We start from the raw sequence: 72,089 nt of genomic DNA, 5'->3' as shown, positions 1-72,089 counted from the left end.
TTACACGTTTGTAAATCTTGGTGGTTTGTATGTTATCAACCATATGTAAAACATGATACTTGTTTCAGTAATATATTAAAGTCATAGGAGCACATTTTAGGGACAGTGTGAAAGAGGATAAAAGTAACAAGAACTTAATTCATTAAAAGGCATTCCATTAAAGCAAAGTTTATTTGTCTGAAAATGACACAACCACCTCAATGGTATCGGGAAGGAAATGACCCTTGATGGTACGATATTTCTTAGTCAGAAAATTATGCATATTCCCGTCTAAAACCCAAACTATGTAAACACATTCGCCAACCATTTATAGCCAATCTTTTTCACAGCAGTTAATTACTGTACAGTCGAAAGATTCACAAGGTTGATAGCGAACACTATGAAAGAATGCCCATATATATGAGTCAGCATTTATAGAGTCAGATGGAGTTTGGTAAAATCGACAACGCAATTCGATTTTTTTAAAAAAACTAATAAAAAAGGACTTAGTTCATTAAACAGTCGAAACATTGACAAGTTTGCTTACAAAATTACTTTACAAACAATTATGATAAAATATTTAGAGCATTATGTTGTTGTTGTTGTTATTATTATTACATAAAGTCCTACCATAGTTTCTGGTTTTTGGAGATTATCTAATAATCTATTTTACTATCAAGACGCATTCGCCTACAAACATCTTGTGTTTCCGTGTTGTACTACTCACAGGTCCCATAAAGAACGAAACGCGTGAAATGGTTCCGAATAGAAATCTGAATGACAGAAGGTCTAAATATAGCGTTACGATAAAAGTTCTGCTGTCACCGCTTTAATACTGAGGAATTGATGATACTGACTTTAATCTAACATTGTTATGTACTATATGGAATATGTTTTAATTCGTACACAGCTTGGAAATCATATTGACTGGCCTAGAGTTTTATACAATATGATTTTTCAAGCTGTTTACTCTTTAAAATTTAAATAACTTATAAGTATTTAACTCATTAGTTAAGTCCGTGATCCAAACTAGTCAATCTGTTTTGCAACATCGTTCTTAGATCAAATTATCACCAAAGTTGAATACTACCCCAAAGCTACCAATATCACATATAACAGTTGTCTAAACTATTGTTAAAATTGCAATAATATAACAGTAAGAGTATTATATCGAATTTAATTTTGTTGAAACATATACAGCAGGCGCCGGTGTATTAATAAGCATTGAACAAGCTGACAGTAGACACCATGGGTCATAACACCTTGTTGAAAAATATTAAACTTTGATCGACACTATCATGGACACCATATCTAAATTGACATTTGATCAGTCGTGGGGTAGGTTTACTGTTAATACAATTCAAATTCGTCAGAGGTCGACAAACTGATAATTGTCAATCCTTTGAAAAATGCGTGTTCTGACTTCTATATGTACATGTAAATGATTTGTAAACTGACATTTGTCATCAAATTTTCAAATATGTACAGACACCTCTACAACAAGTAAAGTAAACAAAAACAATCAGAGATAAAATTGATAAATACCGCAGTTTGTGATTTTATCATACATACATGAGTGGCGAGTAAACATTGAATGACGAGATATCGTTATTTGAAGGTGAAAAAAGTATCTCATCATTATAAGAGAGTTTTAAAGTTTAGTGTTTTCACACGTTCGTTAACTCAAAGATGGCATCAATCAATGAAACTTCTGTAGTCACTGGCGTTATAACGGAGGCAATTGATGCAAGTGCCAACGAAGAGAAGACTCTTACAGAGAGGCCTTGGCAAGAAGACAAAGGAGTTCCTGAGAGCTTGCTGTACACTTATGAGAACAGTTTGTGGACAGATGTGACACTGGAATGTACAACAGAGGTCAGTAGTATAATTACTATATCATGATTTAAACGTAAGGTTCACAAATAAACAACGCGAAACGTTTTTTATTTAAAGGTAATTTCACATCGATAACGATGTTATTTAGAAGTACTTAAGGGCATTCAGATTCGGTTTTTCAAACAAGTTTGAATTATTTTATTTCGTTTAATTATGCCAGTGTAGTCAACTGAATTCGGCTGTGTTTGTTTTTGAATATAAAATTCAAGGGTTTGGAAAACTCCAGGATGATAAGAAAATAAATATTTCGAAATTACGTACACATTTATGATGTATCGAGTATTGAAAGTATGTGTTTTCATATGTATTATAATTTACAAAATTACTTTTAAAGACTATCGTTTATATTTCTTTAAGCAAGCTTCATATTCCATCAGAGCATCGCAGTAGTCATATTATTTATAACTGAACCATACACTCGTCACCATGTCCGTTATTTCATTCGTCTATCGAATAATCGTCAGTTACAATATATTTTTATTAGCATTTACTCATTCGAATTTTAGATCAAGCTCAACATTAAAGTACATCAGCATGGGGGAGTGTCCTATCATTTTGCTCTTACCCCAAAGGTCAATGTCACACGTATATGTCGATTGGCTATTACTTCGACAAGGCCGTCGCCATGACTTTTCTCACGTTCCTGTAACAGCTGTTCTAGTTATGCGAAATTGAATGTTGTGTACATTTAAACTATATCTATTCCGTTTGTATAACTTATGTTTGGTATATCCATACCACCATATGACCATTAAATATCGCTTTTCTATACAACATAGTATAACAGTAGAATTGTGTGTGTCTTCACAGTGAGATAGAGGGTGATTGTACACCAAATTTTAAAACGTGATAAAAAAATACAACTTTATAACAGTAGAATGTTGTGTGTTTAAGCCATAGCATAACAGTGAAACAGTGTGTGTTTAAGCCATAGCATAACAGTAAAACAATGTTTTTAAACCATAGTATAACAGTAGTGCGCTGTGTGTTTAAACCGTAGTATAACAGTAGAACGACGTGTGTTTAAACCATAGTATAACAGCAATACGTTGTGTGTTTAAACAATAGTATAACAGTAGTACTTAGTGTGTTTAAACCATAATATAACAGTAGTACTTAGTGTGTTTAAACCATAATATAACAGTAGTATTGTGGGTTTAAACCATAGTATAACAGTAGTACTTTGTTTATTTTAACCGTAATACAACAGTAGTACGTTGTTTGTTTAAGCCATAGTATAAGAGTAGTACGTTGTTTGTTTAAGCCATTGTATTAATGTAAAACGCTGTGTGTTTAAACCATATTATAACAGTAGAACGTTGTGTGTTTAAACCATTGTATAACAGTAGTACATTGTGTGTTTAAACAATAGTTTAATAGTTGTGCGTTGTGTGTTAAATCCATTGTATTAATGTAAAACGCTGTGTGTTTAAACCATATTATAACAGCAGTGCGTTGTGTGTTAAAGCAATAGTATTAATGTAAAACGGTGTGTGTTAAAACCATATTATAATAGCAGAACGTTGCGTGTTTAAACCATGGTAAAGCAGTAGTACGTTGTGTGTTTAAACCATGGTATATCTTTAGAACGATTTGCGTTTATCTTCAGTCAGGTGGTCATGTGACCGCGAAAACGCCTTCTTTTCTATTTTGAAAAATTATCAATAGTTAAGCGAACAACTGACCTCAATAACAACTCACTCGGAAGGATAAATACACTGGCAAAGAAAATCGGCCAGAAAATCGGCATCATGTACAACAATTATTTCCACTTAACCCATCCGCAAATGCTGAAAATGTGCAACATTCAACGATAGTGAAATCTCTTTCTGTGGTGAATGAAAAACTCACTTACAACATGAATTCTCTCTTTGCCGGTGCAATTCTGAACATCCAATACGTTATTGTTCAATATTAAAATAAATTAAATCCATTGAACATATGGCGATTGTTTGCAAACACTCGTGATCTGTGTAGTCTGTGACTTGCGGAATAATTGTTTCATGAGTATATACTGTTTATTGCCTGATCCACGTATATGTACTTTTATACGCTTTTTATGATTTGAATTGATACTGACGAATAGAAATGCAAATGTTTTGGCTACAAACGTATTGATTAAAAAGTGAGCTGTTTTGAGCACTATCTGAGAGGCGCATTTAACATGGATACAAAGTGTCCCGACGTCTACAGGGAAACAACAGTTGTCCCCCTTTTTAAAGTATCTGAATATTTATAATAATATATATAAGGTGAATTATTATATTTATATCAGTAAAGTTACAGGATAAATATAACTAATGAAAATTACCGGGACAAGTCCATTTGCCAACTATTCAAGCAAATATCCTGTTCAGAGGCTCAAAGTTCGTGCCCGAAAGACAATGGGCGAGAGAAACAATACGTACAAGCATCTCAAACAAACAACACATGCATCGACCTAGCTTTATCAATGAATGTTTCGGCCAACAGCTCACCCGATAAATTCACCCGCCTTGCCAGATAAACTTCCTTCATTCATGACACTTACCTAGTTTTTTTTTATTCTGTTTACATCATACTGTAACATATCGGTGCTGTGTCTATATGCTATAGTACAGCAATGACATGTTGTGTGAGCTTACATCAATGTTTTCTGTCATTACAGAATGGAGACACGCATTTCATAAAAGCCCATAAACATGTATTGGCTTCCCGAAGCACTGTTTTTGAGGCTATGTTGTTTGGTCCAGCGGCTGACAAAGGGGATATAGTAAAGATTACAACGTTCAGATACGAACTCATGGACTTACTTATAAGGTAAGTTATCATACATGTTCATTGAGTTTGTTTTTATTGTTGCGTTTCGCAGTTCTTGTTTTTTTCTGAGACGTAACCATTAGTTTAAATGGTCTATGTAACAGGTATAAATACATGTATTGGATAATGGACGTAGTGGAGGTGGGGTCCTTTTTAATGCGGCATGCATGGACATCTTGTTAATATGCGTTCGTAAATCACTTATCCCCTATCCATTCGATTTTCAATGCATGTTATTACTTTTTAAAAATACTGGTGTTAATAAAATGTGTGGGACCATCCCGACAGTGCCCAATACTTCTGTCTTATCCTGCAAACCTCAAGGGATAAATAGATCCCCTAGTCGCATAACACCCAAGATATTAATCGTTTTCTATATGTGTCATATACGACAAAATAACACATCAAAATATAATTTTATTACCTGGTCTTTTGTGTGTCAAAATTGATGATTTCTTAAAGTCAAATTTCAAAAACCATGTTTAAGGGCAAAACGGAAGCTGTAAACATTTCGGAAATGGTCTGTTGTTGTTTTTTTTGTTTGAACTATCGGTGTTTTCCTTGATTTCACAGGTACTTGTATTCAGAGAAGACACATTTTACCGAAAGCACATCACGCCTCATGTTTGAGATGGCTTATTTTTACCAAGTTCCCGCACTAGTCAACTTATGCAGTCAATATCTTCAAAGCATCGCCAGAGAGGACAACGTTTGTGAGATACTAGACCTTGCTTTGCAATATGACAACGTCGGTCTTAGACAGGCAGCTTGCGATTATATCGATCAAAATGCAACCATAATTATCGAAACAGATAGTTTTGTACATGTGTCCAAACTGTGTCTCGAGTACATTCTTAAAGCTGATACGTTTCACGTTGATGAAAAGACAATACTACGCCGGGCAATAGAATGGGCAAAACTTCATCAGGGCAATGATAGTCTAAACATGGATGAAGATATCAGATTCAACATAACCGTGAAACATTTTCGAAACACCATTGGGAATGCGTTTCAATACATCCGTCTAGGAGCTATGTCTTTTGCTGAATTTTCAGAATGTGCAGGAAGCACTTTGGATGCAGAGGAAATAAAGGATATTCTACTTTTTACAAATATTTGCTCCACAGATGAGTTCCATCAAAAGAGATTGCCGAAAAAGAAAATATTTGAACTCAAGAACGGTATATCTTCGTGGACCGCGCATCCATTCAGCAGATCACCTGAATCAATGTATAAGATAACTGTCAAGAAAAATCTTATCTGCGAAGGAATCAAATTTTCCAAACTATCTTTGTCAGCAACAAGGGGTAATCCAGGTTATGGCGAGCCCAATCTTGATTTCTCTGTTAATATAACCATCGAAATCACTCGTACAGGACTAAATTTTAGCTTTAAAACAGCTATGCAAGCTTTATCCTTGCACACTATCAAATTCGAATCACCAGTTAACCTTAAAGCATCTAAAGATCCTTACACACTAGTTGTTAAAATAGAATTTCAACCGAATCCTCTCAACATTACAATCAATGCCAACCAGGCTGGCGTAGGATCAGCTACGGTAGAACACGCAGAGGTGGGGTGGAATAATCAGTTCTCCATTTTACACCAAATTCAATTTTCATACATGTCTAACAGAGAATTGAAAGACAAGGAAAGAAAATGTGGTGATGAAAGATTGATATAGTTTGTTGATGAGGGAATAGTTTACACAGTCACTGGGTTAGATTAAGCATTTTAAATGAATTAGTGTTTTATTGCAATATAATCGACGCAAGCTTCGTACATTTTCTAAATAAATCATTCTGAGTATTTTTACTATCAATTTCAAAAGCAGTACATGTTATGGTCAGTTCCGAGTAGTGTATTTGGTTTGGCAAGTACAACATAACGCGGAACACTCATAATATTTAATTGAAGTTCTTAATTTTAATGCAAACATTATTTGGGGACTGCCACACTTCTGGTAAACAGTCAGTTAACAGTGATAACTAGAGTGTATTACAACCAGTCTAAATAAATGGTTTGAATATCGCTTGAAGTATTTCAAAACTAGTAATTCTTTTTGACATATTCGGTTAGCCTCAGTGTTGTGAGAAACTATTAGGATATTTTTATAGTTTGTAAGGTTTTAAGAATAACTGAGACAAGTGTGAAGTTGCATGAATATTGTTATTTAGTTTAAGCTCCCAGTGAACTAGACTGCTAGTTCCAAGGCGGCGGAAATCCCAGCATCTATTGATAAAGTTATGTCGATGCAAATGTAGTCTGTTTGATTTGTTACTACGTATTGTATCTCCCGCACATTGTCTTTCGGGCACGAGGTTATAGCCTATAAACAGGATTTTTGCTTGAATGTTTGGCAAATGGACTTTTCCCGTAATTTCCATTATATTATTGTACTACTTTGTATTACTTCCGTTGAATGAATGACTAATAAACAAGTTGTGTAAACACATGTGAATGTGTTTGCCGTTTACCTTGTCATTTAGTTTGCTATTTGATATGTTTAAATATAATCATGTCTCTTTGTTAACAGAACATGGGCGTTTAATAATCGATTGGGCCACAAGCTGAGAACCCTTTTCTTGAGTAAATAGGATATTTGCTTGAATGTTTGGCAAATGGACTTTATTCCGAAATTCTCATTGTATAATCACGATAGTGTGCCCTACGTCCGTTGATATAATGATCAATATCGGTTGTGTATACACATATATGTGCATGCAGTTTTTGTGTTTGATTTACTATATGTGTATTTTGATATAAATGTGTCTCCTTGTTACTAGACAAATGGTGTTTTATATTGTTTATAATTGTTCTATACACATATACAATAAAGAAGTGGAATATTTATGCAAAAAGCTACAGAAACATGCTCAGTAGCAAAAAGTTTAAACATATTATAAATTATATTCATAGAACAAACAACCTCTTTCCCGATATATCAGGGGTTCTAACACGTGATAATGGTCAATTCTGGAAAATAATTATTGGGTCGGTTTGAATATAAGGTATACATGCCTGACGCAGAGCAAAGTTTATTCGAACCCTTTCTGACGTTGTTTACGAAGTCATGTTAAGTCATCTAAACATACAAGGAGGAGACAAATGTCCGAGAAATAAATCTATCTTTCTTAAAAACTCAATAAAAAGCCAAAAGCTCTCAATCCTACATTCAGGACCAATATTGGACTTTAGAACCCCTGATATACAGTATGAAGTAAGTGTACAATTTGAAAGTTTAGTAAATATGATTTAAGCATATGTTTTTTATCAAAGGTGTTCAAACTTAGTATGCGAATTTGGCAGACGCAACCTCCATTATTCCATAACGTAGAACAAAAAAACAACTAAAGAGCTTAACGTGGCGCCGTTAATAGTATCGGCGCCACTAAAAGTATCATCGCAATTTTGGCTGTGACTCACCGTGAGACTTTTAAAAGAAAGTTTCTTCAACGATAACCACGATAGACAAATTAGTATTTTGTTAAATCGCAATCTTGGTTGTGACTCATCGTGAGACTATTTAAGGGAAGAATCTTTAACAATTAACACGATAGACAAATGTGTATGTTGTTGAAGAAAACACTTTGAGGTAAGTAAAGTGACATAATAAATCTTGTAAAGATTAGGATGTTAGATTGTCCTGTAATGGCGAGATGCAAGCATTCCTCAATATCTTAGGAAATAAAAGATTAACAGACATATTAGGCAAACAATTTGTTTAAGCAGGCGTAAATATGTGCGAGTTGAGGACTGCAAACCGCGGCAAAACAATAATCAGTTTACACCAGTGATAATCATTGAGAGTATATTAAACCCAGTTTAATATTGTACTAAACTAAGATGACCTATACAAGCTATAAAGCTGAATACAAATTAACACTTTGACTAGTCTTACAAATAAAAGTGAACAAGATGTGTCTATAGACAGCCCGCTTGACGATGTTTGTCTATCTGATGTATAACCAAATATAACCCATGGTTGAACAGTGTATTCACACGATACTGTAGGTAACAAGAGCTGTCACAAAAACCACTTTCTTTCAGATTACTGAGTAGACAAATTAAGGTCCATACTGTAAAATGCACGCTTAATAATTATCTGGCTGAATTGTTGGAGAATGTTAAATGAAAGGTAGTCCTTGTATGAAGTTTTACTGCAAACCATTAAGTGGTTGCTATGAGATTGACCTATGCACGTTACAGGCAAAACTATTAACATATTAACATAATCTCTAGATCAAATATAAAAAGGCCATAATTTGAATCCTATGCAAACAGCACTACTCAAGATGCAGACATGGAATATACATTTGCTTATTTGTATAAGTAACAGGAATAGCGCAAATACTTCAAGTAAGATGCCAATATAGTGGTTGAGGATAGACCTTTGGAAACTAATCAATGTATTAACCATAGAAAAATCATATTACGCGAGTTACTGGATTTAATAAATGGCTAACTTCATATAACAGCGTTTTATAAACGATTACGATAATCAGTGAACAAAATTCACGACCGGAGCAAGGGTGGTAACTCCTTGTCGAACATTGAGGCGGTATACAGGAGTTGCAACACATGTCATCGTTACTTAGCCCCAGTCACCCGAAGGTGGTTGTCAACAATGAATAACTAAATATTAAAAGAGATGCTCGATCAATCCCATCTATCCAATATGGTAAATGGTCGCAAGCCCCATTGCCGCAGCATTTCTTCGATGAGATAGACGACAGACGCTTTAGGCTGACCATCGAAACCATAATAAAGGATCTCCTTTAAGTCTGCCACGGTGACAATACTAGAGTCAATGAGTATCGTCAGAACTGGCGACTACAGCAAGGCCATTCTCGTGATACCCTTAAGGTTAAGTCGTAAACCGCAGTAATTCAAGCCATCACTAAAAAGAAACAAAATGCGCAAATGACTGTTTCTCTATCCAGGCATCCATAAACGGCGAAAGAACGCGGACACTGTTGAAGTGTTTTAAATTGCGTGTACTCCAAACGAAACTGTTGTCATAGACGATGTTTAGATCAATGACAAGTAGCTCCAGCCAGATATATAAGTGAGTCAGAACCACAGTCGGACATTAAGGAGATTGGTAAACATCAAGCGGAACGGAATGCCCCTCCTACTTAATCCTATCTTCTCTCTTATTGTCTTCAATCGATGTTCTGCCGTTCTTAAATCGTTTGTGCCATTTGTAGACAAATGCCGGGCCAAACTCCTCTAAAGAATCGCTTTTTTATTATTGAATTCATTTCAGCTGGTTTCTTTCCAATTCCGGTACAAATTAAATGACGTTCCGTAATTCAACATCTTTAGTTGACATCATAACGCATGTTTGGTTTCCTGGACTGTTCATATAAAGAAACTGCTATTTTCAAACTTTGTAAACAACAATGAATGATAAACGTATCCACATTTCGGCCTGCGCCGACTAAGGCCTTTTGCGTTGCCAAGGATACCGTTTATTGTTGTTATAGTTAACCGATTATTATTTCGCCTCATATGTTATTTCTATCTAGATTGATCTTGTGGAAAATACAGTTTTAGATGTATTTGAATAAAAATAAAAATGAGATAAACAATTTACACGAACGTCGCGATCACCTCTCATAAAAGCAATAAAAAGTCAAATTAAAAAGTAAACAAGAAACACTGCATTGCGACAAAACCTAGTTTGCAATGATTGACAGCAGAACTTCAGCCTTTGTAGTGAGATTCAGTTTCAACTTTTTTTCATTTGTCAGTAACAGTGACATTGACTTTGATCCATGTTGGCCCAAACACAATCCAGTGAAAGGAGTCTTTTTTAAACACTAAGGTCACAATATGTCAACCCTTACTTAGTTATTCAGTACAAACCATTTGTCTATTTTTAGAAAGTGACATTGATCATGACTCTTGGGACCCCAAACACAATCCCATGAAAGGTCTCAATAAACTCATCATACATACCAAGATTGGTCACTATAATTATGACAAACCTTACTAAAATTATTTGATACCATTGGTGAGTTTGACGCTGCCCCGCCCCCCGCCCGAGCAACGACACAAGTCATTCTAACCAAACAAAACAATGTGTCTGTCAAAAGCAATACAAGGTAAAGAAAGTATAATTAAAAGGCCATACATTGTATTAAGGGCTAATATGGAGTTATGTGACCTAATTGCAAGATGGTCGTGAATAAGTGTGTGAAGTATTCAGTATAATGTGCCATTAAAATGAAGGCTAAATCTTTAACCTGACCCAGTGTGTCATAAAACTTTAACCCAAGTTCCTTAGTCAATCACGGGACAAAATCAATTTGAATTTGATAAACATTTTACCTAATTGCTAACGCATTTTAATCGGGAGATTTAAGTCTCTGCTTTTAGCAAAACATGTACAAGATTATAAAAATAAGCAGTATTCCAACGCTGTACGATAGCGGTAATCAGAAGCCGGAAATTTGAGTACGGTTTACACTGCTGTGGTAGTTCGCCGGTGAATGATAGAGGTAATGGGGACACCCGAATTTAGGGTCTGCATTAGGCGGCTATGGTAGCAGAAAGGATATATGGCAAAAACAACTTTATGAAAATGTGAGTAAGAAAATGGTAAAGGCTCTTTAAGCTATGTATAGCGTTGTCAAAACATCATTACGGTATAATTCAAACACATCACGGTTTTTAGAATCGAATACCGGTGTTAAACAAGGGGATCAAAAGTCTAGTCTGATGTTTTTATTTTTCGTAAACGACATTATAAATACTATTAACGCTGATATGGATGATATTTTTACGGCAGATGAAATTAAGGTATTTCTATTACTCTTTGCAGATGTTGCGGTGTTATTCGCTCAACCACCAGAAGCATTACAGTCTATGTTAAATGACCTGGAACGATATTGCGATGACTGGGGACTAAAAATAAATAACACCAAAACATATGTTATGATATTTGAAAACGGACGTCACACAATCTTTTTATTCTTACTCATTAATACTATGCAAGACGTTGTAAAATCTTTCAAATATTTGGGGGTCCACTTCTTTAAAAATTGCAATTGGTTTCGAACACTTAAGCGACTAGCGCGGCACGCACTCCATAACTTGTTTATCATATTCAAACAAATCGAGTTACATTCAATTGATAAATGCAAACTCTTTTTAACGTAAAAATTCGACCAATTTCGATGGATTATACTGTGAACTCGGGCGCTTCCCGATGATAATAGCTAGGCGATTAATAAAGATAGAATATTGGATTAAAATACTAAAATCAAATAATACATTATTGGTAAATGCATAAACATTTCCTAAACTGACGCTGATAACAATAACATACATGGAGGCAAAAATTGAGCTAATCAAATTAAATGAATTTTAAACCAAATAGAGAAGACAAACATCTGGCAAAATCAATACACTGCTGATATCGAATTAATTAAACAACACATCGTCGATATATATAAGCAAACCTGGTATGCAAACATTAACAATTCAAGTAGACTTAAGTAGACGATCATCATACGCAAGGTTTAAGCATGACTTTCAGTTCGACTTTCAGTTCGAAAATATTTAAATTTCGTTAATGAAAATAAATTTAAAATAGCTATTACAAAATTTAGACTTTCGTCACACGACCTAGCCCTTCAAACTGGAAGGTATATAAACATAAGATGGGAACGTAAATGTTAACACTGTAACATGAATGTCGTAGAAAGTGAATATCATTTCTTACTCGTATGTCCTAAATACAAATACCTCCGATAGCAATATCACAAACTTTATTACAACTCGTTGCCGAATCTTTATACATTTGACATCTAATGTCATCAATATCTGTTCACTTAGCAAAGTTTATCTATTTCGCATTTTGCCTTAGAACAAATGCATATTAGCAAAAACACTTCAATAAATTGTTCTGAATATAAATCTTTACGTATTGGAATATGTAAATTGTTACCATATCATTTTGTAACATGACACCTACTTTTTTAAATGTTTGACCTCTCTGTAAATATTCTGTGTCTTCACTGTTCTATATTGTACTTTTATATGGCTATTAATGTGCATATGCCGTTTAATGCTGTAAAGAGATATGCTGTGTACATGTACCTAATAAGTTAATAAATGTACATTTACCTCGTCAGTCAATTACTTTACATGTACCTCATTAGTCAATCAATGTACTTATGGATCGTTAGTCATTTACTTTACATGTACCTCATTAGTCAATCAATGTACATGTGGCTCGTTTGTCATTTACTTTACATGTACATCATTAGTCTATCAATGTACATGTGGCTTGTCTACTGAGTAGACAAATTAAGGTCCATACTGTAAAATGCACGCTTAATAATTGTCTGGCTGAATTGTTGAAGAATGTTAAATGAAAGGTAGTCCTTGTATGAAGTTTTACTGCAAACCATTAAGTGGTTGCTATGAGATTGACCTATGCACGTTACAGGCAAAACTATTAACATATTAACATAATCTCTAGGTCAAATATAAAAAGGCCATAATTTGAATCCTATGCAAACAGCACTACTCAAGATGCAGACATGGAATATACATTTGCTTATTTGTATAAGTAACAGGAATAGCGCAAATACTTCAAGTAAGATGCCAATATAGTGGTTGAGGATAGACCTTTGGAAACTAATCAATGTATTAACCATAGAAAAATCATATTACGCGAGTTACTGGATTTAATAAATGGCTAACTGCATATAACAGTGTTTTATAAACGATTACGATAATCAGTGACCAAAATTCACGACCGGAGCAAGGGTGGTAACTCCTTGTCGAACATTGAGGCGGTATACAGGAGTTGCAACACATGTCATCGTTACTTAGCCCCAGCCACCCGAAGGTGGTTGTCAACAATGAATAACTAAATATTAAAAGAGATGCTCGATCAATCCCATCTATCCAATATGGTAAATGGTCGCAAGCCCCATTGCCGCAGCATTTCTTCGATGAGATAGACGACAGACGCTTTAGGCTGACCATCGAAACCATAATAAAGGATCTCCTTTAAGTCTGCCACGGTGACAATACTAGAGTCAATGAGTATCGTCAGAACTGGCGACTACAGCAAGGCCATTCTCGTGATGCCCTTAAGGTTAAGTCGTAAACCGCAGTAATTCAAGCCATCATTAAAAAGAAACAAAATGCGCAAATGACTGTTTCTCTATCCAGGCATCCATAAACGGCGAAAGAACGCGGGACCTTGTTGAAGTGTTTTAAATTGCGTGTACTCCAAACGAAACTGTTGTCATAGACGATGATTAGTCCAATGACAAGTAGCTCCAGCCAGATATTTAAGTGAGTCAGAACCACAGTCGGACATTAAGGATATTGGTAAACAGCAAGCGGAACGGAATGCCCCTCCTACTTAATCCTATCTTCTCTCTTATTGTCTTCAATCGATGTTCTGCCGTTCTTAAATCGTTTGTTCCATTTGTAGACGAATGCCGGGCCAAACTCCTCTAAAGAATCGCTTTTTTATTATTGAATTCATTTCAGCTGGTTTCATTCCAATTCCAGCACAAATTAATTGACGTTCCGTTATTCAACGTCTTTAGTTGACATCATAACGCATGTTTGGTTTCCTGGACTGTTCATATAAAGAAACTGCTATTTTCAAACCGGTGGTTGTAAACAACAATGAATGATAAACGTATCCACATTTCGGCGTGCGCCGACTAAGGCCTATTGCGTTGCCAAGGATACCGTTTATTGTTGTTATAGTTGGCCGATTATTATTTCGCCTCATATGTTATTTCTATCTAGATTAATCTTGTGGATAATAGTTTTAGATGTATTTGAATAAAAATAAAAATGTGATAAACAATTTACACGAACGTCGCGAAAAGTAAACAAGAAACACTGCATTGCGACAAAACTAGTTTGCAATGATTGACAGCAGAACTTCAGCCTTTGTAGTGAGATTCAGTTTCAACTGTTTTTCATTTGTCAGTAACAGTGACGTTGACTTTGATACATGTTGCCCCAAACACAATCCAGTGAAAGGAGTCTTTTTCAAACACTAAGGTTGGTCACAATATGTCAACTAAGTTATTCAGTACTTACCATTTGTCTATTTTTAGAGTGACATTGGGCATGATTCTTGAGACCCCAAACACAATCCCGTGAAAGGTCTCAATAAACTCATCATATATACCAAGATTGGTCACTATATGACAAAACTTACTAAAATTATTTGATACCATTGGTGAGTTTGACGCTGCCCTCCCGCCCGAGCAACGACACGAGTCATTCTAACCAAACAAAACAATGTGTCTGTCAAAAGCAATACAAGGTAAAGAAAGTATAATTAAAAGGCCATACATTGTATTAAGGGCTAATATGGAGTTATGTGACCTAATTGCAAGATGGTCGTGAATAAGTGTGTGAAGTATTCAGTCTAATGTGCCATTAAAATGAAGGCTAAAACTTTAACCTGACACAGTGCGTCATAAAACTTTAACCAAAGTTCCTTCGTCAATCACGGGACACAATTAATTTGTATTTATGATAATATGGAGTTATGAAACATCATCGTGTGATGGTCCTGACTAATTATGTGTGATCAATTCTGTGATGTATTAAGTGTATTAAAAGGGTTTTGGAGTTAGAAGTGAAAATGCCAACCTGCCCTTAATCCTTAACCGGACGCCGACGCCAGCACCGGGGCGAGTAGTATGAGCCTCATTATGCGAATAGTCAAATTAAAAATAAGTTTTACTGCGGAGTCAAGCATAAAATAACACCATGTTTTATTGCGCCGTCAAGAATTAAAAACAACATTATATTGTACTGAAAAGTCAAGCATACACTAAGGTAATACTTACTGCGCACTTAAAGCATAATAAAAGACGATGTTTTGAACATGCACGATGCATGTTACGCTTTATTATTCCATAGTAAGCAATCACAATTCAAAATAAATATACATTGTACAAGTGGGATGAATGCAAAACTCAATTAACATATTGAAACAACTCTGATATTTGACACGGTTTAGTAAACACTAAATGCCACATAGTAAATTATTTAAAACTACAATGATAACCACAATTTTAAAGGGGCGTTCTAACGTTTTATAGTATCAGACTGAAGTAATGTATAACTAAATCTCAGGGTCGCTTGTCGGATGAATATATCAACAAAAGATGTAAAAATAGAGTTCCGCGAAGCGGATTCACTGCCGCCTGTCGGATGTGATCATCAATATTTTCTTAAACAGGTCATCACGACCTTGACCTTTTACCTACTGACGACAAAAGATATAGGAGTCTTCTTCTGACCAAAAGCAATGTGCATACCAAGTTTAAAGACTGCTTGTATTCGGCTTAAACAAAGACTTTTAGATAGGAAAAATCAACTCAATTGTATCACATTTTTGAAAAAACAACGATCATCCCCATACAACCTGTGAGAGTCCCTTCTTAACGGCTCAGGTATTTGCAGTCTAGAAATCTACTAAAAAAGGCGTTCCAGGAAGCAGACAATTAAACACAACAACAATAATATAGTTTAAGTATCATCTTTAACATACAATTATAAAATAACTTGGTTTAGATGTAGCAGCTTATCAAGGTATACGAATTACAACATTCTTTAAACTATTGCAGTTTGCCATCGTTATGCTTTTGCAGAAATTGTGTGTATATTTTTTTTTTAATTTTTGGTACCCGATGTTCAACCATGTGATATTTAAATGCCCAATGATCCTATAGTATTCTGCTATTATTTGACAGGGTGTGATGTGAATAGAAAGAATATGTTAAAATTGATACTGTAAGCTATTCCAAACATCTTCTCTCGCCTTGAAAACATACCAAACTGGTCAGTTCATGGTCGACATCAGTAGATAAACAAATTGCAATAACTACATACAATGAGTTGTTGTTTTTTTTTGTATAAAATTACATATCATTATTCATTACTCTAGTCGTCTTTGAAATTATATCAAAATTATATTGGATCAGAAGATATCAAACCTATGATACTATTGCTAACGGCTTGATGATAAGACAAGCTAAAAATTACATTGCATACCTTAATATCAAATATATTGAAAGACGAAATCTATGGAATGCATTTTAACCATCTAAATACTTCCGGGTAGCTCATATGAACAACATATAATGTTTATGATCTTATATTCATATTTGTACATGATTTGTTTTTGTTTGTGTTACAAAATATTAATATAGTTCATTTGTTTTTGTTTGTGTTACAAAATATTAATATAGTTCAATCTTATATAAAATAAATGTACATTGAAGTAGTCTGTTTTACAAATTTGATTTTATCTACTAAATCTTTAGCATTAGATATCCAGGAAAAAAACACAATATTTTTTTAAAGTCTCAGAATTCTTCAAATAGAAAATATTCACAAATTGTACTAAAACAAATACTGTGAACTTACACTGATCATGTTGACTTAAGAGATTTCAAGAAATATGGGTCAGAACATGCAAATGCACTACAGACTTTGACAAGCCAAAATATTATTTATCAATTTCAGATTTTGACAATATATCTTGACATCGTATAATTCACAAAAAAATCGTTTTAGCATACACCATTTGTTTATTTTGAACGTATAATTACCACATTGAATACTTTGATTGTGCTCATATTTTGTATATCTGGAATATAAAAATGTTTTTATTATTGTTTCAACGGAATATACTTCAACAACAACAGTAAATCACCATCCACAAGATGCCCATGACCATCAGAATATGTCGACACTGCATGCTAAGTTGCTAACATCTTTGTGCCATTATATAAATACATTAGTTATTTTGTTGTCATTTTCCTCCGAAATACCAATTTTCATCAAAATGACCATAATATTTTCTTTCAGCATGGTACATTATAGATTTCTTCCTGTGTTGCTGTTGTTGATTTTTACAGTAAAAGCAGACTAGAGCACATTTCTAATGTACATATACAACAAATAAGCAACAAACACGCATTAGATAAATATCCAATCAAGTATGACTATCACTCAATGGGCTGATTGTTGAGAACAGTATTAAAATTAACAACAAGATACAAGCATCTTTATTTGAAGTCGGTACATATACATATTAAGTTGAATTAACAACGTTGATACCGTGGTCATCGTCAACTTTCAAAGTGATACTGTTCTGGAAGATTAATGGATACACTTGTGATCAGCTGTATTTAATCTCACTAAAATTGAAAAACTGTTTTAGCTGAACTAGATTATAGTTTAATATGTGCGCACATCATCAAATGTTTCACCTTTAAAACTTCAAATCAATGACGCTTATCACGTTGTTAACTTTAACAAAGTTCTTAACAAACGGCCCGTTGTTTATTTATTATACATTTAATACAATATTTAATGACATTTGTGTAAACTCATAACAGTAACAAAAGCCATTTTCCTATAATTATATTGCATATATGTATCTGGGGAAAAAACTTTGTAGAAAATGTCTATGTATCAAACTTAACAGATGTAAATTTATTTACAAAATCTAACAAGTAAACAAAATATCTGTATAATGTGTATATTAACCATAAAATAATGCATACTTGAAAACATACTTGAATGTGCTAGTATACTGTAGTTTGTTTTAATTTCGCAAATGTTTAAGTTTTGCAAAGTTTCCACAATCAATCAGGTTGCAATTTGAAATCTAACACAATATTTTTTTCACCATTGCATTTAGGTGCAATTAAGGGCCTCGCATAATTTAGACCTCGCCAAATAGGCCAAAGACATTAACTTTGGTAAAAATAGTGAAACTAGTGTCTATGGAAATTAAAGCATTCTACAGTTCACTGAACATTTCCAAAAAAATGTCATGCAGAGGGAACCAATTTATTAAGTTATAGAAATATTTAATAAAAATATTACAGTGTTTTCGTTATGTTAAAAAAACGGTAAAAAATATGCGAATTGTAAATAAAAAAAAATATGTTTTAATATGTAGCTCTTTAAAGAATATTCAATACAAACTCTTGTCTACAAAAGTACAAAATAGAAGCACAATTTTCTAAACAAATTACAAAAATGTTTGACATATTACGTTTGCGCTTTGTGTATTTTTATTCGGATAATTACATGAAGGAACATACATATGATTTATTAACATTATATGTGCTATTCGACTGACAAAATTGACCTTAGATTTAAAATTTCAAAATCATATACAAGAATTGAACTCAGTTCCATTCTGGAGTAGGTTATTTTAAGTGACATGCCCCTGGAATATAAAAATTAAGGTCAAAACTAAATTGACAAACAAATGTTAATACTTATGCCTTAAGTCGATATATTTATATCCTGAAATGTATGCTGTATATTTCTATTCCAATCTGCAAACAATGTTAAAAGATTGTCTCTGTAAAAACTGAGACAGACAAATCCTTTGTATGATGTCAGTTTTTGTGTAAGTATATTAATGACACTCTGTTCGTATTCACGATTACATAAACTTCACAAACAAATGATAATGCTATTAAAATGATTTGATACAATCAATAAGACATTGAATAGAGATGCAGTTGGAAGCTTTTTAGCACTCACCTATCAAAATGTATGCCATTTAACTCTTAAAACAGTGGACATGTAGTAGTAACTATGTCATTTTATATTTTAACAACAAGAAAATGATATGCTTAAATAGTTAACAACCATATTTTATACACACTAAATGCAAGTTCAACTATAACTTACTGTTTACAAATGAACATAGCATTTCAAGTCTTTGATGCATTGAATGTTCATGGCTTTAAGTACACCCCAAGTTATCCATCAATGAATCATACCTTTAAAATAGTGTTGATTTTTTTAACAGTACAAATTATTTTTCGCTCCAAAACATATTAAATGTTCGAAAAGTATGCTCTGCTACATTCATTTGCAAACAGAAGTATTTAACAGAAACAAATATCCCTATATTGTAAACACTGAAAAACAAAACAATATTCATACATGATATTTATCACTTTCATGATATTCTTAAAATAAAACAATGCTTAACATAAGATAATATTAATTTATGTATAACAACATAGCAATAATTTTCTTTCATTCTAAGTTATACAATTAAAAGACATAATCAAAATTATTATATTTTACTTTTAAAGAAACCTAAAATAGTTTATGTACAATTATGGAATGTGCCATAAGAATTTCATTGTTAGCCAACACTCTCGAAACACACACACATGGATATGACAAAATAAAAAAAAAAAACTATTGGGCTCTATGGGAGTGAAATTTGGGGTTGGAATAGAATTGCACTACTTAAAAGCATGCAAAATCATACTTTTCTTTCATAATAAGCCATTTTGAAAAAAAAGGATTTGTGTACACAACGTGTGATATATATATATGACATCTTCACTTATAGCTACTGATCAGGATGCAATAAATAACCACTCATAATAACACATCACAATATGAATATAACCATGACTTTTAACAGTGGCATACAAAATCACATGGCTGTGATAATAAGACATTTACTACACTATCCGATGGGATCACTGGGAGAGAGATTTGGGGTTGCAATGAAACAGCATCACTTAACAACATGCACAAGATAAACAATGAACTCATTGCCTCTTCATTTATTTAAATAAAGTTATTGACTAAAGTTCTTTTTGCTACCAACTTAAAAATGATATAATGTACAACAATGATAGCATCAATTTTGCTATATAAAAAACATCTTTATCCAATCCTAGGCTGACTTCATTGAATAAAACAACTGTTCACATACACTTATGGCAGTGTGCACAGCAATATGTATTTCTAAGGTGATTTAGGATTTACAGAAAAAGTGGAACAGCTTTCATCCAATAGATAAAATCATCCTTGGATCTATAGTGCACATGAGCATAGGTAAAAAAGTTGACCAAATGGCAAGCTAGCATCTGAAGTTGTTTCAGCATATTGCTAAACCTTTTTTTGCTATTGGTCCAATTTTATCATTACCATAGCTACACACTTAATGAATAACGAGAACTTGAAAGCTACAAGCTAACATCTTGAAACAAGCTTGTTTATATGCAGTTGTTCAGGGACTTCTATGGTTTCTACGATGATTTTGGAAGGGGTAAATGGGAATGTAACAGAATACGAGAACTTCAGGTCCATAAGAAGGGAATTGTCAGTGTTTACACGTTCTTTCAACTTCTGCTGAATTTTGCGTATGAACGATATTGGAACCCGCTCTTCAAACTCGTCCACCGGCGTGTAGAGGTTCAGGATTTTGACAATCTGTAAGTGGAATAAAATAAAGTTTATATTACTAGAGATATAGATCACAGGCAGACACTATCTGGACAGTGGAGCGGTGATATGTCTTGTTTCATGTTAAAAAAGTTGTCTAACTGCGGGAATAATACGATAACAGCTTATACAATATAGCAATATAACTTATGGGAATAATACGATAACAGCTTATACAATATAGCAATATAACTTATGTCAATATAACACAACTAGGGCCAATATAATATCACTCGAGTCCATACAACTCAGGTCCATAATACAGAGTTTCATACAAGGAGTTTCATTGAACTGAAGGTGACTGGACAATTACTGATTGGTGGGGATAATAAGGGCAACTGCAACCACAGGTTTTCCAAGGCAGACTAAAAAAAGGCCGCTTGGGTTGTTACTTATTGCTATTTCTTAATCCAACCACTTGGTAATATTGAAACCCCTGCAGTAACTTTAACACTACTCGGGTCGAAGCAGTAAAAACCAGCCCTTTACCTGGGGAACAGTGAGTTTGGAGCACATGTCACACACACTGTCCAAGTCAGCGTCGGTTTTTCGCGCCTGAAGAAGCTGGGAGGCTTGGACGATGGGTTCCAGGCTGGAACCCGCACCTGATTCCTGGAGTTTGTTATCACATAACCATTGTTCCATGTGGGATAGGTTGTACCTGGAAGATAGCAATGTGAATGGATAGTTCAACATCAAGCAATGCGATGGGTGGCTTAAAGATTTTAAAGTTGCACTCTCACAGAGAGACCATTTGACAACTTTTGATTTTTTTGTCCTGGAATGAGCCAATTTTGCATCTGATATAAGACTGTTGACAAAAGATCATATCGCGGTTTTTATATTTACTTGAGGAAGTTAACATTTATTGGCCAAAAGTGCTACTAATGCTTTAAGAAAACATAAGTTTTTCAGCATAATAAACAATATTTATGAAAACCTGTGATCTAATCCTATAATCTGGCCCCAATTTCTCGAAACTTCTTAAAAATTAGTCTCTTACAGCAGGATCAAGCTAAACTCACTATTTTTGTTTTTCAAGAATTTGCATAATATTTACTTCTTTAAGAGTTTTTATATTTTAGACAGGAATTATCTGTATGTTAATTACATTTAACCATTTTTCATTAAATTAAATCAAAAATGAATTTAAGTATGCATTTGGGCTAATTGAAATAAGTTACTTAAGTCTGTTAAGCTTAAGAAGTTTTTAGAAATTTGGGTCTGAGCATCAGTAAAAAGTAAAAACAAAAACAAAGGGTGTGTAACCACTGACTCACCGAATCTGCATGCCTTTGGACCAGTTACACATCTCCTTCCTGAGTAGGAGATTGTTGAGTGCACTCGCACCGAGGAAGTAGTACACTTGACGGAATATCTGTTTTACCAGCTCCGGGTCAACTGCATGTTGTGTAAGAACTCGAACAAATTGGTTCATCTGTAATTTAGAGTTAAAACGTATGATTATTTTATGTTCATGGGATTTCTCATTCAGAAATGTGCAATTTGACAAACACAATGGTGATAAACTCACACATGCGGCCTTGACATAAAATTTATACTTAAGAATCCATTGCATAAGCAAATGCTTTGTTATGCAGATGATAACAAGAGATGTTTGTCAAATAAAATACCACTTGAGGGCTGCTTGGTTAGAGGTGTATGAAGGGTTTTAAGAACAAAACATGTTATGCAGATTATAACAAGAGATGATTGTCAAATATTTTACCACTTGAAGGCTGCTTGGTCAGAATTGCATAAAGGTGTTTTAAGAATAAAATCATTGATATTTAATGGTTGTCTAAATGTAAGGAAAATGAAAAGAAACATTTTAAACTTTGAACTGTGAACTCAGTTTTCATACAAATATTGACTTTGACCTTTGACCAACCAACTGATATCCAACAGGTCTTATATATGTATTTTAAATTATAACACAAAATATAAATGTGGTTTTAACATGGATGCATTTATTTATTTTGTATTTTTATCATCTATTTAAATGCCATGTTATATACATTTCATTTCTGAAATAAATCTATCTATCTATAAAGCATATAAAATATAAAAAAAAATCATACAGCCTTCATGAGACTATCAAGGGAATGTTCGGGCGTGTCATCTGCACGACTGGAACTGCGACCTCGGAGCCCGCTTGGTTTGCTACCCGTCAGACCCGCAATAGCTTCATGGTCTATTACTGCTGCCACTGTAAAGGGAAGAAAATCCTGACCATTTTGTTCTCAGGTATTCATATACATGTACCTATACAACACGATTATAAAGGAGAGAACATCAGCATTGGTATGGTGTGTAGCAGCTGATGAAGGGGAGTAATTCAATAGTTATCTAAGCATTCAATGAATTATTGGCCATGCTCTACATATGTGTACTATAACATGTTTGTTATCAGTTTCATGTTAATATCTGCAGAATTCGTTGTGGGATTCAGTTTCAACTAATGTTTTTATGATCTTAAGAAAAAGTGACCTTCACATTTACCCTATGGGCTCCAAATGAAAACCCATGGAATTTCTCTATCACACCAAGTTTGATCACAATATGTCAACCATTACTAAAGTTATTCAAAGCAAACACATTTTTAAGTCATGACATAAATAACAGTCTTTCCACGTTGCCCACAACAAGATAAAAGCTATCACTGTACTCTTATATTCTTTCTACAGAAACTTACCAAACCATGGCCAATATTAAAAACGAGATTATTTTCAAACCAAAAACTTACCAATAGAAGGCTGTATTGTGGCCTCCATCAGCTTTATTAAAGTCTGGTAAATCCGCACGGCAAGGTCACTGAACACTTTCTGAAAATCGCCAAGATCAAATTTTCGTAAATAATGTTCATTTTGCCGAGGAGAGTTTTCTTGTTGGAATTGTTTTTCTCCGCTGTACTGTTTTAATGTGTGCAGGAAACGACAGGTGTTGGCAAGCCACAAGGTGACACGGTCAAGGTCATCATGATGTTTCTAAAATTAGATATTACACATTGATTCTGAAAATAGATCTGGTTTCACAAGATTTGTAATTTCAATGAGTGAAAGATTTGGCAAGAATTGGCGAGCTAAAAGACTTAATGTCACAATATGAAGGTCATCATGATGTTTCTAAATATAGATATTACAGTTTTAATGTTTAATTTCATTGGCACATCAGTCACAGAGAGTGTGCTGTTTTTCAGTGTGAAAAAATGATAGACAACATAACTACATTTTTTTTGGAGACTAAGTCAAGGAAGAGAAGCGCTTCTTGGACTATACCAATCAATATATCATTATCATCATATTCTTTTCATGTAACTAACATTCATATAGCCCATGCTAGTATAAAGAGACCAATTTGTGTGTGTACTTTCTAATTAAAATAATAATTAAATTTGCAAAACAAACAACATTAATAGTACATTACCATAACAACTTTCTTTATTCCATTGATGGTGCTGGTTAGGAATGATCTAACTTTCTCAGCATCGTTCACGTAGTCGGTTTGACGCACGCACATGAACAGGACATAGGCTGGGAGCCCAGGTAACAAGCCAGCAGCCACCTTTGGTTTTAGCTCTGAAAAACAACAACATTTTTTTCATCAACATCATCATCATCATCATCATCATCATCATCATCATCATCAACATCAACATCATCATCATCATCATCAGCATCATCATCATCATCATCATCATCATCATCATCATCATCATCATCATCATATTTACTCAGAGTATATTTGTGAAGACCACATGGACAGTGTGCAGGCTTGAAGCGCTGTTCGCAGCCCCTAGGAAGCATTTGATAATAGCTCTACAATCAATCCTCTTCTTTCATGAAATTTGAAAATACATTATTAAAACTTAAAATCTACGTGAAAAGCATCTAAGGCAATTCAACTGTGAAAGAGACTTAACTTGCCAAGACAAGCATACAGTACCTTGTATTAGAGCTGTCAAAAGCGCGGTTTCATCTTCTTTCTTGTATTCCAGCATGCCCATGTAATTTCTTTCCCGATGTTTCACCTGCGCCACATTTTCAACACTCTTCGCCTCATCTCTCTCTAATTCTGCTTGAATATCAGCAGCTGAAAAAGGAGGAGATAATCTATTCAAAGGCAAGAAATGTAAAAATAAAATAACTATCCCCAAAGCAACTTTTGTTGGCCAGATTCTTCTATTGTGCTACATGTCCTGTTCTCCCTATATCTGCAGGAACTTGTGCCACTAAAATGGGGGAGATAATTTCATCCAAGGGAGGTTATGACTGAATAAGGGGAGTAACTGATGCTCTAACATCTTTTAATGTCCCAATGTTTTAATTGTGCCATATTTTACATTTTTTAATTTCTCTTAAAGCTACACTCTCACAGATTTACCGTTTTTACAACTGTTTATTTTTTGTCATGGAAAGAGCAAATTTTTGCGTTAATATCTGCAAACCAACAATAACAGATTGCTGACAAAAGATCAGATCACAGATTTATATATTTCCGTTTGAAAATTATTGTTTTAAGGCTTAAACCGTTACTAACGGTTTAAGCAAAATGCATAAAACATCAATATTTGAACATAGATATAAAAATCTGCTATCTAATTATTTGTCAGTAGTCTTATGTGTTTGGTTTGCATGCATTTTCGCAAACATTGGCTCGTTAAAAGACAAAAAATAAAAAGGTTGTCAAAACGTTTTCAATCTGTGAGAGTGCAGCTTTAAATTATTACTGTTGATAAATGGGAGATAATAAAAATCCAAGGGAAATAACTTTTTTCTTAGAATGCAACATTTTTCAGTCTGGCTTTTTCTTTTTCCAAATCTGTAGTCCAGTTCTACAGTTAAAAATAATAAAGGGAAATAATGATGACGATAACGATAATTAATGATGAAGGGAAGTAACTCAGGGTTTTAGTCTCCTTATATTTGGCCTGATTTTCTGCCACAAACAAGGGAGATTATAAACCATGATTGTCCTAAGCATTATTTTCAAAGCATTCTGTATTATATTGCTCTTTTGTTGTAGTAGAAAAAGGGAGATAGATATGCATGAAAGGAAAGTGGTTTTTATTTAAGAAATTTGACTTTTTTACAATTACTGCTGTAATCTTTTGCATTCATTAATGTAAATGCTATAAAATATTGTAATGATTTTGTTTATAAATATTTCCTGGACAATATTTTTTTACAACACAGATTCATTCACAAATTGAACAAATTACGGGTCAAAAAGAACAAAAAAAGAACAACATATTTCAATTAAAAGAAACCAAAATAACTGATAAACATGAATAAAAAATCATTGAAGCTCGCCTCGAAGCATGCAATATTCACTTACAACTTCAATTTGATCAATCGCAAGTATGATTGGACATCAACAACGTCCTATCATCTAATACTGATAACAACCACTTTCCAAACTTCTTATTTGAATGCTGTAGCTTTTTCTTTATATATACAGATAGCTACTACCATTCAACATGCAACGCTATGCGACCTTTGTAGATAAGCAGAAAGTATGAAGATTTCGTACAAAACGACTGTAATTAATAACCTTCCATTTATTTATCTATTGTCTCTTATGAAATTGCAAAATTCTACAGAAAAAAAAACACAACATACATGTATGTTTACAATGTTTTCTCTTTCTAGTTTGATACTTAAATACTTCAGGTAACCAATAAACAATCATATGAAATGTTGATGCCTGCAAATAACTTATCAAGTTTTATACTTAGTAACTGATTATTAAAATAAGACAAAGGGCATAACTCAATGGTTATTTATGTCTAAATTATGGCCCTTGCTTTTAATAAGTTTAATGTATATTGAAAAAAGAGAACTAAGTTTTATTTAAATTACAATTTGCCGCAAAGGTATCACAAAATCGAATGGAAAACACAGAAAAAAATAAAAATCGGTCTTGTGCTATGCCATTGTTTTGAACAAAACATTGACATATGTTTCATCTTACCAGTTGTAGGGCATTGAGGATGTAAAAAGGCGGCGGTAGGGTTTTTCTAGGGCTCCTTTAGTTTGCATTGTTCAAGAAACAGAATTACTATAACACACAGTGTAAGCTAGAGGACAAGCCCACCTGAGGCTGACAAACATTTAACTATGTTTAATGGCCGAGTGGCATAGCTGATGGACATTAAACATTCAAATAAAGAATCATATGGCATCCGTAGAGATCTGTTTGAAGGAATTATCACAGTCATTTTAAGTCAAACCAAACTGTTTTCCCATTGCAAGGTTAGCTTATAGTAATAAGAATAGAACCTACATTTTAAGCCAATGGAATTGCAGATAGGCAATCATTAAGTACTGAACTTAATCATTAAGAATTTCAACTTCCGCGCGTCTTTAAATGTCCACCTACTGCCATTTATCCCATACAATGTATCAGTCAGGTTATATTATCAGTCAGTTAGATGACCTTAAGTTGTATATTAATGATTACCAAGGACATGCTCACTCAACCTATTCTAATTCATTAAGAATTTACTTCATGTCAACTTATACATAGACTCAACTGAAGTTTATTTCTTTGGTACATACACACTATACATATAAAATACCTTTGGTAATAATCTCAATAAAAGGCAATAACTGTATCTGAAACAAGCCCTACCTTCTCCCTCTTTCGACCTCTTGGCAGTAACCTTCAACATTTTATTCAGTTTTCTGATCTGCTCAGCTTGCTGGTCCACCAGTTCGCTCAGGTCCTGAAATGTATGCAGACACTTGAATACAGATCAAACTAAGACTAAAATTTCGCAAACCTGTTGAAATCACCCATACGTACCGTAATTATAGTTAACGTCACCATGACCTTGACCTTCTGACCCAAAAAATTAATAAAGGAAATCCACTGATCGTGCTTTATGCACATACCAAGTTTTAAGACTCCATAACATGTTAGTCAATAGTTATCGACAACACATTAAAGCCTGAGGACAACATGAACGTTAATGTCAAACAAATTTATCTAAATTTGTCTGCCTTGCTCTGCATGCGTCTTGGCATTTAGTTCTGGGTTTTTATGTATATTTAAGCAAGATTGACTTAATCCAATTTTAGACATTAATAAGAAACATATGGAACAAACGAGCTAATTCAAAACTCAGCTTATTTGTTATACGGGCTTGAAGACAAACGCCAAGTACAAGCCCTCTTACGTTTTGTACGTGTATGCAAGGGACTACTTCTTTTTTGCCGGAGTGATAGGTATTAAAAAATTTGTGCAGCACTGAACCGTGAAAATGAGAACCAGAAAAGCTCGTCATACATTGTTCATATAAAGCGCGTGCATGCCGGCAAGCAAATTGTACATGTTTAGGGCGGGGTTTGACCTCCGTTAACCAATAAAAATCAATACGGAAATACCCGAGGTGCATGTACAATCCCCCTTCGGCACTTCCATAAAAGGAGTGGAGAACACATATTATGAATACACGTATAAAGAGTACTTCTTTTGACCGGAAATTGTATTTCATAACTCTACAATAAAAATACAAAACGAACAGGCTTTGTCATAACAATTGTTTTTTTACCCCACATCTTAAAAAATACCGTCTAAACAGGATATCTAAATAATTAAGATGAATGTATTTATGCGCATGTTACGACAGTTGATGTAAACAATGATTTGCATATATCAATATCATGATGCAACGGATTTAACGTTGTTTCCACGGTGAGTTGAACTAAGAATTATACTTGTTATTGTAAATTCAATCGTTCATACGTTGCTGTTTGGACACCATAATGACATAACGTTGGTTTTTACGTAATGAACAAGCTAAGTTGATGCAATCGATATCCACATCATCAATAGATATGACCTTCAAGTCATAATTTATGACTCATCACTATAGATGCCAAACTAACTGTTAACTGTGCGATTGTGTACTTCGTTTATTGTATTGTAAAATTAAAGTATTGAATAAAAATGTTAAAACTTAAGTAGTGAAAACTAAATCTAAAAACAACATGAGTTTAACGGGCAGCTGGTTCCAACTCACACAGACTAGACTCGCCCGTCCATTAAAGGGGCTGTCTCACAGATAATAAAATAGCGAACAAAAAAAAGGAAATTGTCGAAAAATATCATAAATTTGGCATCGATCTGTGACACAGTCCCTTTAACCATTTAGGCCGACATGTAGGCAGTCCTGCTCCTTTACTGCTGCCACGATTGTGGGTAACCTGAGTGTAATTATGCCCAGTTTAAAAATAAAACTCATTTGTCATGGCGGAGTTGTGCAGATAACTCGCGAAAACTTTAAGCGATAATGATGTATGAATGAAATTACAGAAAATACACTTCAGCACAAACAATGAAATCAACTGTTCAGTAATTCATAATTTGTTTTACAGGGGAGGGTTCGGGAGGGGTTTTCCCTCCCGACAACCATCAAATTTGGCATGTTTGACCTGGTTAACAAGACATTTACAATGCCAGCTGTAATATAGTAAAGCATAGGCATAGCAAAATTCAAAACATTTTTATTATATATCTTTTGTGGTAGTTTATAGAAATTAATAAACAATAAAAGCAATAGTTCACTGTTTTAAACATATTGAGATATTTTTTACTGTTTGAAATTTCAGCCAGCTCTCAAATAAATATTGGATCCCATCAATTTAAACTGGTAGGCCAGAAATGTGTTAATTGAGTATGTTGTATATACTATAAGGGTGTCAATGATTGTATGTTTGGGTAGGTGTTGTGTTATTTTACTTTCTTATTTTAAACAGACCCGGGAGGAAATGATTATGAACCAGACAGACAGCCCGCCTGCCACCCCGCCGAGCTGTACTTGGTGTATGCCAACATGCCGACATGCTAAAATTTGTTAGCACTTAAAGATCATATATTGGAATATTGTATCCAAACTGAAGTATAAAGTGAGTATGTTTGGTCATATAAGCCCATTGATACTGTTTGTTCGATTCCTAAATGAATTTCTTTCATGTTGTTCGTCAATCATTTCTGGTGCGGCTTTGATAATAATATTATTTTCTAATGAATCTGCTGACTTGTATTAGTCTTTGGTCTGTATTGTGCATCCATTCGCACATTTTGTTTGCTCTTTTAAGCAAATATTACATTAATTGCAAATTCTATAAGCAATTAATCCAAAAACTTACTACACATTTGATGCAGAATGATGTTTTATTTTTGCACCAGTCAATCGTAACCATGCCCCCAAGGTCCGGGGAATAGCCGGGACTTTGACTGTCAGTCCAGCCAACCCGTGGTAAAATCCCCGCCCTGCGGGGACGAACTGATGGTTAAACCCTGGCCAAATGCAACCGCACCTCCGCTAAATTTGGCGCTATGACAAAACCACCGCGGTCACCCGACCCTGCGGGGCCACTTGGAAAGTTAAAACACGGCCCTTTTCCCCGGTAAACCCCCGGACATGTGGGGTGGGGTTGTGGGTACAATTGACTGAAGCATTAGTGTGCATATGATTTTCAGCTTATGGACAAGAAAACATCTACTTCAACAATCATAGCAACACAATGAGATCGCCATTTAAAGAAATAATGCCAACTTTCATTAATTCATTAATCAATTCTATCAATCATTCATATATATTCATTAATTCATTCAGATTATACATTGAAAAACTTGACATTACTCAAGGCAAAATAAATAAAAAAGTGAGCCGCTTTCATAAAGATAAGAGCCTTTTCCCTTCATGCATTAAAAAACAACCTTGATACATTATAAATGTCTGAAAAAACCCTAATTTATTGCTTATTTCAATAGCCAGTCTGGTTGCTGTAGCCACAGAGGAATTTTCAAGGACAAGAACCAGTGCTGGTCAAAATGTGGTCTCGTGTGGTTTTCCATACCGGCTGTCGGCAAGGATTTCCGAGAAAGGAATACCGTCTCCAAGTAAGAAGAAATTCTAAGCATGTCTGGTTTAAATGCTTTCAAAATGCATCTGGGTACTCAATAAGATGAGATTAACTTTTGATTTGTTAAAAACAGATTGCAAAATGTCCAAAAGACAATATAATTCATAAAATGTGTCCTGAAAATCCTTGAATTCATGATTTTTTCTGCATATTTATCACATTCATGACTTCATAAAAGGTTGTGTATACCTCAAATGAGTGTTTACAGGCCTTTTTCAAACTTCAAACTTAACAGTAGTGGCAGATAGTTTTATTAGTGTAAAACATTGCTTTTTTGTCTTGCTTGCAGATCTTGTTGTGCCAATAAGCTCCAGTTTGCTGCGGCTTTTTCCCCCGGCGGAAGTCCTGCAATCTGAATCCAAGAGATGCAGCTCTGAATCCAATATTTCAGAAAAATGAAGATGTTAGTCAACTCTGTAGTACTTGTTTGTGTGTAAATGATTCCAAAGAGTGAGATTTATAGCAAATAAGCAACTTATATATAATGGTGAAGTGCTGTACTCTGAATTTAATGCCAAATCTAGCCTTCAAAACAGAGACTCAAAGTAAAAAGTTTTTAAAAATGGGCATAATAATGCTGCATTTTTCTACATCATGTAGCCACCTCATACATGAAAACACTAGCAGTTGTCATGAATCTTTCAGTTTTGGTGGGGTTTTTCCATTTCCTTTGTTACGCCATTTGTCCCAGAAGCAAACAATTTGGCATATAGTGGTGTTTAGACTGTCTATAAACACATGATCACTAAATTTCTTTTGTTAAACTGAACAGTTCTGTTACCTTTGTATATAAGTGGACCAGAAAAGCGAAATTTTGACAAGTTGAAGCATTTCAGTTTGGCTCTATGTCATTATATATATAAAACACTAAGCCGATGAAGTGGAAAAACCTAATTTTGCATAGAAAAAATCTTAAAAGAGGAGGCAGGCCATTTATTGTGGTCTGTTCTAAAGACACTATTTAAAGCTACAAGGAAAACTTTACTTTGTCAAATTATTCCAATGCATAAGGAAAAAATGGCTCTTCAAAGGTTGGCGCCTTACCATTTGAGGGAAATGGCTGTTTCTGCTTTTTTTATGAAAATACCACAGGTGCTAGTACTTGCCGCATTCATTTAGTGTTTAATATATCATTGCCAAACTTTCAGTATGTGTTGCATAAAGCCTTAAGTTGAACTATAGGAGTTTTGAAGTCTGTTTCTGAAAAAAAAAATATTGTTTAAATAGGTTCAAGACCACAGTTATCTGCTCCCCGTTGACAGGATGTGAATGAAGAAAAAAGAGTGCTTGTGTTCAAGTATCAATATCTTATTAAAGTTGAATGAAAGAGAAGAAAGTTGCCTTTTTTGCATAGAGCTTAACATAATTTGACACTGAATTGCAAAAACTGATAGTTTTCAGTGTAAAAATTGGAAAAATCATTGCCTGTGGAACTTTGTTAATTGGTTGTTTGTAGACTTATTCCCTCTTGACCTCAGGTTCATGTCTTACTACTCAATTTTGTGAGAAAACGCAATAGTCCACCCTATGTTGTATTGTTATTAAATTGTGTGTCTTGGATGGTTCTACAGCAGCCAGTTACTTGTTTTTCAATTAGGACTGTTTTAAAGTAAAAAGCCAGGTTAGTGTCTAAATGAAACATATATTAAAAATAACTGTGGTCCCACGCCACATAGCATGCGCTTCTAAAAATAGACATTTTTTGGTTTCCCCAAGTCTAAGGTGGTAAGCGCTTATTAAAATGTATTGTGAATCTGGTTACAACCGGTGTTTGCCTTATTTCTTAAACGACATTTGAAACAAAATGACAGGTATTAAATGCGAACAAACAATAATTACAGAATAAATTGATTAAACTTGAAAGTTGTGTTATGGTAAAAATCTTATATATGTATATAAATGTAACTGTGTTCGGTATAATAAAATAAATATTGCATGGCTTCCAGTGTGACAGTACGTATTTTCAACATTCGGGTAAATATTTATATAATGACATGTTCTGGGATATTACTCAGGACAAAAACATTGTACATACATGCTTAAGAAGACTTTATATCAAAGTAATAGCACTGTTTTTGTCATAGTTTAGGGGTAGAGATTCTATCCTATTTTTATCAGAAATTAAACAGCTTTTTATGTAATTTATTTTCTGACATGTGTGATACCTGTTTTTTTCATTTATTGTGATTTCTGATGTTAAAGATGCACTCTCACAGATTGAACGTTTTGACAACTTTTTTATTTTTTGTCTTCGAACGAACACGTTTTTGCGTAAATATCTGCAAACCAATGATAAAAGACTTCTAACAAAAGATCAGATCACAGTTTTTCATATTTCCGTCCCAAAAACGATGTTTTATGCATTTTTATGAAACCGTTAGTAACGGTTTAAGCCATAAAATATTTAATTTGGAATGGAAATATGAAAATCTGCGATCTGATCTTTTCTCGGCAGTCTTTCATCACTGGTAAGCAGATATTTACACACAAAAAAATCTAATTCCAACAAAAATAAAAAAAAAAGTTGTCGAAACAGTAAATCTGTGAGAGTGCAGCTTTAAGTAACAGCAAAACTTTTATTGCATTTTGATATTTTCCTCCATAATCAAATGTGTGCAGAAATGTCAACCTCAAATAAGTGGAATTTTCTTTATTATATATCAATGCTTTAAAGGAAAACAATCAAAAGCAAAACGTACTTGCTTTAGTACAAGCGGAAAAGTTATTAACAACTTCTAAACTTGACAATCATGTACATTACACTGCTTAATTAAGACCATGTAGTAGTAACTTTCAATCCATTATTTTTCAATGAATTATAAGTTATTCTTAGTATAAGCCTTAAATATATTTTAGCATTAACTTATTCATTCACTTATGTTGCCCACCACATTTAAATGATAAAACATTTGAAACTTGTAAGGCTTACTTTTGCTTTCATTTTCAATTAAAAAAAATCATGAATTTTTTCTGTTTCTTTTTTATACATTTATTTTCTAATTACAGACTTATTCCACAGTTATACTATAAACGAAACACTTATGTGATGGAAATATATTGCAGATTTTGAAATGTGCTTTAAAAAATATACTAGTAACTAGTTTTTGAAAATGGAAGTAAACCCCTTAAATACTTTGGTTTGAAAAAAATGAAGATCTAATAAAAGTTGAATAATTTTATTATGTTTGACCCTTCCATCAATGGGCAATTTATTGCTTTCATATTTTTTATAAAAAAAAAATCCTTAACTTTTATTTTATTTGTATTTTTTTCTGTGTAAACAATACTCATGTTTTTTTTTCAAATGTGATAATGCTTTTGACATGTGATATTAAAAATAATTGTTTTATATACTGCTAATCAGGAATTATACTCTTGCATTTGGTCAAAGGAATGTTTTACTGATGTTGCAGTTAAATCAACATATTTTATGAAATGGATAGTGTTGAAGTTAAATCTTCAAATATGAGTATTGAATGTTATTGTTACAAGAATATATACTCATCTTTAACTGTTTTTAAAATGTCTTCAGTATCAGCTGAATGCTCATGTTTTATCCTCATTATAATTATAAGCTACCTAGTTCTTGTTTATAATAATTGATAATTTGTCTACTGCAACATAACTGTATGCGTTTCACATTACACATTTACAATGGCCATGTGCATATTAATCTTATATTTTATAGCTTTAGTTTATAAATGTATGTAGATAGTGTATCTATGTAAATTCAGGACTCATAAATAAACTGTGAAATACTTACTGCTTGCTTTATGGAAGGTGTGAAAGACCAATACTTATATGGATTTACATCTGGTAATAGGAACCATTTCCTTTACACTACTTAGCCTATTTCTTTCACTATGGTCTTAATTATGCACCAGTCAATTGTAAAAGGTCCGGGGGTATACCGGGGATAGCCGTGGAAATGGGCCGTGTTTTTACCTTTCGGGTGTATATGTTCAAAAGAATGTTTTACTAATGTTGCAGTTAAATCGACATATTTTATGAAATGGATACCACAGTCTTAATTATGCACCAGTCAATTGTAACCACGCCCCCCCCCCCCAGGTCCGGGTGTACACCGGGGATAGCCCGGGAAATGGGCCGTGTTTTTACCTTTCGGGTGGCCCCGGAGTTCCGGGTGAATGCGGTGGTTTTGTCTTCGCTTTAAATATAGCGGGGAATGGGCCTTACCTAGGGTCTGTGGGGTATGGGGGCATTTAGCGGGGATTTTACCATCTGTTCGTACCCGCAGGGCGGGGATTTTAGCCGGGGTTGGCTGGACCGAAATTCAACCTCCCCGCTATTCACCGGACCTGGGGGAGTCGTGGTTACAATTGACTGGTGAATTACTAATCAAAATACTAAGAGACCATGCAAAATACTGTGTGTATAAACAACGTTATAAATTACGTTATAAATGCTTCGTCGGAAGGCAAAATTGCTTAAAATGAAGACTTAAAACAAAGATAACTTTTCATTTTCAACACCATTTGAAATGAAACAAAGGGCATGCCGCTTAAAGAGCCACGCAAATGTTTTATTTTCGAAATTTGATGAGGTCATTAATTTTATCAAACACTTCGACAAACCTGTTTCCAAAATAATGTCTTGACAGTGCTCCGTCAGACGGCTATATTGTGAAAAGGTTTGTCGAAGTGTTTTAAGAAACTAAACTCGCAATCAAAATTTGGTTAAAGAACGAAGGTAGGGCTCCGTAATCGGCGTAGACTGCGCTATGTTTCATTTACAATGGTAAAGTAATCTTTGTTTAAAGTATTTTTTCAAATAAAAATATTACCTTCCGACGTAGCATTAATGACGCAATTTATCACGTGCTATACACACACTGAAAGTATGGACTGTACTGGAGTGTAGACCCGATATCAAAATAAGTATACAGCTGAAAAGCACATTCAAAAAAAGCCTCTTCGTCCTTGCCATATGAATATTCATAAATTAAGGCTCTGTGCCTAACTTGAAAGAACATGTACTGAAACGTTTGCGACTTGTTTATATAAAACAGCTAGTTGTTCTTGATGGCCCGAGAGGCCAAAAATGCCGGCCGCGATGTATTGTTCAACATGTGTTTCATAAAAAAATCTACGATTCCCGCAATAACACTTCAAGCCCGTAGAGGCAGCGCCTTATTTCATATTATTATGTTGATGCTAGCATATACATGGGTATTGCTGTAATAGTTGCTGGTACATGTGTACCAAGTTTCGTCTGAATATTTTTTGAACCAAGTTTTGTCTAAATATTTTCCAAGTTTCTTTCAGTTATGGCCAAGGTTAAGGTTTTAGTCACGTAGACGACAATGACGCCAAAACATGTCACAATAGAAACACAGCTATTTTATTTTCAAACAAAAACAGACGAGATCATTTGTACGAGAAAGTTACCAGGTTTTCTGAGGTGAGTCTGGTGATTTCATGTTGCATAGTAGCATCGATCTTGGCATCACTGGTGAGGGACAGCGACTGAAGTGTAGAACATGGGGTGTTATGTGACCTGTTTACCCAAAAATCGATATGGAACATCTACTAAACTTGCCACATGTGCAAAAAGAAAATGGCGACCCTGCCAGAAAAAGTATTCCCCTGTTGTCTGTCAATCAAAACTTTAATAAGGAACTTTAATAAGAGAGCTTAAAATGATTTGAATAACAAATAATTCAGGGCTATTCCAGTAAAACATATAACCCACGGGGGGGGAGGCAGTAATTTAAAAAGTATATAGGTGGGTGTCTTTTTTCGCTTATTTGAACCCCACAAGAGTAATTTTACTTTTGTAGGGGGTGGCATAATTAAAAAGTGTCTTCGCCCTGGGGATAGCCTCATTTTAGTTCTTACTTTAAATAGAGTAATTTCCTTCAATACTCATTATTGTACTTAATAAAGTCTTTATCATTATTTATACATTAAAGACATCCAACATATATTCATAAGACTGCATAACTCACAAGTTATTGAACATAAATGGTAACACTCCATAGAAAGCAGAATTTTTATGAAAGTTATAAAAGTTGGAAAGTTTATTTTTAACTATACCTTTCATATTTTTTTATCTAAATCTATTTAAACTCCAGAGTCCAATTTCAATAAGGATCATAACTTTCTATGCCTTATTTAGTTTTTTGCGTAAGTTGCGTTTCAATAAAAATAACGTAAGGACATTTAACGCATAAATTCTGCCAGTAATTGTATGGTTGAACCAGAGCACTCTTATGCAGTGTAAGTTTTTTGGACTAAGATATCTTCTTGAAACAGGGTCCATACATTTAAAATTATGACATTTACTAATGCATGCAACACACTTTGTATGACAAGATAACCCCTGGAACAAACACCAATGGTCAGGTTATGTGGGTATTTTAAGTAAACTCAATTTCTATTTAAGCCAGAGTAATTTGCCTTGCTGTACATGTTCATAATGTCTCTCAAAACATGTGTACTATATTCCATTTGAATATCATGAACATTTTATTTTGGCCTAGTTATTAAGTTTTTACTACATTTCGACGACGACACTGAGGTAAATACAATACCTAGACAAACTTAAATATAACACGCTCAACTACACAGAAACTGAACCATGTCTTAATACACAAATAGGTTAAATTCCATCGCATTCAAATAAATGTTTTCTCATATTAATTTATACTAATTCATTATTATTATAAATATTATTCAGACATTTCCTGGGTAAAAACCAGAGAACTTGTGCCATTTTTGAGAGGCTATAATAACTTTTCCTTAAAGGGGATCGGACTCAGAACCTATTGGGTAAGAGTCGAACACAGTTACCAGTTATGTTACTTTTTCTAATTTAGGACTCTAAATTTTCATTCTGTTAATAGAGGGAAATGACTGACATTCCAGCAGTGCGTTCAGTAAGGCGAGCATTTACAAAAAGCTTGCAAACATTTTGTTTTGTATCCCTGTTGCAACGCAGTCCATGAGGATACAAAACAGCAAACGTTTGCCGCAAACATGTTTACTGAATGCATGGCTTGTTGATTCAATGCAATCACTCTGAACATTCAAGGTTGATGGTCCATGATGCTCTCAAACTAACCCGTTCTTGCCTTCCATTCTTGGCATTCTAAGGACAGTTTAGCAATATTTAAATGAAACAAACTCTGATGACCTATACAGTAGTTCCGTTTCCTTCCTATTTTAGTGTTGCTATGCAAACCCTATTTTTTGTCTTTTCTACATTATATGAAAATCCTAAAATGAATGATAAAGTTTTGACAGCTGGGTATATCAATAAAGACGTATATGTTAATCAAATAATTGAAATATGCAATAAGGAAAACTGGTCTTAATCTTACTTATAATCGTACTTGCATACCAACACAAAACATTTATTTCTTTCATTTCAGTATTTTTTTCTTTCTAATCCTAAGCAGGTCCATGATGAAAAATATGGTAATCCTGGTTTTTCTATAGTCATTCAGTATATTTTATTTGTCTTAAATCATCTCATCATTTTTCATGCATAACAACACAAATTCTTTGTAAGGTTCAGTACTGGTTCTTTCTTGTGATTGGCACATCCATGACGACAAATACGGTAATTCTGGTTTACCAAAGTGATTTAAGTATGCAGTACATCATATTTGTCTTAAACATACTTATCCTCGTACATACATAAACACAATACACTTTTTTATGTTAGTTTCACTACTTATTCTTATTAGTGATGGGCCCATTCATGACAACATATACGGTAATCTATTTTACCTATCTAAGTTATTCAGTTATGCACTATATTATTTTTGTCTAAAGCATAGTAATCATCTTACATATATAACAACATAAAACATTTTTTGTTAGTTTAAGTACTGATTCTTCCTTGTGATGGGCACTTCCATGACCACAAATACGGTAATCCTGGTTTTACCAAAGTAATTCAAATATGTGGTGTAATTATATTTACCTTAAACATACATGACATCCCATTCAAGTCAAAGTTTTCTTTACTTTCAGAATTGTTATACAAACACAAGAAAGTTTGTATTTAAAGTTTTGATTTGGGCACCCATATAACGATAAATACTGTAATCGTGGTTTTACCCTGGTAATACAACTATTCATCAATGATCACAAACATAACTTTAATCCTGATAATTATCTTACATGCATAAACAATATGAAACAAATTTGATAACAATTTGATATTAAAATAATTATACAGAGTCACCAAAAATATTTTTTCAGTACAAAAAATTATATTATACTTAATCATGCCACAATTAATGCAAATTAAAACATAAACTTATTATACAATACTGAGGTATCCATACTGCTCTGATATCACAGCTTTGAGGTAATGTGGAGAAATGTATTCAGTTTTAAAATTATACCCCTGTTGTAAGTGGTCCACAGTTATCTAATTTCACCATTTAATTAAAAGTATTAATTGTAATTAGTATGCATTTGTTTGTATTTCGGCATAAATCAATTAATTTATCCCAAGTATCTTTACTTTATTAGAATATATAAGATTTTTTTTTTCCAATTCTTTAATATTTCCACCTAAATAACAAGAACACAGGCATCGGTTTTAACATTCAATTGAGGCCAATGGTGTGATTCTAACTTTTCAAAGATGGTTTGTTCTTACAACTTTGACCAAAGGGGTATTTTTAAAACTTTTTTGAATGCTATTAATGTCACACAACTCAGGTCAAAGGTGCAATCCTTACTTTTCAAAGACGGTCTGTCAATACAATTTTGGTCAAAGGTTTTTTTTTTTTTTTTTCAAAAAGTGGTTTGTGCGATCAAATTACCGTGTACTTTTAAAACTTTAAGTAAGCTTTTTGTCCACACAATTTTGGCTAAAGATGTATTATTTTTAATTCTCAAAGTATGTTTGTTCTCACTGTTTTGGCCAAATGTGTATTGTTTTTACTTTATGGATATTTTACCTTTTGTATTAGTTGGTTTTGTTTTTCATTTTCCCTCTTCAGGTCGGTAATCTCCTTCTGGTATTCGCTCGTCTTTGCGTTCAGTTCCTTCTCCGTATTTTGTAGCTGTTTTTCCAATAATCTAAAAATAGAACAACTTGAATATATATTTATTACTATGAATAATATAGCTGTACTTATATGTATAGTCATGCTTTACAGTGGCTTATTGAAATAAAACAGAAACAATTTATAGATCTCAGTTAATTTAAAAAAAATGCCCACTGAAATATTAAATATTAGAATTATCACAAACTGAAACAAATAATTATCCTCTATAGTATCAATCATTTATCAGACAATTCTGACTTATTTGAATTTTAATTTTAAGTCATATAAGTCATTTAAGACACACCAGGCAAACAACAAGATTTTACGAAAAAGAAAGACAGTAACCTACCTTAAATTTGTGTTTAAAAAAACACATCAACTTATCTTAAGTTTAGGTAAACAACCATTAACTTACGATAAGTTTGGGTTAAAAACTACCAAATTATCTTGAGTTTGGGTTAAAACACCATTAACTTACCTTAAGTTTGGGTTAAAAAATATCAACTTACCTGAAGTTTGGGTTCAGAAGCCCATCAACTTACTTTAAGTTTGAATAATAAAACCCATCAACCTACCTCAAGTTTGGGTAAACAACTTAAGTTTGAAACTGTGAGTACATTTGACTGAAAATTCACAACAAAAGTATTTGATATGATTTGTTTTGTTTTGACTAGTGTTTCAAGTTGTCTTACTCAATTTTAAAATATCCCAAAAAGGTATAATGAGGTTACCAATACTGTACGTCTATAAACGTTCAATATACTCTGTGACTTATATTGTGATATCTGCGTGATATGACTGACTGTTAAACTTATGAGAAGGGGGGAGTGAGCTTGTACAATCGTCACACAAACACGCCCTAGCTTCCTCCACCAGGCCGTCCTCACGAGAGTGGTCACTTTCCCTTCAATGTGAGTTAGCCCCTTCTTCGTTAACCTCATTTACATTATCTCTCATATGCAGTAAGTTTGCATAGTCGTCTTTTACTGACATTTCAATTCCCTTTTTGTTCAAACTGTGACGAACAACGCTATGGTTCAATACTTTGTATGCAACATGCTTGACTTTCTCATTGTTTTTTATACCCGTTGATTTACCATCAACATTCTTGTTTTCCTTTTGGGAACCAATTTGAACACCATCAGCCCCACCTTGGTTTAAATATTGATAAGTTTCATCAGAACACAATTTAGTTTGACCGATGTCCTGACTGTTGATGTATTCATAGACATGCCCATTATTAAATAGTTCATGAAACTGAGTATCAGCCTGCATATTCAGTTGAACACTACCATTCTTATTACATCCGAGTCTTATTGATCTTGGAGAATACCTTCCCTTTGAATTTTGAAATTATTTTCTAAAAGAGTTTCTCAAAGTTATAAATTCAACAGATCTATCACTTTGACGTGAAAAAATCGTGAACAGCTGACAATTGATGTGATAGTCTATTTTTAGAAGGTTCAGATTGGTTGCATCTTTTTCAATCACATGCACCATTCTCAATATGAATAACAGCTAAATCCTTAACACAGTCTGAACAATGACATGGCATCTCTGATTGGCTAGAATGTTTATACAAACATAGCCTATCAAACTGACACTGTTCAATTATACAAACATAATCCACCTCTTGCCAATGGTTCAAGCACTTTTAACAGTAACAAGTTATATCGCTTTGATCCTCAAAATATTCAGAATTGATAATAACATCTCTTGACTGTGAGCAATGTTCACACTGACATTCCGCAAAATCAGTCTGATTTATACAATCTTCACAATCACAGATAATTTGTGCTGACCCTGCATCGCTGCTTTGACGTATTATATCCCTTGGTGAGAACTTGACTTTTTTTTGCAATGTTTTGCCTCAGATTATCATCCTGATTTATCTCACTTGGAGGAAGTTTAAGGTCACTTTCATTATTTTGCGTTACTGTTTCTTTCAAGCCTGCTAGTTTCATTGCCTTTAGGTTCTCTTTCACTTCACCAACAGTAAATTCGACTTTGATAGCAAAAGTGTTTTCAACATATTCCTCATTATCATCAATATTATCATTGATGTAATTATAATCATCATCATTATCATAACCAGCATGTATATCTATTAACTGATTGTAGATTTCTTCTTGGTTTTCACCTTTTGAAGACGAAAAAAATATTACCAATAAATTATTTGTGATTATAACCAAGTATTTTGCTCCCATAAGTTTGGATGTTCCGTATCATCATTATCTCCACCAAATTCGGGTCTTGTGTTCTTATTGCTGAATGGTTGAAACTGTTTGACATCGACATCATACTGAGACAAACTGAATTCCCTTGTAACAGTGCCACCATCTTTTATCAAATCAAATTTGCCAACATTTTCAACAGCTCCCTCATCTTCAAATGGATCGCCATAGTAATCATCCTCACTAGCAGCCATATCATCGGTTTCACAAGGATTAAAACCAAGCTGACCAATCAGTTTCAAAAGGGTTAGAACCAGACTGACCAATCTGATCATTTGTCTCAAAACTATAATCTAAGGGTTGTTCAATAAATTCAAATGCAGAGTTCTCAGCATTCTCTTCCTCCGGATTTGGTACATAATTATCTTCAAATATGATTTCACCGGATAATATTGTTGGAAACCTTTTTACAGTTCTTGGGTTGGTTGCTTTCAGTTTCTTCCAAAGTTCTTCAATATCTCCCATGATCGCAGTTGTTCCAAATATACTCTACAATCAATTTTAACACACTGCACACAATGATCGTAGTTGTTCCAAATATCTTTTACAATCAATTTCAACGCACTGAACACTATTATGTCCGATAATTTCATCTGAATGTTCCACACATACAGACTACAGCCCCTGGAATCAGAAACAAAACAGTTTTACAAGTAAGCTAAATGTTGAACCTTAATTTTTCCAACAAGACCTTTATAGAGCAGTAACCAGAGATTTGATATGTATATAGTGCCACTTAAACTGTCTCACTTTAGCGGTCGTGGGTAAAAATCCCTACATCTACATATGCACAAAGCAATGTGTGTAGTCTGTTCAAAGCAAGAGTTACCGGTCTTGCTACACATAAAACAATGTCATATCATGTTTTAGCAGCAAATTAGGTGGAACACACAAAGTAAGTTTTAAAATTTAAATCTGTAATTAGGTATCAATTGAAAAATAGATTAGTGTATGAATTATTTGGGATCATATGAAATAAGGTTGGTGTAAACCCCTTAATAGAAGGACATTGGAACCTCCAAGTCAGAGATATCATTTCATTTTGGCAGAACATGAGACAGAAACTCAAAAATATGTTTTTGTGTTGGTTCAAGCTAAAATTAGGTAATAATAAAAAATGTTTCAACTGCGACTGATTTGGAATCCCTTGGAAATAATGTTTGTGTCGACCCCAAAATGATTCTGAACTAATTAGCATTTTTGATGAACTTTAATAAATCATTTGAATGACTACACTACAAGAATAAACTATAAATTTGAACCTTTTTTTAATCAAATTACAAGGGTGTGTTAAAATCAGTTTCTCTAATTAAATCATATCAACCTTCAGGAGTAGGAACTTGATAACGAAATATTTTTAACGGATTAAAGGTAATCTTGAATAACATTAAAGCATTTGACACTGAAATGCTAATAGTTTTATCTCACATTTGAAGCAAAACTTATGTCTGATTTTTCTAACAGTTGATCAAAGCCAAGTTAAAGAGATATTTATGTGATCTAAAAATGAAATGAAAATAAATGTAACTCTCTGATTCATGATTATGCACTTAATATTACCTATATCTTTACTCTTATCAGTAAGCATGAAATTACCAAACCAGAATCCTTAATATTACAGTTATGTTTCCAGTTTTCATAGCATGTTTTGGTATTCAATCACAATAATTTACCCTTAATTTGAAGTCATTTTAGTATCTATCTATTACCCTAACAAATTACAAGATAATTCTTTATCGCGTTATCCCACCTATATAAAACACCTCATAAATAACCTAAAACATGATGGCTATGAATGCAGATTATGTATATTATTGTGTTATCTTTTCAAATGATGCATAAAAAGCCAAGCTGTAAGGTGAGAATGACAAATAGTTTTCTTATTAATTTACAATTAATGTAAACTCGTGTTACAATTGGAGACAGACAAAATGTTATAAGGTCTGTTAAATAATAAAAAGAACGGGAGTACATGTCCTTAAATTTATTAAAGATGCACTTTTACGATGTACCACAATATTGTAAATTCAATTGTTTTAATTTCCCAAAAAGGAAAATTAAATATCGAAAACATCGGTTCTTATGAAGGATAGCGTGTTTAATTTGAAAAAAGGTGCAGAGAACATGTTTTTTTCTGTCTTGATGTGAGAGGATAGTTCACTGTTAATCTTTTAGGACTCACTAAACATTTAATATTTGTGCGTTTTCAGCTACTATAATATCAACACACGAATATATTCTTGTGATCAGTAATTCATATTTTCCATAAATTCATTATTTAGTAAGTAATTAAAGGTTAATCACTCAAAATGTATGTTTGATATACATGTGTTTGTATAGATTTTGAATAAGATTATCACTTTAAACAATAAAAAATTGGGAGTGAATACTTGTACATGAACTTAAACTGATTAAAAATGCATTGATTTACTTTGATGAATAAAATACACAAGCAATTGCGAGTTGTAAGTTGCATTTATGCACTGTGTTATTGTGTTGTGGGGGAAACCGAAGAAACCCCTTTTGGCCGTCATGATGACCACTAACTAAACTAACATGAACCCAGGCTGGAATCGAACCCACGTCGCCTTGGTGAGAAGCTAGTGCGCTATCAACTGCGCTAACCGGTCAGCCTTTTACTGTTTTGTACGATGTTGTCAAGCTAACAGTGAAATAAGTCATGGACCAATGAGTTTGGTTGGTGCTCATTGATAAGAAGGTACACAACATTTCTTGAGAATAACAATACTCTTTGTCTGTCTACAAATGCTTAACTATTTTAAAATACAATTCAATTTCAATGATTTCGATGATGACTCTTATGATTATTTGATCGTCAGTGATATTTTACTGATTGCATTTTTATATAAAACATTATTTGCTGTATGATAATGTCAAAACTAATGTTACAATAAGTAGATATAGCAAATGTTCCTTTTTAACCTTCTTTCATTGGTTAATAATGTTTGAAAACCTGTTTCGAGTCGTTGCTTGCACAAAAGTTTATTCTGATATTGTAACATTTATGCTTATTCGCATATGCATATTTTTCTCTTTCTTTTGATGTAAACATATTCTTTACAAATGCACATTTTGTCATATTGTGTTAACTTTCTGCTTGCATATATATTTATATGTCAATTTATGTATGTATCTTGACCAGAGGAAATACAGAGCATTTATATACTAAGTTTTAACTGAATGACATTTTTCAAATTTTGTGCGAAAATAAATATTTAAATGAAATTTTGTTACAAATATCTCACCTGCCTTATAAGTGTAAATCCTGATATAATCTGAGAAGCTGGTTGTCACAATGTCTTCATAAACTCCATGAGCAGTTATAGATATATTTATTTCAGTAAGGAATGCACATACATGGACATTTAAAATAAACAACATGTATAGTAAATGACATTATACATACATGATATTATCAATAGCCATGACAGGCATACCAAACCAAGGATGACACAAACAAGAGAAAACTCTTAATCGACTGTTATTATAATGTTAATCCCCCCATGCGAAATGTTGCACTTGAACTTTTCTAGCCACTCATGAACAAATCATGAACAATCATTAAACATTTCTAAATCACAGTTCAAGAAATTTAGTTCATGAACATAACTTCAAAAGTGTTCATGAACGGTTCAAGAATACAATAGGAACATCGCAAATTCTTAATATATTCATGGACGTTGGTAAAGAGTAGAACTTTCAAGAATGTTTAATGAACTGTCCAGTTTGTATCATGTTCTTAAAAAATTACTTAACAAATTATGTGAGTGGTTCAAGAATAATTTATGAACTGTCAAGTTCCAATTGAGTTCTTGAAAATTAAGCATTTGACAACGATAGAGGCATAAACTATAAGCTTTGAGAACTTGTCAGGCAGAAAATGGACTTATTCAGATATTGTCAGTATTTTAACTCAAGCTTCTGGTTGTCTAATTATAACTGTAGAATTAAAGAATTTGACAAAACACTTATATTATAAAAAGTATATCACAGGAGAGTTCTGGATGATTAAAATCATTTTAGCATATAAATTATAATTAAAATCATTTGAGTTTTTGAGTAACATTATTTTTGTATAATTATGTATTACGCTAGACAGACACATACACACTTTTTGTTACTTAAAATATTCATGATTACTTTGTTATGAGTTGATACAAACTGTAAAGTTTGACTAAATTAATGAAATTCAATTATCTTACTTCTTTAAGTTTGCTATGTGATTACGTCACTATGTCGAAACAGTAGTTTAGTAGTCTCCGCTATTAGGCAGTGTGTACACGTAAAACATTGGTTGATAGCATGTGGTTCCAAACCTCTTAGCAATAAAGACATCCATTATTTGTCTAAATTACTGCCAACTGTCAAAATCGCCATGTCACTCTAACACTGGTCGCTTACATCAATGAAAAGTAAATATTCCAAGGATTAAACATTGTGTTCGTCAAATAATCGCTATAATTTGAATAGTGTAATCTCATTCTTTTTTCATATTATAGTTTATAATGATATTATTTAATCTCCTAAATTAAAAAAAGGGAACCACATGTCTTTTCCCGGCATTTTTGTTTTTACTGAATCAAAGTCAGTGATACACAGCTTTGCACAAACGATGATGTAGGCTGTTATAAACAGGCACCGCCCAACTTGAACTTTGTGTGGAGCATTCAACCTGGTGATTTTTTACCTACCACTTAAACATTTTATTTAACAATATTGATATTAGCTCCTTAGATTTAGTTACTGGTCCATTGGCAATTTTTTTGTAAGATGAACTGATCATGTGTAACTCTTAGACAAGTGACAAGTGCATAATCATTCGTCTGTTTAAAGTTTGTATCTATTTTTATACTTAAAAGAATATATTTTTTTTTCCAAGATAGATTCAATACCACTGATTATGTTACTGCTTCATCATCTTAAAACTGTGTTACGTGCTTTAGACTTATATTTTGTCGGAAAAAGACAACTTATAAAAGTCGCGAAAATATGTGACAGTTTGTAAATCACGACATGGGGCATTCAAATTATATTTTTTTTAGGAGGAATTTATTATTATTGGAACTTATGATGTCGATGGATGACCTCAATGCATTTTCTTCGGTTATTGCGTAAAAAATTGTTTTACTTGTAAAAGTTTTATTCAATAAAAAATGGCATTTCAGACTAAATGGAGCCTAGTAATAAATGGAGCCAAGTAATAAGCAACTAATTGCTCCACTACCAGTATGTGACAAATGTGAGGTGGTCAATATAACTGTTACCAGTATGCCAAAACCCTGTCATCTTACAGAACCCATTCCAATCAACGTTCTATATCATTTCTGCGAGATTTCAGGTATTTGATTTTCTACTCAAAAGTTGACATTTGTTTTTCACTAAATGTATTTCTATTTGTCGTCTTAGGCTAATCGCCCTGGACTCAGAATACTTTCAGTTCAAAAAATTGTAAATTGGCATGATTTAAAAAATAGTTGAGGAATATAATTAGAACCTAAGAATTATCATCAACATTTAAATTCAATACCAATATGTTTTTCAGGTATACATATTAAAAGCAATGGGGGAAGACGTTTCTAGCAATTTGAGAATGAAAGTGAGAAAATAGGAGGACCATAATGGCACTAGAGTTTAGAATCAACCTGGTTGTACCAAATCCATGTCCGTCAAAGAAAGCATCAACTTTGACAATTTGGAAACTGTTAATATAACTGACATTTGTCATCTAAACTACAAAAGATGTGAACAATATGTTTCTGTGTAGATACGGTAAATAACCTCTAGATGCAAAAAACAATCATCACCATGTGTCCTGAGAGGTTGAAGAACTGAAGCTTTGCATCCTCATGAAAAACATGAAGTGAAGGCCTCAATATATACAGTCAAGTCAAACGCTACTGCGTGAACACCTAGTTTAGCATGTGTTTATTTTATATACAAAAGATAAGCTCTGAATAAGTATGCAGAAGGTAAAGTGAAAGTCGTGTCGAAAAACAACTGCTGATACTACCCAGTAAATCACTGTGGGGTTTTAATGGCACAGGATTAGTTCTTAAATAATGTATGGACTTGTTGATGCCAGTCTTTTAGCTTTCGAACTGTTCATAAACGGATGTTCATGAATTGTTCATAAACATAACATAAAATGTGTTTTTGTACTATTATACCGTAATGGTGTAATGTTGTTAGTCATGTTTACCTTTGTCGGCGGTTGGCACTTGGTTCTCGTCGAAACCAGCGTGTAACTGTTTTAACAGTTGAACTGTAAAAGGAATGACAGAATGCACGAACATCCTTCAAAAATATACTACTTTATTGGGTAAGCAGAAAGTGTTGATCTGAATGCGAGAACTCCGTAGTTGAGTGTAATACCATTATTGAGTAAAATAAATACAGCTTTTGGAAACCCTTTGGCTCTCCCTCAAAAATGTATTGCAATTGATTAAAAATTTACCAAACAAAATATTATTACAGAAGGTAAATTTTTGGTCAAGCAGACAATACTGCTAACACTGTTATCGTTGTTCGGTTCATTCATGACTAGCAGTCTACTCCTATTCGTATATTCCATCATTAAAGAGAACACTCAGTTGCATATAATTCGCTTTCAATAAAAAAAGTGAAATGTATATAGTGACGGATGGAAAATTACACATTCAAATACTCTTGCACATATGTTTTAAGAGCAAATATTACGCAATAATCATATGATGACACCTGATTTTTGCTTCATTTGGAAACAATTAAAGCGTGCAAACATGTAAAAAAATCAAACTTCTAAATTAATAATGACACTTACGAATTTCGTTTTATAGAAAAGAATTCATCCTCCTATACAAATGTGTTAAAAACAAAAGTGTTCAGTTTTGCTTACATCTTTCCAGACTGTAGAAACTTTGTTTACGAAGTACATAATAAGTTTGAAATAAATATTTACGATCCATTCATACTAAGATGTTGACAGTAGTATTAGGCCTGTACTTAATGGACGCATTCCAAATTAATCATAGCTGTTTAATTAAGAAAATAAACGCATATTCGCAAGAAAATACTATGTTTTTAGCTTAAAATGATAACAATAATAATGCTTGTTTCGACATATACTTTTTAACGCTGTGTTTTTTCCTGTTTATTTTCTTATTGGAATATAGAAACAAACGGTAGAAACATCAAATGGAGACTGCTAAAAATCAAGTTTTGATCTTTGGCTAGAAAATCAAAAACATCTGTGGTTGCGCCGATGGATGTTTGTTTTCTACCCATGAATAGAAAATAACATGACAGAACATTTAATATGAAAAAAAAAACAATGACAAGAGGGACGTTTTCAATTCTTATTTTTTAAATGCCCACTTTTACTGCATTTCTATTTTATTTATCGCCGCTGATTATATTGGATAAAATGTATTTTGGGCTTGGATAAACAGGATAAAATCAAATCAAATAATGTTTATCTCTTGTTTTACGAAAATATTTCCATATTTCGATTGAGGTCAAAATGTACTTAATACAGTGGTGCAATAGCTCCTGCTTCAAAAGTAAAACCGTATTGATCTGTTTGTCCTATTTGCACATTTTGTGTCTCTTGGTCTGTGTGTTTACGGCGCAAGTATTATGCTCTTTAACATTATTTTGTTAGTCGTTTGACTACTAGGTTTTTCCGTCTTTTATTCTCACCAATTAGGATTCCTTTCTATAGCACATGCACATTATAACTATCGTAAAAAATCAAATGAGTTACACAGTAAGATACAAATCGTCGATATATATGTAAAACAATACAAACACGGTTATAAAGTTGCGACTTACAAGAATGTAGGAGAAAGTGCTGGACCTCATTGGTATTAATGATCACATCAAGTTCCAGACTTGGTCTTTGAAGACGTTTTTTCAACTCCATTTCCAATGGTTTAAATTCTGTTGTCAGTCTGCCGGCAAGAACATCATCGTAGCAATTAATGAACGATAAAAATGAATTGAACTGTAAATAGAACACGACGCTTCCACGATGAACCTCTGTCAAAGTGCCTAAAATAGAAACTCATATATTGGACGTTCGAAACCAAAGTAATTGACGGAACTATAAGCATAAAATGAACTAGATATCGATTTTTAACAAACAGTATTTATTAAACAAATAAACCTACCATATTGATTGAACTTTGTTAAGGCTCTTTGTAAAGCTCTAGACAAATCATTTTGCATCGGAACATCCAATTTTTCGATAGGATTTATTTCTTCCATAAAAAGATTAACAAGACCGATTGAAAAATCTTTCTCTTCGTTTACAGATACGTTTTGCATTGTCATCGTAACTGAGGACTTCTCTGAAACACAATGAATACATGAGTTAATCATAAACACTTATTGAGGAATGTATTACAACTACAACTCCGATACAAATAGAGATATATTTTTGCACTTCATAATATATTTCCAAAATTGGATTAAGTGTTTTCAAATGTAGAGAAAATGTACATAGTATACGGGTGATAAGCGTTAAATTTTAATGCTGGCTTTAAATCAACTTAAATTTAATGTTTTCTTGAATGGATTTACCCCATCGTTATTAAAATGTAACAATATTGTATTTTTATGTTCAATCGCAACTTAATGTTTTTTCTACGGACCGAGTTTATTGTGATACCAAGGTTTCCTGCATTTTAAACGATACAGATCTCCCCTTCAAACTTATATAGTGTTGTTTTGTGTAAGAAATCGATGTGAAGAGTTTAAAATCGGTAAGATGTTGGTTTTATTTATATCTAACAAACTATCGACTTCCTGAAGTATTTTGGAGCAGAATATTTTGCACATTGAAAACTGATTTAATATAAAAGATACCTGGTGCTCTCATCTGCTGTAACTCATTAACAGGAAAGTGGCTGAAAAAAAGTTCCTTGATTTCCAGAACCATGTTCGTCATTCCTGGAATCTGGTTTGCGCTGACATGGTTAACAGCTGGATGTCAGATTAAGGTTAGTTAAATCATGCACGACAACATTTTAGTTTATATAAATTATATGTCTTATTTCTACTAATGTGAGGCTTAATACAGGCCTTAAGTGTTAGTACATTATGCATTAAGGAGTTGAATATCTCGATCAACATTTATAAAAACAACATGGTAGTAGTTCCACCATGAAAATCTCGTATAAATATAGTATGTTAAAATCGCGGTGCAAAACGTATCGAAACAATCAAGTTAAGATGACGTACTTGCATGTACTTCTTCCATGAGTGTTGTTCCTCCCTGATAAAACCGATGCACAGTTTTTATTATGTTAAAAACTGTTTGCTGAAGTGGAGTTGCTACTTCTTTTAGACCACATTTGACTTTTTTATCGAAAGCTTCATCAGCGATAAACTTTACTGTTTCGTCGATGAATGTCGTAATCTGTCGTTGATAAAGATTAAAGTCACCATCGCTCAGCCTCGGATTAGGGAGGTGACATAGTTTGTTTCGAATGTCTTTGACATTGTCTATGTCATTTGTTTGTGTCGGCGTCACCTTTTGTAAAATATTGGTTAATATCAGCCAAAACATCTGTACATCCCATGTCCCCAAATCCGTGCCGGATCCATTCTGAGGGAAAAAATCGTACTTTCTCTGTCGTCCGACTCTCGAAAGAAGTATGTCTTGTTTTTTTGACTGCAGAAATATATCAAGTGTTGTACCCGAATCTAGAATGTACTTTAAAAGAGTTTTTTCTAAGCACCAAGTGCACGGGCCTTGAACGGTAAAAAGCAATTGTGTAAAGTTTTCCCGTTCTTTCTGTTCATTCTCGTCAAACTTAATTCCTGCACTAGACATGTCTTTGACCTGTAAATAAAGGCCACATTAAATTGGAGTTTTTATCGATGGAGTCACTGAACGTATTGTTTGAAGATGTATACATTTTCCTGCACAGCAACTTCCATTTACAGTTGTACAGTATTATTTCGAAAAGATAATTCATTGATGCGTGTAGTTTAAAAAAATATGAAACAAGTCTAGAAGTGGATGAAATCACATTCAAAAGAATGTACCTCTCGGTAAGCTTATGTTATATATATATATATTATTTATTTACGAAATTTGCGTCACCTGCTGCCGTGCCACAACATGCTTGTGTTAGCGCTTGCAGCTGAAGATTTGGGCGGGTGCGGGTAAAACCCATGGCTGTTTGAAAATGTCTTAAAAAGGATATACGTAGAAAACAACAACAGCACTTAAACATGATACAAGAAAGTATCGAGATATACTTTTGAACTGTCCTGTTTAGACGTACAATTGCTCAGACTTTACCCTTGTGATCATGAAAAGCATCCTTAATACCGTGCATCATTGTATATCTTGACTAACAAGGTATCTACCACTTCTTATGACTTGACAAATGCCTGCCGTACAAATTCTTTGATATGCCTCAGGAGCTAAAATATGGCATATCGATGTGATTTAAATGTGACAAACTGATTTATCTTTTAATTACTTTTAATGTTTAATATTAAACGCAATTCTTCTTAGTTATGAACGATTTGTTCACAATATCTGTCTTTTCTAAAGAAGCACGTATAAAACGTATTCATTAATAAAACCCGTTCGTCGTTAACATACCTCATCAACTTTGCAAGTGCTAGTAATATGACATCAATTCACGACGAAGAATATTCATTTGAAATCGGCGCTTGCCAGGGACATTGACATGTGCGTATACCTTAAAAATATTTGCTTACAATGTACTTTGCTATATCTTTCAGTTGAAGTAATGTTTACTTTAACATAATACATAATACATTTAAGGTGATTCTTGAAATTGACAGGCTTATTTATGTACGTTAGGAAAAATCAATCGTTTAGAAGATCGGTTAAATATTTATTTTATTTTGTGTCTTGTTGATACATCTTAGGAATGGTATCATTTTAAAGATATGTTTAAAATTACAAATGTTTGCAAACTATATGCGTTATGATTAACGTAGTGATCGAATACATTATATTCGTAACTTTGCAGCGGTAACAATGAAATATGAACGTCGGCTTTCTGCATTTATATATAAAGACTACGCGAAACATGGAGTCAAATCAAGTATTTAATTGCATTTTGATAACATTTTTTAAAACATTCTGGTAAACGGATTATTGCTTCCTAATGAAAAGTTGTCAACGATGTTTGCATGTCAAGGATATATGTAATATAAATGTTTAAGAAGTAAAATGTTGTTATTCGTTCCTTTTTTTACATGTACCTCATTTGCCAATTACTGTTTAAGTACCTCTTTCAACTGTTCATTCATCTCTTAAGTCAATTACTGTACACATACCTAATAAGTCAATCAATGTACATGTACCTAATAAGTCAATTAATGTGCACGTTCCTTATGAGTCAATCAATGTACAAGTACCTAATAAGACAATCAATGAATAAGTACCTAATAAGTCAATCAATGTACAAGTACCTAATACGTCAATCAATGTACAAGTACCTAATACGTCAATCAATGTACAAGTACCTAATAAGACAATCAATGAATAAGTACCTAATAAGACAATCAATGTACAAATACCTAAAACGTCAATCAATGTACAAGTACCTAATACGTCAATCAATGTACAAGTACCTAATAAGTCAATCAATGTACAAATACCTAATAAATCAATCAATGTACAAATACCTAATAAGTAAATCAATGTACAAATACCTAATAAGTCAATCAATGTACAAATACCTAATAAGTCAATCAATGTACAAATACCTAATAAGTCAATCAATGTACAAATACCTAATAAGTCAATTAATGTACACGTTCCTTATAAGACAATCAATGTACAAGTACCTAATAAGACAATCAATGTACAAGTACCTAATAAGTCAATCAATGTACAAGTACCTAATAAGACAATCAATGTACAAGTACCTAATAAGTCAATCAATGTACAAGTACCTAAGAAGACAATCAATGTACAAGTACATAATAAGTCAATCAATGTACAAGTACCTAATACGTCAATTAATGTGCATGTTCCTTATTAGTCAATCAATTTACATTTCCGTCGTCAGTCATTTATCGTCCATGTTCCTCATAAGTCAATAAATATACTTTTTTACCTCGTTAGTAAATTACTGTACATGTTCCTCGTTTGTCAATACTTGTACATGAACTTCATTCGCCAAATACTGTACATGTACCTCGTAAGTCAAAAACTGTACATTTAACTCATTAGTCAATAACTCAACGTGTATCTCATCAGTCAATAAATGTTCATGAACCTATGCAGTCAGTAACTGTAAATCGACCTTATAAGCCTATAACTTTAACAGAACCATATCAGTCAATATCATGTTCTTCATCAATCAATATTTGTGCAAGAACCTAAGCAGTCATTACCTCTACATTTACCAAGTAAGTCAATAACTGTAACAGTACCATATCAGTTAATAAATGTGCATGTACCTCATTAGTCAATAAATGTGCATGTACCTCATTAGTCAATAAATATGCATGTACCTCATTAGTCAATAACTATGCATGTACCTCATTAGTCAATAACTGTACATGTACCTCATTAATCAATACTTGTACATGTACATCATTAATCAATTCTTTTAACATGTACCTCATAAGTCAATACGTGTACATGTATCTCATTAGTCAATACTTGTATATGTACCTCATTAGTCAATAAATGCGCATGTACCTCATAAGTCAATAAATACGCATGTACCCCATTAGTCAATAACTGTACATGTACCTCATTAGTTAATAACTTTCCATGTAACTTATTAGTCAATAAATGCGCATGTACCCCATTAGTTAATAACTATGCATGTACCTCAGTGGTCAATAACTTTCCATGTAAAGAATTAGTCAATAACTGTGCATGTACCCCATTAGTCAATAACTATGCATGTACCTCATTAGTTAATAACTTTGTATGTACCTCATTAGTCAATAACTGTGTATGTTCCTCATTAGTCAATAGCTATGCATGTACCTCATTAGTCAATAACTATGCATGTACCTCATTAGTCAATAATTGTGCATGTACCTCATTAGTCAATAACTATGCACGTACCTCATTAGTTAATAACTTTGTATGTACCTCATTAGTCAATAACTTTGTATGTACCTCATTAGTCAATAACTATGCATGAACCTCATTAGTCAATAATTGTGAATGCACATAATTAGTCAATAACTGCACATGTACCTCATTAGTCAATAACTGTGTATGTACATTGTAAGTCAATAGCTATGCATGAACTTCATTAGTCAATAAATATACATGTACCTCATCAGTCAATAAATGTGCATGTACCTGATTAGTTAATAACTGTGCATGTACCTCATTAGTCAATAACTTTGCATTTACCCCATTAGTCAATACCTGTGCATGTACCTCACAAGTCAATACCTGCAAATGAACCTATTAACTGTCCCAGTTAAATATCCGTCTATATCTGTACGTGTACCTCATCAGTCAATACATATTTATGATCTTAAGCAGTCAGTTACTGTTAATGAACCTAATAATTGAATAACTGTAGCAGTACTATATTAGTATAAACTATATAGGTACATCCTATATCAATATTTGTTTATAACCATCAGCAGTCAGTACACTTACCTAATAAGTCAATAACTGTTCCACCATCATATCAGTCAATAAATTTGCATGAACCTGATCAGTCAATAATTATATGAATCTCATCAGTCAATGACTGCACATATACCTCATCAGTCAATAACTGTACATATACCTCATCAGTCAATAACGGTACATGTACCTCATCAGTCAATAACTGTACATGTACCTCATCAGTCAATTACTGCACATATACTTCATCAGTCAATAAGTGTACATATACCTCATCAGTCAATAAGTGTACATATACCTCATCAGTCAATAACTCTACATATACCTCATCAGTCAATAACTGTACAAATATATCATCAGTCAATAACGGTACATGTACCTAATCAGTCAATAACTGTACATATACCTCATCAGTCAATAACTGTACAAATATATCATCAGTCAATAACGGTACATGTACCTCATCAGTCAATAACTGTACATGTACCTCATCAGTCAATAACTGACATGAATCTCATCAGTCAATACCTGTACATGTAGCCAATCAGTCAATAACTGTACATGTAGCCCATCAGTCAATGAATGTACATGTACCCCATCAGTCAATAACTGTACATGTAGCCCATCAGCCAATAACTGTACATGTAGCCCATCAGTCAATAACTGTACACGTAGCCCATCAGTCAATACCTGTACATGTAGCCCATCAGTCAATAACTGTACATGTAGCCTATCAGTCAATAACTGACATGAACCTCATCAGTCAATTACAGACCATGAATCTCATCAGTCAATATCTGTACATGAACCTCATATGTCAAAAACTATACATGTATCACATCAGTCAATAGCTATACATTTATCTTATCAGTCAACAACTGTGCATCTCACACATCAGTCAATAATTAAACGTGTAAATCGTTAGTAAATAACTGTACATGAACTAATTAAGTCAAAAACAGTTGCAGTATCATATCAGTCAATAAATATACATGTACCTTATCACTCTATAACTGTACATGAACCAGAAAGGTCAAAAGCTGTGCCAGTTATTGTACATATCTCATTAGTCAATTACCGCACATGAACGTCATTGGTCAACTTCTGCGAATTTGACTATTGTTTGGTGTCTGATGAGCCGAACCATTGTGCATTCGTGCTATTTTCAACACGTAGGATTGTGGTATTTTCTACTGAATGGTTCGCCTTTAGCAATTTAATTTCACTTTCTTCAATTTCAGAATTAGACAAGTAATTTCAACGAATTTACATTCATACATTCTGCAGTGAAGTTGTTCCTTGCATGCATGTTTGAAGAATTGCTGGTCTTTCTTAGAGAAAATGAGATTTTCGATGAATCATACAAAGTAATTTTTTTGTCAACACTAGGCAAAACGTGGAAAACTCAGTTCAAAAGACCTTTTGCAACAAGCTATGCATTGCTTTATTGAATTATACAAAGGAATACACTGATCAGTATTGAGAGCTTCATTTGAATGCCATGAAACATTGATTTTCCATTGAACTTATTTGACCTTGGTCCCCTCATTGGTGACCTTGATAAATGGCAAAACCATAAGACTAATTATACAAACACGTTTATCAACTAAATCTAATATTAACATAATTTGAAACTTTTTATTTATCCATCAAGTTGTTAGATTACATTGTATAGTGTTAATGTTTTTGAACATTTCAAACGTTTTGGTTTCTTATTAAATTGTTGCTAGGTTTATGAAGGGTCTGCGCTTCCAGACCAAACCAAATCGTTTTATTTTATTTTAGATACTTTATATATATATGTGTGTGTATATATATATATATAAATAAGACTATATGTCCAAATACCTTTGACTTCCTCTCAGCTACAATTGTATTCCATTTATCATTTACTTCAAACAAGTAAGCAATCACATAGCTTTCATTGATGATAATAATGGCAAATGAAATATATCACTGAATATAAACACCAATGAGAGATAGAAATATAAACGCTTATGACAAAGGTATTCTAACACTTTATTTGGGTAAATTGAATAATCAGAGATATTATCACAAATTATACATCTTATCAGCGTCAATTTAAAAATAAAATCAGTATCTAGTTGATAACATGGTTCAACAACTACATGCGCCGACTTATACATATCGTGTTTGTTACATTGTTTTAGTTTAAAGCTGCATTCTCACAGATTGAACGTTTTCATTATTGTATCCTTAGATATTGTCCGAAATAAATCATTTTAAAGTCGAGTAAAAAAGGGGGATTAAAATGCTGTGAGAAGCAGATGGATTATCGTAAATTAGGAACACATTCATACAAGCTATTCCGCATTAAAGTTTTGTCTAACTAGCCATCGATGTAAGGTAGGTAAATCCTCGATACAGTTGAGCAATAATCGCCGCAAACCCTTTATCAATATTCAGAAAAGACTACTCATGTAAATCATTCACCTTATCTTTATGCGAATTGTAACAGCAAACGCGTTTTATTATTGTAGTAGATATACTAAAAGACCAATATCTTTGATAGCAACGCAATGTCAATGTAAATTCCCATTTAAATTAAAATATCTTAGAAATAGAAGTAAATTGTTTTTATTGATATTGGTAACAATCGGACATACTTCCGTTGAAGCAGTGGCAAAAATGGAACGTTCCTGTGCAAAAAAAATCCTCCCTATGTGGAATATAAGGAACAAATAACAATTGATTTGCAAATATTTTTTATGAAATCCAAAGAAATCCACGACCGGACCTTTTAAATCTAACGCGTACGAGTTTCGCCTCGGACAAAATTGGTGTTCGTCCTATCGAAACGGTTTCTCACGTCTATAAGAGGACACTTTTGAAGAAGAAATGAGTAACTGTATTTGACTTATACGACGATGTGTGTATTGCATATGTTGGTGAGCATGTATATGCATAAATAAATAAATAAATAAATAAGAAAGAAAGAAAGAAAGAAAGAAAGAAAGAAAGAAAGAAAGAAAGAAAGAAAGAAAGAAAGAAAGAAAGAAAGAAAGAAAGAAAGAAAGAAAGAAAGAAATATAGATTTATAGATTTATAGATAGATAAATGAAAACATTTTTTTCAAAAGATAAACATGAGATTATTATCATGGCCTTTCAAATACAATGCACCGGCTAGTGGGATTTCTCAAAATTCTATTGCACGGTCCGCTTTTTCATTGGCTCTGCTTGACGTATAGTCGTATGATTATGATTTGTAAATAAGTGATCATAAAATCGTGCATAACTGTTTTCAAACGCTACCATCATTCATTTAACAATATTTTAATAAGTTTATAAATCAAGTTTACTATTCAGTTAGCATTATCTGAGTTATCTTACATCGTAGTCAACATGTAGTTACCTACCGAAGTAATATCAACCTTGATAACAAGCTATCAAATAAGATTACCCGAACGACATTTGTATGTATGTTAATATATTCAAAATAACGTTATCTGCTGATATAAAAGATAACGTGGTATGCAGATAAATTCAGCCATTGTAATATTTGATAAAAAAATACTATTGAACCAACCATTAATCCAAGCTTATGGGAACGCAGTGTATTTAACACAATCTAGTCATATCCAAGTGTAATTAACAAACTATAGTCATATCCAAATGAAGTTTACAAATTCTAGTCATATCCAAATGTACTTTACAAAATCTAGTCATATTATATTGTAGTTTACAAAATCTAGTCATATCCAAGTGTAATTTACAAAATCTAGTCATATCCAAGTGAAGTTTACAAAATCTAGTCATATCCAAGTGAAGTTTACAAACTCTAGTCATATCCAAGTGTAATTTACAAGATCTAGTCAAATTTTACTGTAGTTTACAAAATCTAGTCATATCCAAGTGTAGTTTACAAAATCTAGTCATATCCAAGTGAAGTTTACAAAATCTAGTCATATCCTAATGTAGTTTACAAGATCTAGTCATATTCTGTTGTAGTTTACAAAATCAAGTCATATCCAAATGTAGTTTACCAAGTCTAGTCATATCCAAGTGTAGTTTACAAAATCTAGTCATATCCAAGTGTAGTTTACAAAATCTAGACATATCCAAGTGTAGTTTACAAAACACTGGTGAAGTGATAAGTAGAGTACTTTTCACTTTAGCGATAACAACACAATATATATCGTACCTCTTTATGTTCGTTAATTCATCGCCTTTTCTTTTTTCTCTCATTGGAACTGCAATTACTCACAGTCCGTTTATTTCTTTAGACGAATACACAATCGTACAGCTATACACATGAAATGATACATAGAACTGTCATGAATATACACATCTTCAATATATTGTTAGATAATGTGTTTAATGTTGTTAATAAACTCATTCAGAAAACAAACATTCACATGTGTTTTCTTTAAGAACGTCTGTAAAGTAAGCAAATCATAAAATAAATGATTCAAAATAACAATGTGTTTTGCTCTCCTATCACTGATGAAGTATGTTTTATAAATACAGTAGCAGATTTGGCTCAATACAATATAATACAAAAAATGTTCATAATGTTCTACTTCATGGCAATATATGCATAAAGGAAAGTCTCTCAATTTCCACGTGAATAAATTCAGGTTAGTAGCCACAAGATTGTGTAACAGTTTAATTTTGAACTGTTTGACTTTATTGTCAACAATACATTTATGATTTATATAATACCATGAATTCCATTCTACTTTTTCTCGAAGACGGCGATTTCAGTAACCATGAATGGACGGTTTTTTAAAAAACTTGCCTAATAAAAAGCTGGTAAATTTCTTTATTTGTCATTTCGGTTAGAGGTTTATTTTGAATCTTTATTTCTAGCTTTGTGTTAACTCTAGTATTTAATGATTCATTTGATTTAACCATATTTCTCCAGCTAGCTGGTAAAGAATTTTTTAACGTATAAATTTCTGCCATCCAATTTGTTTTGTTTTTAAGTTTATTCAAAATCAAATGTGTTTCTATGTCACCGCTATTTGAAATTATGTCATTAATGAATATCAAATCTGAATCTATCCAGGTTTTGAAGAAGAGAATTTTGTTATTACATTTTATGAATTTATTACCCCAGATTATTTCCTTCCTAATATTATAAAATGTGTTAGACATTTTGTCTTGATGAACAGACATTTGTAAAAAGTGGATCCATATTGACAGTAAGTCTTTATAAAAAAGGCCCAATTTGTTTGTAAGTGGTTGTAAGGACTTGATAGAGGCAATGTTTATGTAGAAAATTAAGTTCTTGCCGAATTGGTCAAACATAAGAGATGGTATTGTTTTCCAGCTTGCGCTTGTTGTACTGATAAGGTTGGTTACCAATTTTATTTTCATGGCTTTAGAAAATAACATCAAATCTGGAATATCTAGACCACCTTCAATCATGCTACCAATAACTGTCTTACGTTTGATTTTCTCTTTTTTCGTTCCAGAAAAAACTCGAAGATCATTGAATTAATTATCTTAGAAATATTATCGAGAGTTACAATACTTTGAGCTAAGTAAACAAGCTTGGGAAAAAGTAAGGTTTTTATGACCGTTATTTTTCAAAAGAATGTAAGTTTTCGTTTACTCCAAGTGTTAATTAGCTGCTAAAACTTTTCGATTTTGTCGGTCCAACTTAGGTTTACACATTCATTTTTATTACTTCCAACGTAGACGCCAAGAGATTTAACATGTTTTGTAATAAATTGTACACCATGTAACATAGTGACGGGTTGATTTTTCGATTAACCTATCCAGAGAGCTAACGTTTTCATCTTGTTAAGTTTATGACCCGAATGTTTTCCAAAGGTATCAATTATTTCTAAAACAATAGGTATTTCTATATGATTTTTTAATAAATAAAGTATTATCGTCTGCAAGTTGGGTAACTTTAATGTTGTTTTCTATTACTTTTATACCTTCATATGTTTCGCATTGTTTCAGTTTAATTGATAAAACTTCAACAACTATAATAAAAAGAAGAGCAGAAAGAGGGCAGCCTTGTCGAACGCCACGTTGTAAATAAAATGAGTCTGATATCCATCCATTGTTTGCTATTTTGGACGTAATATTGCAATAAAGAGTCTTAACCCATCTTATAAACGAGTTCTTAAAGCCGAATTGTTTCAATATGTCGACCATAAAAGGCCATTCTACTGTGTGGCTTTTTTGAAGTCTAAAAATAGAATCCCACCCTCTTTATTATAAAGATCAGTGTAATCTATTACGTCATCTATAAGTCGTATATTGAAACCTATATTTCTGTTCTTGATATAACCTTGCTGATCAAAACTTATAATTTTCGGTAGGACTAATTGCATGCGTTTTGCTACAATCTTTGCCGCTAGTTTATAATTGATATTTAAATAGCATATTGGACGCCAAATTTCAAGGTTTTCGGGATCACCCTTTTTAAACAATAGCGAACAAACTCCTTGTTTTTGAGTAAAAGATAATTCGCCTTTTTCATAGCTTTCGTTAAAAAAATTAATGACAAGATTTTCAATTTTAGACCAAAAGGCTTTATAAAATTCAACTGTCAGACCATCAAGTCCAGTACTTTTATTCAGTTTCATTTCATTGAGCGCTGCTGTCGCTTCTTCGTGAGTTATTTTGCCTTCGCATTTATCAGATAAATTTGGTTCCAAAGTGGTAGGTATGTTAACATCGGTTATATATTGAGTATATCCCACATTGTCTTTATATTTTGTGGTGTACAAATCCGTATAGAAATTAATTTCTGCATCTAATATTTGTTTTGTTTCAAAGGCTCTGTCTCCATCAACAAGTATTGAATTAATAACTTTTCTGCTTTGACGTGATTTCTCTAGATTAAGGAAATATTTAGAATTTGTTTCGCCTTTCTCAATAAAGTCTACTTTTGAGCGTATTTGAGCACCGGTCGCCTTACTTTTATATATATCATTTATTTCTGATTCGATCATGTTAATTTGTAAGCTAGTTTCATGTGGTTCTTTATCGTTATCCTCGTACACTAGTTTAAGTTCTTTTTCTAATTTAGTCAGATGATTATGCTTTTGCCTTGAAAGACGTTTACAAAATTGAATTGTTTGATTTCTAATTTCTATTTTACAAAATTCCCATTTTGCTTGAGGGTTAACATTCGATTGAATTTGCTGATTAAGAATATTTTTAATTTTGGCTTTGTATTCTTTGTTTTCGAAAAGAGAGTTATTGAATTTCCAATAGCCAGGACCACGTGAATTAGGTAGTTTAAATTTTAGTGAAATGGCCATGTGATCTGTTGTTTGTATTATTGCGGGACTGATGTCTGTTGAAAATACTTGAGGAGTGAAGTTGTGGTTAAAAAGCCAATAGTCAATTCTGCTTTTTTCTGTCTTATTCTTACGTCACCAAGTAAACTGACATTTATTTGTATTGAGGACTTTCCAAATATCACACAATTTATGAGTTTTGAAAAGGCGTGTCAAGTTCTTAGCAGTTACAACATCTGATTATTGTGATTTTGTTATTCTGTCATTTATGTTTAACGTATCGTTATGGTCGCCCCCGATTATTTTAATCCCTAAGCATTTCTCCGAAATAACATTTGATAAGGTTAAGTAAAAGTCGTTTCTTTCTTTTTTCTTGTTCGGCGAATACAGATTTACTAGTGTATATGTATTTTCAAGTATTTTAAGATTTAATAAGATGTATCTACCATTACAATCACAAATTTGGTCTAATACATTGCACTGGAGGTCATTTTGTATTAAAGTAGAACATCCTTTACTGTTTGATTCCCCGTAACTATGTACTAGTCTCCAATTATTAAACTCGTCCCTTATATGATGATCTATATTGTCAGTAAAATGAGTTTCTTGTAAAAAGGCAACATCTGCCTTTTGATTATTAAGCCATTGAATTACACGTGCACGTTTATTTCTATCTCATAAACCTTGAACGTTAAGCGATATAAAGTGAATTATATGATGTTGCATTTTAAAGCTAATTGATATTTAACAATTGATTACGTTTACGTTACGCCTTTTCTTTATAAATAGCAAATAAGTACAAAGTTCTAGAATGTTGTACATGTTTATAATCTTTGATAATGCTATATGGTATAAGTTTAACATTAAAAAAAACATATAATCATGTCTTTGATTACTTTTGTACAAACAGCATAGGACCCTTGAAATATACTAAATAAATTAATTAAAAACTATGTCTCGTACGCATTGGACATGTTTCATTAAAGTACTAAAATGATATTGAAAAATAAGCAATTTGATACCCCTCACTCTACTGATTCAAGTTATCAAATTGTTATAAACACATTAGAATTCATTTTAACCATGTGTGATGCGTGTAGTAGCTAACACTTTGACCATTTGTGAAACACTCAATGGTCTTCACTTTAACCATGTGTGATGCGTGTTATAGGTAACACTTTAACCATTTGTAAAAAAACTCAATGCTCGCTTTAACCATGCGTGATGTGCACGATAAGTAACACTTTAACCATTTGTTTAAAAAACTCAATAGTCTTTACTTTAACAAATTGTAATAAGCACAATAGGCTACACATTAACCATGTGTAATGCGCACGATAGGTAACACTTTAACCATTTATGAAAAACTCAATAGTCTTTACCTTTACAAATTGTAATAAGCACAATAGGATACACTTTAACCATGTGTGATGCGCACGATTGGTAACACTTTAACCATTTATGAAAAACTCAATAGTCTTTACCTTTACAAATTGTAATAAGCACAATAGGCTACACTTTAACCATGTGTGATGCGCACGATAGGTAACACTTTAACCATTGATGAAACACTCAATAGTCTTTACTTTAACTAGTTGTTTTAAGCACAAAAGGCTACACTTTAAGCAATCGTGATAGGCACAGTAGGTTGCCTGTCAGCCAGTTGTGATATGCATTACAGTTTTAATTTTTAAGACATTGTTATACGCAAAATAGCCTCTAATTGCACCAATGATAATAAGCATTATGTGTTTAACTTAACCAATGATGATACGCGCAATATAATTAACTTTCACAATGCTATAGTGTATCATTGAGGCTCAGTAAACATTATAGTATTAAACGTATGAGTTATGGATATTTGGTAACAAAAGCTTCGACGTTGTAGATGATTGTAATTGTTGTAGTTATCACATTAAAATATACTGGTAATTATAATCTTAATAAACGGACTTTGCACGGGAAAGAAGTGAAAGCAATGAATACGTTGTTGAGTAAGCCTGAACAATGCCAAAGTTTTAGAGAGAAATAAAACGTTATTTAAATCTGTACAGTCACTGTCATCAGAAAAAAAATCATAAAGATGTATGTTAATTTATTATATATTCATACAAAGCTTCAAAGGCACATTCAATACTTTTAATGTAGTAAGATATTTTATCAACATGTTATACCACTATTTGAATTATGTTATTATTCACTATGTTTTGAACTAAATACTCGATACACCAATATTATTTGTAAAGTGAACATACTTTATATAGTGAATTGGTTTAAACATATATATTCCTTATAAGATATTCCTTTTGTGCTATTACCTTATGTATCATAGTTTGCTTGAATAAATCGTTAAACTGTTCTGTTCTGTTCTGTTCTAATACGATGTCTAATTGTTTATACTGGTGGCCAGAAAATTGAGCTGATCGCGCGAAAAAGTTGCATTCGGCAGGCTGTTTTGGATAGCTCTCTATTGTAACATTTGTCATGCTGTGTGAACGACCCACACTTTCTGGCAAACGAGATAATGGAAACCCTGTAATTGACAATGTGTATCCATCTGTCAAAAGCAAACATAAGAAATGATTTTGTATAGTTATAAAAGTAGTGTAATGTGTCATGTATGTAATTACATAATATTATTATATCTTGTTGGAATAGTTTATAGATCCAATGATATTCTGAAGCATGGGATAAAGTGTGCATAGACTACAGCTAAAATAGTTTTGTTTTTTTATTTTTGTTCTGCGTTAATTCTAAATTAACTAAAATGGTGTGATTAAAGCTTTCCGCCATCCTACATGGCGTGTGTGCTTTGGTATTATGGAATGAAACAGAAACCATGAAATCGCTACTGTAATTATGTTACTCAGCAACTGTTTTCGTGAACAAAGATAATTTCTGAAACGAATTTCTTACTCCAATAGGCGAAAACAGGAACTTTGCTGTTTTTTTAAACAACCCAGAAGCAAGTAAAAGTATCATTAAGTATTAAGAACACTTCAATTGGACAATAAATGGACAAGTGCTTCTTGAGTTCCGGTTTGTTTTTGCTCTTGCTAGCTTACTTCATGTATTTCGCATTTTTTTGGTACATATACATTGTTAAACATAGTTAAAAACTCGTGTAATTCAAAACAAGGCTTTCTGTTTGTCATATCATCGTATGACGCATGTACGCGACTCATTTCAAGTTTCAATCACAATTTCATATTATGAGCGTACCAGAACACAAACTGGAACACCGATAAAACAATGATAAAAAGCAAACTCACCTGTCGATAGGCGATAACATGGGCTGTTTTTGGTATACTTTTGACTCAAGTGGGCGAAATAGTTTGATAATATTTTTATCATGGGATTCGGGTTAAGAAGGAGCATTCGGTGCCAAATGAGGTATGGAAGTTAAATGCTCATGTATAACCCCAGTTTCCAGAGTGCATTTAAATCCAGTTGAAAGGCACACCAATAGCGCCACATCGAGACACTTCACTACAGATACATAAGGTAATCAGACACACCAATAGCGCCACATCCAGACATTTCACTACAGATACATATGGTAATCAGACAGAACGTGCCTCAAAACATCTTTATTTATAACTAACAAATACCTGCGTGTCATAATAGGACTATTAGCGAATCAGGAAGTCTTCGGTAGTTTAAACAAGGATATTGGACAGTACTCATACTTGACCCAACATTACTTACTGCGGAATATATTGAATAAGCCTTCTGAAATCAATTATAAACGCGCCATGGCGAGTTAGTTTGTATTTTATTAAGTGCGATTCATACATTTCATATAGAATGTCCACGAATGTTAGTCTATCTCTGAACACTGACGATATGGGCTGTCTATGTGATGATTAGAATAAACATAATACTACGTAGACTATGTCGCGAGGTTTTCACTCGACACAGATTGAAATGCTCCGTAGGTTTAGACAGCCCAAGTAACATTTAAACCGTAGCATAGCTATTCGTGTATTTTCGCGAATTCAGAACTTAATCGATTCCTGCAAAGCAAGCTGACAAGCTGTTCTGTAACTTGTGGGTTGGTTCCTTATAATTACCATGCTTTTCTACTTAATCATATATAGTATATTCACCAAAGTTGTGATTGCTTAATCAACATAAACGTACACACGAAAGATGCTACTTGCGTGCAATACTACACTTCTAAACACTTACTAATTTTAATGATTTTTTTTCTATTGCTTTTGTTTTGTTATTGCTTAAGCATTTCAGAATGTTTAATTATACAATTAAATCGGGTACGAGATATCCGTTACACAACATAACACGCTGCTTATATTACGAGGTGGACGCAAACTATCTCCTTATTCCTTACTGCTGAATACATGTTTTCTTCAAATACCCTAAGACATTCTAGACTATATAGAACAGCATTCGCACTGTTGTTAAGGCTTACGATACTTGATTTCCGAATGAATTTGTCCGACTGTGCCAATCAGGCCAAAGATGAAAGTAATGTTGCTAAAGAAGATGCAGATCCGACATTGAAAATTAATACGAGAGATGTTAATAAGTACACAATTTAAAACTTAAATGACATGTGTGCATGTCCAATATATATATTTATCTGAGCGATCATTGTTAAAAAAACTTTTTTTATCATTAATTGCCATATAAGTCGTTTTCTCCATCGCAAAAGTTTTTTTGATAAGAGAAGTCAATTTGTTTGTAACCAAAGATTGTGGAATAGATGTATAGAGTGTTGAAAAGGGCATAAGTATTAAGCACTGATACCTTATATGGTCTCCTTTTAATAAATAAGTTCATGTCAATGTTTAATTTCACAACCCCCTAATGCTAACAGAAGTATTCAATTTGGTGGACTTTCTTTTTACTGATATGTTCCTCAATTTGCTTATGGAAACATTTGACTCATTGTTAATGCGGGCTCTTTATCTTTACTACGTAGATTACAAGCTTATACAAAATGCTTCTGATAACAAAATACTGTTGAAGAAAAAGTAGTGCTCATTTGATAAATCCATATCGAACAAACACACTTTATTTGGCCTTAATATACAGATTTATCATCAACAGCTGTGGAATGTTATTTTGTTATCTCAGAGTTTAAAGTAGTATAAACACATATTTATTTGAATACATTATCAATGTGAGAAAGGCAGATATCCAGTTATCCCTGAAGTATTTTATTGTTTAACATTACGATTATCATATCAAACTGTTTTCTTGTTTGTTTTAACCTATGTATTGATATATATGCTTGTATACAGCTGAAACCCTGCAAGGATATGTTTAAGTGATTATGTAATAGCTGACGTATTCCTAGCATTTGTAAAGAGATCAAAAATGGGTGAAGACGACGAGGTTTGATGAAGGACACTTTGTATGCCTGTCATTCCCATAAGGTCATCAAACAAAAGGATGTAGCTCTGATAGCTGTTGTTTATATTCGAACATAGAGCGGGAAAACGGACAAAATACAAGCGTCAGCATTCTCAGGTGCGCTAAGTCTGTAAACTTCATTCCATTTTTTTGGTGAAGTGTATGCCAGAATTTGCCTTTGATGGGTTAAACTATTATTTTGTGCGCATTAAAACGTTGAAAGAGATTAAAATTTAAACATAGCACTCATGTGTTTCTTAATTTGGTTTCGTTTAGTTTGTTTTTTGAATACTGTAGTTGAAATACATATTTTGTTGCTAGAAGGGCATGAAAAAGAAACGCAGCAAGATACTAACAACACAAATAAAGGTTGCATGTTCTAATTCCTGATACCCCAGAGAAAAGATCACCATGCATACTGCTCAGTACTAATTCTTTCGAGAAGCAGTCTCAATCCAATGAAAACACCCTGTTTAAGTCAAATGTCATATTTAACACCTGGCGATACTCCGCTTTCTTTATTCAAGTTAGTTCCCGGCACTGCCGGAACTCGGGTTTGGTAACGTTTTCAGGGCCTTGTTTGCCAGTCTACTTTTTATTTAGCGAGTTTTCCAAAGTTGGTGACCTAGCTCATTTGTCTTGAACGAAACTCGGAGAGTCGAAGGCACATTTTTGTGCACATACCAACGTAAAACAATGCAACCTGCTTATGCACATTTTACAGACTAATATTTTTCCAGGAAAAGAAAACACAGAGTATAAGACAATGGTTGCACAACATCGTGCACCACTGTACAATAACGTCATGGGTTTTACTTAATTGTTATGAAAACAATAACACTCGTAATATGAAGGTTGAAGGCATTGCTTAAAAACTGAATGCATATAGACGCGATTAACGTAGGTGACAGGAAGTAAGTATAAATCTAAGCACTTCAACTGATGCTGATGTTCGCCAACCCTTACCTAAGGACTTTGAGTGTAGTTTGAACTAACCTACCCCTAACACAAGGACTTACCATTTTGAGCAGGCCGATATATGCAGAACGGAAATGGCGTCACAAAATCACGAGGAAACGTTTAATATAAGAGTCGGAGACGTTTCCGTTTCAATCGTATGCGAAATTTAAAGAAACAAATTTTACTGCAACGTACATGTTCAATAACAAGCCATAATACGAAACATCTAATGTAAACAAACGTGTAGGTAAAACTTTCATTTCACATATGTTAGATATGGAGGCATACGTCTATGATGACTCGTAATCCTTTATATGCTGGCTGAAAGCAGACTGCTATTATCATGGGTTTCCGATTGATTAAAGCTATTATAAATAGCATGTAATTGAAAACTACCGATTGCGTAACAGTGTGCTTTTTTCGGTAACTCCATATTGCACAAAACAAACTTTATTTGGTCCTAATGTAAACAATTATCGCCAACAGGCGAAAATATAATATCTTGTTAACATGAAGTTAACTTCCTCCTTAGTACATAATTATTTCAATACACTATCAAGGTAAGAAATCTTTTACTCTCTTGACATGGTGATTATCATATCAAAAGAAGTTTGTATTAAAGTGTATAAGCAAGTAAATACATCAGCTACGAAAGAACTGCAATACATTTGTTATTACGTATTGGCTATAATAATTTAAGGCAGGTATAATGTTAATTTTATCGCTGATAGCCTGTTTAGTATTCAGATTTTGTATTAAATACATTTTAGACTAAACAATCGGCACGATTGGGTATTTATTATAAAGTTAATTTAATACATTTAAAAAAAATTCTGGCCGAAGTACGCCCCAAACACACGCGCCCTTGAGCACTAGACCATAGCTTTCTACCAACTTTGCTAGCACGTTGTTGAGAATTATCAACTATTGGATATGCCACTCTTTCCCTTTTAAACTTTCTCGTGTCCTAAGGTGGGCTCAGCAAGGACGGAAACCTCGCGTAGAGCAAAAGGGCAAATGCCCACTTGATTTTGATTTTCATTACGAACTTATTATTTGACCAGACATCCCCTCAGACCAATACCAGGACAATTGTGCAATTGGGTACAATGGTGTTTGCTGAATGTGGCCCTTGAAACGGGGATACCCGGAATACAAGGCAATAGCTCTGCGAGCTAAGCTAGCTGCATAAATGGCTGCCATCCACTCCTTCAAATGTCGATGCTTAATCCCGAATATAATCGTTATGGGACCAGACCAGTATTCCGTGCCACACTTGGCATTGACTGTACACTTATGTAACCGGTAACGTGCACCTTGTGAGTATAAAGTCTGGCCGATGTAATGCTGAACCAACGATCCTTGGAGCGCTAAACAGTATGTCAACCAATGGAGCTAGCAGTTCACACAGTCACAAGGTTCATGATTGTAAACTTAATCGGAATGGGAATCTTCACTATCGACCATATACACTGTATGATTCTGAATTCATCAATTATATTTGCTTTAGCGTAGCGCAGGTTCTGAAAAGCTTTCGAATGCCAACTGTGAAGACGTACAGGTGGGGGTGGGTCCCGCTGCTAGTCCGTTACTAGTCCGTTACTACACCACGTCGAGTATATGGCCGTCTCTTTCTCTAAGTCTGTGTTCAAAGTATACAAATCAGTCAGATATCTCTCCAAGAAATGTGTTTAAAATATATCATTGTCAAACCACTGTTTAGAAATAATGCAGGATGTTCTTTCGATGCATGCACATGTTTTTATTTGCTGGTGTTTATTCTCTTCAATTATAATATTTTAATACATGTAGAATGGATGGAAACAGATAAAGTAAGAAACCAGAGTGGCAAACCATGTCTTTGGATGTGTATCCTTTTTGAACCAATATAGTACTTCACACAGCTGATATGTTTTGGCTCATCTGGGTTGCTACACTGCAAATTTAATCAATTCGGTGTAATTACTAGTGTCAAGGGTGGTTGAACACGAACAATTACGCGTGGCAATGCGAGGACAAGGCTGTCGAGGCCATACAGGTTGAGGAGATAATTGAACAAACATTTTTAACAGATTCTTTAAACATTGCTATATTTGGGATCGTTGCAGACAATATCAAATGTATAATAGTATATGGAATGTATCCTTTTCAGGCCCACCTGTAAAACACAGCACTGTTAGTCGATTAGATCTCTTAAAAACAATCTGATACATGGTTATTTTAATACTTCTACATTTTATACGCTTCTCTCTCTAGTGTTGTCTCTATTTCATTCGGTTTAAGTTTTAGTATAGGTTGTCTTTAAGGATATATCATTTCCTAGCATGATCTTAATTCATCTTCTGGTGAATCTCTAGTTATACATAATAGGCCAGTTAAACGTGCATTTTTGTTTTTGAACAGCTTACATTTCTACACAATCTTTTAAATCATCAACCTCAACTTTGTTTCCAAGTTCATGTCAACCGTACTCTACTGGATTGTTATAAAAAAGCGAATCAACCACATGGAAGCAATTATCTTAAATTCCAATGTTGTGGTATTTTGACCAAAATTTGTTTGCAGAACATCTGTGATACAAACTCTTACACAATATTATATTTATTAATTACAGGAAAAGTAAGTTTGAGCATGCGTTTCATAAACCGGACCCACACAACACTTGAAATTGGAATGTGATGCGTCAACATGAAACTGATACGGAAGTTAAATTGTCATTTAATAATTCAATTGCACTACCTTGTGGTAGATACATAAT

At 33.2% G+C, this 72,089-nt stretch overlaps 3 protein-coding genes across 4 annotated transcripts; 1 reads left to right on the top strand and 2 right to left on the bottom strand.

Moving 5' to 3' along the window:
* Positions 1–1,668: 1,668 nt before the first annotated feature.
* On the top strand, positions 1,669–7,248 carry LOC128222368 (BTB/POZ domain-containing protein 6-B-like). Its single transcript, XM_052931343.1, has 4 exons — positions 1,669–1,854; positions 4,523–4,674; positions 5,248–5,855; positions 7,211–7,248. Exons 1-4 carry the CDS (start codon positions 1,669–1,671, stop codon positions 7,246–7,248), a joined length of 984 nt encoding a protein of 327 aa, XP_052787303.1.
* A 12,614-nt stretch (positions 7,249–19,862) lies between these two features.
* Positions 19,863–40,145, bottom strand: LOC128222044 (unconventional myosin-Va-like). 2 transcript variants are annotated; one of them, XM_052930799.1, is made up of 10 exons: positions 39,841–40,145; positions 36,308–36,385; positions 27,598–27,691; positions 24,910–25,056; positions 24,391–24,542; positions 23,711–23,951; positions 23,046–23,173; positions 22,245–22,402; positions 21,454–21,625; positions 19,863–20,952 (listed from the first exon to the last, which is right to left on the bottom strand). In XM_052930799.1, the coding sequence occupies exons 1-10, from the start codon at positions 40,030–40,032 to the stop codon at positions 20,713–20,715; spliced, it is 1,602 nt and encodes a 533-aa protein (XP_052786759.1). In that variant the 5' UTR covers positions 40,033–40,145; the 3' UTR covers positions 19,863–20,712. The 2 variants fall into 2 exon arrangements, with proteins under 2 accessions (XP_052786759.1, XP_052786760.1); XM_052930800.1 differs by having other exon boundaries at positions 23,711–23,789.
* Positions 40,146–50,297: 10,152 nt separating this feature from the next.
* Positions 50,298–57,726, bottom strand: LOC128222367 (uncharacterized). Its single transcript, XM_052931342.1, has 4 exons — positions 57,613–57,726; positions 51,405–52,008; positions 51,030–51,146; positions 50,298–50,512 (listed from the first exon to the last, which is right to left on the bottom strand). The coding sequence occupies exons 2-4, from the start codon at positions 51,997–51,999 to the stop codon at positions 50,298–50,300; spliced, it is 927 nt and encodes a 308-aa protein (XP_052787302.1). The 5' UTR covers positions 52,000–52,008; positions 57,613–57,726.
* Positions 57,727–72,089: the final 14,363 nt, after the last annotated feature.

This window comes from Mya arenaria, chromosome 16, assembly GCF_026914265.1.
Source record: "Mya arenaria isolate MELC-2E11 chromosome 16, ASM2691426v1".
Classification (NCBI taxonomy): Eukaryota; Metazoa; Mollusca; class Bivalvia; order Myida; family Myidae; genus Mya; species Mya arenaria.
This window is presented reverse-complemented; position numbering and strand designations above follow the sequence as displayed.

What these genes read in the sequence shown, in the direction of transcription:
- LOC128222368 (XM_052931343.1), top strand. Translation starts at nt 1,669, where the DNA reads ATGGCATCAATCAATGAAACTTCTGTAGTCACTGGCGTTATAACGGAG. An exon ending in CACTGGAATGTACAACAGAG is followed by an intron (nt 1,855 to 4,522) that starts GTCAGTAGTATA and finishes CTGTCATTACAG; the next exon opens with AATGGAGACACGCATTTCAT. An exon ending in AATATTTGAACTCAAGAACG is followed by an intron (nt 5,856 to 7,210) that starts GTATATCTTCGT and finishes CTTTGTTAACAG; the next exon opens with AACATGGGCGTTTAATAATC.
- LOC128222044 (XM_052930799.1), bottom strand. Translation starts at nt 40,032, where the DNA reads ATGACTATACATATAAGTACAGCTATATTATTCATAGTAATAAATATA. An exon ending in GACTCACCTCAGAAAACCTG is followed by an intron (nt 27,692 to 36,307) that starts GTAACTTTCTCG and finishes CATACATTTCAG; the next exon opens with GACCTGAGCGAACTGGTGGA. An exon ending in GAGGTCGAAAGAGGGAGAAG is followed by an intron (nt 25,057 to 27,597) that starts GTAGGGCTTGTT and finishes CTCCTTTTTCAG; the next exon opens with CTGCTGATATTCAAGCAGAA.
- LOC128222367 (XM_052931342.1), bottom strand. Translation starts at nt 51,999, where the DNA reads ATGTCTAGTGCAGGAATTAAGTTTGACGAGAATGAACAGAAAGAACGG. An exon ending in CATGGAAGAAGTACATGCAA is followed by an intron (nt 51,147 to 51,404) that starts GTACGTCATCTT and finishes TCTGACATCCAG; the next exon opens with CTGTTAACCATGTCAGCGCA. An exon ending in ACAGCAGATGAGAGCACCAG is followed by an intron (nt 50,513 to 51,029) that starts GTATCTTTTATA and finishes ATTGTGTTTCAG; the next exon opens with AGAAGTCCTCAGTTACGATG.